This window comes from Falco punctatus (genome assembly GCF_963210335.1).
Source record: "Falco punctatus genome assembly, chromosome: 5".
Classification (NCBI taxonomy): domain Eukaryota; kingdom Metazoa; phylum Chordata; class Aves; order Falconiformes; family Falconidae; genus Falco; species Falco punctatus.
Genome location: NC_137584.1, coordinates 46,945,875 through 47,017,769, shown reverse-complemented (window position 1 = coordinate 47,017,769; position 71,895 = coordinate 46,945,875). Strand labels below are relative to the sequence as shown.

At 41.2% G+C, this 71,895-nt stretch overlaps 2 protein-coding genes and 1 long non-coding RNA gene across 6 annotated transcripts; 1 reads left to right on the top strand and 2 right to left on the bottom strand.

Annotated features, from left to right (window-relative positions):
* Positions 1-4,494: 4,494 nt before the first annotated feature.
* Positions 4,495-11,994, bottom strand: VIP (vasoactive intestinal peptide). Of its 3 annotated transcripts, XM_080389145.1 has the most exons (7): positions 11,637-11,994; positions 11,091-11,212; positions 9,319-9,459; positions 8,808-8,912; positions 7,158-7,277; positions 6,382-6,491; positions 4,495-4,784 (listed from the first exon to the last, which is right to left on the bottom strand). In XM_080389145.1, exons 2-7 carry the CDS (start codon positions 11,201-11,203, stop codon positions 4,762-4,764), a joined length of 612 nt encoding a protein of 203 aa, XP_080245271.1. In that variant the 5' UTR covers positions 11,204-11,212; positions 11,637-11,994; the 3' UTR covers positions 4,495-4,761. The 3 variants fall into 3 exon arrangements, with proteins under 3 accessions (XP_080245271.1, XP_080245273.1, XP_080245272.1); XM_080389147.1 differs by lacking the exon at positions 8,808-8,912 and having other exon boundaries at positions 11,637-11,991; XM_080389146.1 differs by lacking the exon at positions 11,637-11,994 and having other exon boundaries at positions 11,091-11,628.
* A 13,477-nt stretch (positions 11,995-25,471) lies between these two features.
* MYCT1 (MYC target 1) lies at positions 25,472-58,029 on the bottom strand. 2 transcript variants are annotated; one of them, XM_080389143.1, is made up of 2 exons: positions 49,150-58,029; positions 25,472-28,456 (listed from the first exon to the last, which is right to left on the bottom strand). In XM_080389143.1, exons 1-2 carry the CDS (start codon positions 49,397-49,399, stop codon positions 27,924-27,926), a joined length of 783 nt encoding a protein of 260 aa, XP_080245269.1. In that variant the 5' UTR covers positions 49,400-58,029; the 3' UTR covers positions 25,472-27,923. The 2 variants fall into 2 exon arrangements, with proteins under 2 accessions (XP_080245269.1, XP_080245270.1); XM_080389144.1 differs by having other exon boundaries at positions 25,472-28,451; positions 49,150-49,349.
* Positions 58,030-58,073: 44 nt separating this feature from the next.
* LOC308064536 lies at positions 58,074-61,069 on the top strand. Its single transcript, XR_013928431.1, has 2 exons — positions 58,074-58,661; positions 60,742-61,069. It is a non-coding gene; the product is annotated as an uncharacterized lncRNA (long non-coding RNA).
* Positions 61,070-71,895: the final 10,826 nt, after the last annotated feature.

Below are 71,895 nucleotides of genomic sequence, written 5' to 3'. Positions count from 1 at the left end.
ACACTACTGGCAAAAAAAAAAAAAAAAAAAAAATGCTATGTGTATGTTTTCTAAGTAGAAAGGTCTTCACTGATCTATCTCAACTAGCAATAGAAGACACTGACTGTTTTTACTTTCTCTCCTGCTTTCCCCCCATGCCAAAAAGAGAATATGTGCTGGATAAGAGCAAATTCTGACTTGACAACTATTTTGTAATAGGATCAACATATTAACACGTTAAACAGTAAAATGCATTAGAAGCATTTATATCATATATTTGGAAATAACTGAGGCTCTTGGATGCTGTGCTCTCACTGAAATGTGAAACTGGGTGTCTAAATGTCTCAGGCCAGTTCCAGAAAAGATACAGAAAATGAATTTTATGCACCAACTTCATGTACACTCTTTTAAGCATATTATCTTACGCAAAACTCTAGTATTAAGTAATTTACTCAGTGGGGAAGGACAAGATCTTTATTCTCCCTTTCCTCCCTCATTATTGAAACAATCCTCATTCTTTCCAAAGAACATGCTCCACTGAAAATATTGTTCTTGCTATGAGAATGTTGATATTTAATTATCTTTTTCACTGTAGCATTATGGTTTATGTCACTTTCATCTTAATCTTTGAATAATCAGTCATATTTTTATTTACAAATGTCGATCAATTAAGTTATTGAAAATATTATCCTCACAAGTGAAAGCTGTATTTTCCCCACCTTACTAAGTGGCCTGCATGTACCTGTCTATTAAACGGAACTAAAACTTTTCTTGATTTACTTCAGAAGCAGAAGATGCATCAAATTATTCTTTGGACTTTTGAAAAGATTGATGTAAAAGACCAGTGTCTAGTTTCTTGCCTCCTAAACCAGCTTGTCAACCTGGCAAGCAACTTGTCTGTGCCTGTTCCAAAGCAGAAAGAAGAAAAGCTGAATATATTGTAGTTGCCCAAGCCAGCGTGAGCCCCAGGAGGCCACATGTTCTGTTTGATATATCCAAGGAAAGGTCAGCCTTCTGCGCCAGTCACAAACCAAATGGGAAAACTCCTCTGGGAAGTCAGGGGCTGTTTGTGAGCAGGACAAGTCGCTCCTGAAAATCTGGTTGTGTTAGGTTCTCTGCAATACTCATCTCTGTAACCAAGGCTGGCAGTTAGTAGATTGCTGCACCATAAATTAAAGGTCTGATGTAACTGTTCCTCTCAAAAACATAGCTATACATCCATGCACTAGCTTTGCAAGCCAAAGGTGAGAGTATTAACAAAGAGTTAGGAAGCTTGTGGTAAGCGGAGGAGGCAGAGAGAAATAAAAGAGGTAGTGGAAAGCATAAGTAGTTTCACAAGAAGCAATGGACAGCCTTTTCCATCTACCTTTTCCTAACACCTTGCAAGCAAATACGTTGTTCCAGTATACATACATCTCTTCCCAGAAGGTCTGGCTTTGAGGAGAATTCAGTATTCCTATACACGAATTTATACCTATGCTTTGGATCCAGGTTGCCCATTTTCATACTTTTAAACAGAAATTTTGTCTCAGATTTTCAGGTGGAAAAAATATTCATTGTGTCTCAAACCCATTTCAAATATCAGAGGAGCCGTTAGGGTTTTACTCATTTTTAATGTGTTTTTACCAGCTGTAATTTTCAAATGTTTTGTCAACTTTTGTAGTTCTCATGGTCTTATGTGCAATCCTGATGGTTGCTCTTGAGTGAGTGATGATTGTACAGATGCACACAAGCATGCAAATCCTCTCTGTGGATTCAGGACCAAAAAATATCCCCTTCCAGTGCTTATAAAGATGAACTTAAAGATGATTCTGTCCCTTTCTTTAAGAGCTCTGTGCGGTAGGTCCAAAAAGCAAATCCCATTCAATAAAACAAAAAATAATGAGGCATTCCTACCCCGTGTTAGAAGTGAAATTCTGGAGAAACATGGTGAGATGTTTCTTTAACATATACCCCAATAACGCTTCATAGTTTTATTCCTTCCTCCTGAGTGCTTGCATTTTCTCTGACAGTGAGGGTCTTCTAAATCTCCTGGGTATTTGTTTTCCTCCTAGAAATCCTCTTCACACTGTCTTTGCAGCTGCCCCTTTAATTTTCCTAATTAATGCAACACTTTGATTCCACTCATATGACACTTTGCAGATGGGTTGTAAGATCGGTGACATGTGTCAAGACCCACTGACAGACGGAAGATTTGTCTTGTTCAGTGAAACTTTGCAATTTTTCTCTTCAATTTTATCATTTAAACTTACTATAACCACTTGCCCATGGAGTTGAGGTGAACAATGTTACATCCTCCACCATTAGCTAGTCTAAATGTATTAAGTGGGCTTTATATCTCCTATAGAATGTCAAAAGTTGCTATGACAAGTTTAAAGCCATCCTTTAACACAGATATCAAGTCAGGTTACTTGTTAATTCTGGAGATTAGTATCTCTTCTTTCAGTGCTAGGTTTTGCTAAAATGTACATAAATGTACATATGCTTTTTAGACTGCCTATTTGCTAACCCTCTGAGGAAGTTATCATAGTATAATTTTAGTTATTACAATGAAGGTATTAATTTTATATTTTATAATATATGTATGATTTCCTAATAACCGTCCCTTTTTTTCTGTAACCCACTCCATCTCCATCATAACAGAGAAAATACATGTTCTAAGGTTTTACAGTTTTCTATGGAGAACAAAATACTGGGAGATTAAACATTAGACATGGAAGACAAGTTCTTCCATCAGATGCCTTATTGTAAACTGGCAATAAATAAAAAAAGTCAAATTTAGAAAAAAAAAGATTTCTGGAATTGTGGAGTCAAAAGTTTGATCACTCCAATTTTTGTTACTTTAAATTGAGTGAATGAGCATTATGTATATTTAAATAAAAAGTTCTGTCTGTGAGGACCATACACAGCTTTGCTTCTGGCTAATTGTTTTCACTTACTTTTTTAAAGTTTATTATCACAGAAATCCTAACAATGTTCAAATTACACTGAAGAAAATTTCCTATTAAGTACTATAGCATCAGTCTTTAGTATCCTTCAAGTATTTCCAAAACTACTTTTGCACTCATGTTTTCATAATAAGGTAAGAATTGCAAGTGGACCACCATTAGAAGCCCACTTTTCAAAAGATGACTTCAAAAGTGTTTCTAACATTTGTTAACCATTCATCGGCTTAGGCTAAAATAAATTCTGTCAAGGCTAGACAGAAATAGCAATAATAGCATCTGATCTGTGCAAACTGGTTTTCTTTTGACATGCAGTTGCCAATATTCAAAAAAAACCCTGCAAATCTGAAGGCTACATATTTATGAGAACTAGTCTCCATAAATCTCAAATTTTACCATGTTTCCAGCTTCCTTCTAAATGAGAACAGTAAACTTGTAAGTGAAACTTGTAAATCAGTTTTATCACTGTCTATGTGTGCATATGTATGATATATAATTATACTTGAAATTCCAATTTGAACTTGTAAGTAGGTCTGATAAGCTTTTCTACTTCAAATTTCATCTCTTTCTAGCAGGTGGGAGGGAAGTCATGGGAGTCTCATGAGTGGTATCATGCATGAATATGCATTTAATATGTTGTACATGCAGTACTGTATGCTTTCCTTACTACAATAGAACTATTGGCCCTTACAACAGTAAATAAGTCTTTAGAAAATGATCCAATTGGTTAAATCTACAATTTTAATAAAATACAACCAGATTCTGATTCACAGCAACAGTGAATCAGCTGCAAATTTCCAGTTCCATACTAAGCTACAGTAATATAAAGCTAAAGAAATGGGGGCTGGAGGCTTATTTGCTTGTCTTTCTAATATAACATAGTGTACTTCAGTTAAAAAATAGTATCTTCCTCTAATACTATAGTAGAGACAGCACTTACTGGGACTCTATTGTTCCAGGTACCTGTAGCACTGATTCAAACCACTAATAGTTTGCCATGATAATAAAATGATTTATTGTCTGCATATCCTGTAAATTACATTCATTCTGAAAAAATAGTAAAGTGTCTTCAGATCTATTTTGTATATAAGGAATAGTTTCATTATCAAAGCTACAGACCATTAAATGTAGAATTACCGGTGACTTCTGGCATCAAACAAATCAAGGGATAGCATTCTTTGTGTGCTTTGTCAGTTCCAGAGCATCCAAACTACAACTGAAAATAAAGGATACAATTCTGGTCTTCATATAATTTGTATATTGTGAAATATTAAAAATGTGAATAGGAAGGAAAGATGCTGTTGGAGGTCACATAACTTTCAATGCTTTTGCATTTTCTCTAGTTACTTGCTAAAGAGCTAGAAAATCATTCCCTTCTGCTTGGAAATAACCTTCAAAGAGATCTTTGTAACACAGTTTTATACACTTTGCACATTCTTTTCCTCATGTTTTTACATTTATGAAGCTACCTGGAAATGTATCTCTATCATCATACAGGCTTATCTGAAGTTGTAACCACACCTAAAATAAGCCGATCAACTAGTAATGATGGGCTCTTTCCAGCTGCACACTCATTTTCAAATGAATTTATTGAAGTAAAGGATTTACAGCATATGGACTCACAGACTTCTCATGAGTTAAACTGGCATCCATATGTACAGCTTTTAGTAGAGAACTCTAGAGTAATATTTACAATGTAAATATCAACTTTTATTACATAAGAAACAAATATATCACAACTTTCACTTCACAACATATTTGTTCTGGTTTGACGACTAAAGTCATCTCTTTGAAATACTATGTAGAACTCAAAAATAGCTTGTTCTTGTCATAGACTTTACCAGGTGTCCTTCAGAGGCCCTGAAAAACAAGGGAGAATTATGTTTTAAAAATAATTTTCGTAAGCAGTTGCATCATGAGGTGTATAAAAGCAGACAGCAGACAAAAAGTAACCCTTGATATAAAACATTTACTGTACTTGGGATGACAAGCATGAGATGGAACTATTCAGATGACATCGGTGGCCATTACAGCCAGCAGACAGGGTTGTAAGATGAAGACAAAAGGTTGAAGGATTAGGCAAAAATGTGACTGCACCTTGGCCTACAGCCCTGGCAGATCACTTTGAAAACAACTGTAACCTTGAAGTGGATACATGAATTCAGATTGCTCAACACACACTATATCAGCCACTGGGGCACTGCAATAAAATAAATGACCAGTAACAGTCAATGGTGAGTAGGCGATTCACCTGGAGGGAGACCCTGATCATCAGGACAGTCCATAAAAAAAGGTAAGGACTGAAAATGTTTCCAGGAAGACACCTACAACCCGCTGCACCACTACTCTCTCTCAATCAACATCAGAAGCTTCAGCAGGTGCAAAATCCAGGAGCAGATATTTTTGCAATAATCTTGTCTAGGAAGATCATCATTTATTTCCAGAATCATCACTTACAAATTGTATTGTTCCTTGAGGCATAAGCAGTTTATGTGCTTTCTAATCTTTGGGAACTTTAGAGGAATTGCCTTGTTTGTGGAGAAGAAAAGAATGTTTCCTTTCAGTCTTGGAAGGAAATAGGAAATAACAGTTTGAGGAAATGTCTTTTTTTTTGGTGGTTTGGGTTTGTTGTTTTTTTTTTTACACACACACCCCCACACACCCTCTGCTGATGTTATCTTCAAGAGTAGCCTTTTTTTTTTCTTTCACTTGTAGTTGAGAGACAGCTGATTGCCAAAACCCATCCTATTATCAATTCCATAATACACTTTTGAGAATACCAAGCCCAATTCAATTCTATGTTACCCTTTCAATTTTATGTCCCTTCAAGTGCTGTGATGTAGAAGGGTTTACATTTCAGTAAACCAAAGAAACATATTTGCGAATGGTTTTAGAAAAATAGTAGCAGCCACAGGGAAAACAGTAACTGCAATATTTGCATGTCAGACAGCCCCTCTGTGGCCCACCTTAGGTGGGAGTCAAGTGCTTTCTTAATGTTTAGCGTTCATGTTGCTGATCCTCTTAGCTCCAGGGGCAACTCCCTTCCAGTGAAACAGATGTTAAACTAAATGTGAGGCCTTTTTTTTTTTTAATTAAAAAAAATCCTTGAGTTTTTTCTCTGAAGAAATAATAATCTTTGTAATTAAAAATGAGTCAATTCTGGGTTTATGCTGTAGTGCACACAAGTTGAAACACCCAAGTGAGCTAGGTGCTTTATTAACAGTGCCATTTAATTAGGAATTTTCAATAACAGCAATCATGGGATAACTTAATTATTGTTATTAAAATTATTACTATATTCAGACACAACCCTACAGAAACATGCAGTATTTCATGGAATATGGCTCTTTCCTAGATGATTCTGCTTTTCTGATAGGCCACACTTCTTGTATAAATAATCTCATTTTATGGGTCAAGACAAGTAACAGATAACAAGAGGAAAGAAATCTGGGCATACCAGATGGGACATGGCTCAGCAGATCATCTACAGAATCATAGTTTTCTGAAAAGGAAGGTTCAAGAAGTTCTGCTTCATCTCGAAGTTTGGCGGGGTTTAGTTCTTCCTGGCTGTTGTGGATCAGAAATGAGTTTTATTGCTCTCAGAAGAAATAGCAAACAAGCAAGTAAAGCCTGCTTCTAACTAGCTATTGCACATTTTGTTAAATTTATCTCAAAGTGTTAGAAATCACATGAAATAGCATGTTTGATGCGTGAGGAGACATAATATTTAAAAGGAGTTATCTAAATGAGTGAATAAACAAACAGAATATAAGCTCTACAAAAACATATGCTGGCACTTCTCACCTATAATGATTAGGACAAATGGTCTTTCTGGGACTTTTCATTTTATGTGTTTACTTACAGGCAAATTTTCAACAAATAGTGCATTTTTTCAAAAAATAAAATTGTTGTTCATGTTCCATAGCTCTGCGCATTTTTCCTTAAGAGGCTTTTAAATAAATAATTAAATAAATAAATTAAGAATCTGTCAGAAGCTTTTTAAAATTGCCAGATGCTGTCTCCTCTTTATTCTTTTATTCTAATCTGATTGTAGTGTCTGTTCCAGTCTGGAAGAAAATGTCTGTACTTGAAAACCAATGTTATAAACTACATTATAAAGTCCTTAATGTTCACTGCCTTTTGGTTGTCCTCTCTGCCTACGTGGGTATAAATCTTTTCTGTCTTAATACCATACAAGTAAGGAAACTATATATATATGCTTTCTTGTAGTACCTTCTTTTTCCAGTTAAAACTGAGTTTAAGTATTTCTTCACAGCCATTTGCTTTCGAAAGCGGCTGTAGTTGTCAGTGAAGACAGCGTCAGAGTGGCGTTTGACAGGACTGTCCTGGGAGCTGGCAATACAACAATTACAAAGAAAAAATTAATAGGCTATATCTGTTTAAAAGAAGATACCATTAAATGAGTGAAGCAAACTTTACAGTGTTGATTAGCTAAATAAAATCAAATTTTTATTTCAGCTTTCATTTCGTGCTATGACTTTGGATCTTTCTTCTGTTGAAAAGAAGCTGCTGCTTCTATTGCTTACTGCACATTTTAGTAACAAGGATCAAATTCTAAGGATTGGTTCAGTCTTTTGGGGCACACCTTCACTGATTTCTTTCTCCTGCTCAGCTTCGTCATGGCCCATGCAATTAGGATCCATACTCAATGATTTCTAGAGTCCCCGTCCCATAAATCCTGCAGGATCAAATGGCTGAATGTGGATTTTATGACTCCCTCCTGTCTGTTCTCATAGCCCAGGTTACTCTTTTTGATGGACTGACTTTATTCTGATTTCTATCACTTGAGTACATATATTTTAGTACAATGCCAATGTGCAGACTGTCTTAAGTCACAGTAAGATTTTAAAGGACCTGGTCACTGTTCATATTGAACTCAGTGAGGACAGAGCCTGCCTCTGTGAGAGTGTAGCATCACATACATAGCTACAAATGCTTGTTTTAAGGAGGTATCAGGAAATGAAACACACCTTGTGAAATCCAAATTTGGAGGCCTATTTTTCATGCCGATCCTGGGATGCCTCAGTGTATTCTGCTTTAAATGATTTATGTTAGTTTATAGCGTATGAGAAACTGGCACTTTATGTTCTGGGACAAAGCTAGCACTGACACAAATGCAGGACCTAAATTTCACTCAGATTTTGAGCATATGAAGTAGGCACTCAAAGAAACTGTCATATCAGGTCACCCAAAGTATTCTACTATTCCATTCCCAAGAGTGCCCAGTAGCTGCTGCTTAGGGATATAAAAACAAGGGAAGTATTCAGTGATCCTTCCCAGCATTCTACCATCATTAGTTTATGAGCGTCCTGGTCTGGAAGTTGCAGCCAGATTCCTTGTCTATGGATTTGCTTCATTCTTTTTCAAATCCTTCTGTAATACTCTCCCCAACATCTGGCAATATGTTATATAGTAGAAAAAAATCATTCCTTTTTGTTTTCACTGTAAACCAATCATTTCCTAATTTCATTGAGCATTCCCCTGTTCTTTTGTAAGTACTGAGTAATCAATCATTTTGTATTTACTTTTGCCATTTATCCAGCAAGCTGGGAAAAACACTACCAGAGAAAAAATTAGCAAATTGGAGTGATAGTCATTATAATATTACCAGTATTTATTATCAGTGCTATGTGCAGTGTCTGTTGCTCTACCCCTCACAGCTGTATCAGGAATAAATAGTAACATTCATTTAGAAACAAATACTACTAAGTTGTTATATAGGATTTTCAGCTCCCCCGTCATTATATTAGCTTTGGTTTTGTTATCTCTAAATTGCAAAAATGAGAACTTAGGTATGGAAGAGTGAAAAATTGCCAATGAAGCCAGCTAGGAAAAAACTACCTAATGTAAGTGGCACCTCACCTAACTCGTTTTCTAATAAGCGAATGCAGATATCTCTTCACAGCAAGTTTAGCCAAAAGATGGCTGTAGACACTGGTGAAAATTCCATCAGCATGCCTTGCATTTCTGAAATGGACAATAAATAAACTCTACAATACAACCTGGGTTCATATAATTTTGATAACGTTCATTTTGTAAACATACTGCTTTCCTTAAGTTATGTATTATATATACTATGTTAAGCTTAAAACAATGTCCATGTTTCCATAAAAACGTCCAGGCTTTCACAATATACTTTTTAGCCCTTCTTGGGAAGTAAATGAATTGCATTGCCATTCTGACATGATGAATCAACATTTCTGCAGGCATTCCTACTGCTACCAGTATTCAACCAGACAACCAGTGTGGTTTGTTGTTTATTTCTGTAACTGAATCTTCATTTCCTATTTCTCAGTTTGAAAATGTGACCAGTCTTTTGGCATAATTTGAGTAGTGCATCATCATTTGTACTTGTGATAATAAAGAAACTCACCTATCAATAATTCTGGACAGATCAAAATAGAATTTCTCATTTTCAGGTAGTGTGTTCTGCAAAATGTCTGATTCAGACTTTAATGACCCGTGGACATGGTCAGATTCACTGGCTCCATCAAATGGCATTCTGTTTCCCAATCTGTTGGAGAAGAAAACCGTGTGAAGCACACTTAGCTGAGGACATGCAACACTTGACTGCAGTGTACATTTTGGTTTGTGTTAAAATGCACATCTATCTACTTTAATCCATAAGGCATTTTAAAGCAGTCTGGATAAAACAAAAATCACTTTCAGGTATAATCCATGCTCAGTGATAATCAACATAACAGATCCTTCTCTCTAACGCATATTTTCTAGATATACGTTGTCATTGCACAGAATTTATTCCAGTGAACAGTGCGTAATGTATGGCAATTACAGTTCAAGTGACAACACAGAGTTTTTCATAACTTTATATTTTATATAAACGATGGATGGAATTACCAGCCTCCACCCACGCAAAGTGAAAACACTTCCTGTTAAGTACTTACCTTCCAATTAAGACTTAAAACGTGCTTTGAAATGCAGTATGAAACAGTTCTTAGGCCTTCTCTAAAAGAAATAAATACACTCTCAAGAACTTCAAACTAAATGTGAAGTGCAGTCATGTATCTCTACGTGTATTTATTCGCTCACATTTAAAATAATTTGCGAGTTGCAAGTTAAAAAAGGTTCACATTTAATCTTTTAAAATGTATCACGGCAATGCTCTGTAGAAACCAATTTACAGTTATTTCACATTTTTGTAAACTGCTGTTTCTTATGAAGTATATTTTACCCAGGGCCATTTGACTGCAGAGCAGTAGTTTGGCATCCGATGTTTCTTCTAGCTGCTCTTACATTCTACAGCAGACAACGGGCTCCCATCGCTATAGTAAGCCGGAGTATGGTGATGTGCAAAAATCACACACCAAAACCAGGATAGCCTACTGTCCTTGTAATTCTACAGTGTTATAACTATTAGTACTACTTATATATCTGAGGCATGGAAGACTTCTGTCTGGTTAAAAAAGAGAAACTTGTTGTGTAAAATAAGCTGACTCAAGTCACTCCTGTTGAAAATCAGTCACTATGCTGTTTTGCTATTCTGGTTTTCATGGGTCTTTTTACACTTTGTGTCTCTTACCTAAACGTAGAATGTACCTTTCCACCATCTGGTTTAATTTGGTTAGACAACTAATAACAACTTCAACTATCAAGACATGCAGCTTCGAACCCACACGTCGGTCCATAGGGACCATGTCCCCTCAACTCAAGATTTAGGAATTCTTAATATGTTCGATTTTGCCTGGGTATGTCTCCGCTGTTTTGGAGGATGCGTTCAAATAGCCCAACTTCGGACACTGAGGAATTTTCCCACAAGAAAAGCCGGGGCTGTTCCAGGGGCACGCATCGTGCTCAGGAGCACGTTCGAACGCGCACCCTGCGCTCCGCGCACACGCCCGGCGCTGGCGCCCCCCGGCCCGAAGGCAGCACGGCTGGGGGCGGCCCGGGGGGGCTGCGGCGGGGCGGGCACCGCCGGCGCTTGGCCGGGCACCCTCCTCCGAAGCTTCGGCGCGGAGGTGCGCGCCCGGCAGCTGCAGAGGCAGCGCCCCGACAGGGAGTGCCGCGCCGGGTGCGTGGTGGAAGGGTGGCGCTTCCCGCAGCCCCCTCGACCTCCTCGCGGAGGGCGAGCCCCGGCGGGGCGCGGAACGGAGCGCAGCGCGGCGCGGCGCGGAGCGCGGCCCTTACCGGGGGACGGGGGGGAAGGCGGCCCCCCGCTGGGGCAGCGCCCGCGCCCGCCAGCAGAGGGCGCTGAGGAGGGCGAGGGCGAGGAGGAGCGGGGAGGCGCCGCGGTGCTCCATGGCCGCCACCTGCGGAGGGAAGAGCGCAGCGTCACCCACCGACCCGCCGCACCGCCCGGCCCTGCACCGGGGCACCGGAGCTTCAGCCGCACCCCCGGCCCCGGCCCCGAGAGACGCCGCCGTCAGCGGGGTCCCCGTGGCGGGCGAGCTGCCGGCGGCCAGCGAGAGCTGGCTCCCCGAAGGCGACGCCCGGCCCGGTGCGGCGGGGCAGCGGCGCCCGGGGTTCAGCGACCTTAAAACACACACACATTCTTTAAGCGGTAAAAGGGAAGGGTCCCCCCCGACTGCCCCGGGCGGTCAGGCCCGCTCCCCGCGACCCGACGGCCGGGGCGCCTTCCCCGCAGGTCCGGGAGCGGGGAGGAGGAGGCGGGGAGCGGGACACCCTGCTCATCCGCTGGGAAGTTGCCGCTGCGGCGCAGGGAAAGTTACTCACGGAGCCGCGAGTCCGTCGGTGGTGCTGAGCGGGCGGGCGCGGTGCGGTGCGGAACGGCGGAGCGGAACGGCGGAGCGCTGCTGGGGGCCTGCGCCCTGCCCCGCTGCGCGGCTGCCGGGGCGGCGGCGGCTGAGGAGGAGAGGGAAGAAGGGGAGAGCTCCGTCTCGCCGCACGCTCTGAGCTGCCCACCGCGCCGCCGCGTTTTATAGCGTTTACACGTTTCTGCTTCCGAAGAAGCAATCACGTTACTGGGGAGACGTCACCCTTCCCAAGGGGATGGCCGCTTTGCTCAGGACAGTCAGGGACTTATATTTAACTCATGAGCAGCCGCGCACTCTATCTCTTCCCAGCACAGCCCCCCCCCCCCCCCCCCCCCCATTATGTGATTTATATTAATGAGTTAGTTTTGCGGGAAGCAGGGCCCCGTCGGCCGCGTGTTGCCGCCTGGCGAAGCGGGAGAGCAGGCGGCCAGCGGAGGCCGCGGCGGACACACCGCTCCGCGCACCCCTTCCCGCACCCGCGGCGGCCGGGAGGAGAAGCGCCTGCACCCCCCGGGGCCCTTCGCTCCCGCACCGACTGCTTCCCTGCGGAGCCCCCTCCCCGGCACCGGGGTTACTACTTTCCCCAGCCTTTCGCCGGTGTCTTCATGCTGAGCCGGTCCCCCTCCGTCCCGGCACACGGCCGCCCCTGCCCGGGTCGCCCCCCCGGGGGCCGCCGCTGGCAGAAGCCGCAGCGCCCGGGCGCGCAGGGGCCGTCCTGCAGGGAGCTGGGCTGAACCCCAAAGCCTTCCCACGGGCTTTATTTAGCAGGCGGCGGGGTGTTTACCCGACTTTTGCTTTTTCGTTTCAACTGTGCGTGTTCGTGGTAAACGGATCGGGCCCCACATCCAAGCACCCCAAGGTGCACCCAAGAACGGTGGCTGCTTGCAGCCACCGTTCCGCTGATGCCAGCGCGGGCACGCAGGGAGCGCGGCGAGAGGGGTCAGCTCTCCCTTTTGCTGTGTCTGTAGCCCGGACCTCGGGGCTGGAGTCACTGCCTCACCAAGGGAGAATGGGATAGTTTCAAGCCTTCGATTTGCTCCTTGGAATTTCGGCTGCCGCGGGGAGATCTGCGGGCAGCGGGGAGGGAAACGCGGAGCAGGCGGGTGCGGGACCCGCCGGCGGGGCAGGGCCGCTCCTGCCCGCACGGCTCCGGTCCCGCACAGTGCCTGTCCTGCGCCTGCCCTGAAACAATCAGTGCCTGCCAAAGAATCGAGGCACGAATTTCAGCTGAAAAGGTCATCATCCTCTTTTCTTTTTTCTCCTTCCCACCCCCACCCCCCACCCCCTTGAGATTTGTGCCTCTAATCCTCCTACTCAGTAAGTAACGATTGTACCAAATCCATACAGACGATTTCGCCATTTCTTCTTACTTCTAATAAGTTTCTCTGTTTCATGTTTCACTAAAGGTTAGGCAGGCTCAATGCCGAAGATTCTGCGATGCTTAATCACATTTTCTAATTCAGTTACATAAAAATTAAGTGAATTAGATTAAAAATGCCTGGAAATTTGTTTCTCGGATGACAGCTTTGACTAAAACCAGAGTTCCTGCAGTAGTCTAATTTCAGGAAATTTTCCCCTTGTTACTACATAACTAGAGGTCGAAGAAGCAATTCTGCTCCGGAACGGCGAGATGAGCATCAATAGCACCATACCCCCCGCACCCCGCAGAAATCTCCCAGCTAGGGCGGGCAGACGCCGTGCGGGATGCACGGCTTGGGGACTTCAAGGGACGCGTTCACCCCAGTGCTGGGAAGAAAAGAGAGGAGGAGAAACCCATCCCCCGGGGGGCGTGAAGGCGCGCGGCTGGGGCGCTGCGAAGGCTGCGGATGCCCAGCCCCCGGCCTGGGGCGGCGGGGGAAGGCGGCTCCCGGGCCGGGGGGCGCGGGCAGCCCGCGGCCAGCGCCTGGCTTGGGGGGCCGCAGCGCCGCGACCCCTCTCCTCAGCGCCCGCCCGGGGCAGAGCCCAAGCGCGACCGGCAGCAGGGGCCGGGGAGCGAAGGACAAGCTCCCTCCGGCGGGCCCGGGGTGGCGCAGCCGCGGGCGGTCTCGCAGGGGTCCTGCGGGATGCCGTCCCTGGAGGGAGGAGGGGAGCCGCCGGCTGAATCTCAGGGATATGTGAAAAACAAGTCTGTTGTCAGTTGCTATGTATGTGCTGTATGGGTGGCTGCATGCTGTGAGGAAATGTATATAGGCTGCACTGCCAAAATTTTTTGAGAATCACTAGTAAATCAGTAGGTTTTTACCATGCCATACCATACCATACCATACCATGCCATGCCATGCCATGCCATGCCATGCCATGCCACGCCACGCCACGCCACACCATATCATAGCAGGTAACTCTGGTCTACTGTAACTTTGCTCCCCTTTTCACAGGTAATATGCTAGACTGGACGAGGGAGTGACACGCTGTAGGGCTGGCTAAAATGGCCTCAGAACCTCTTCAGGGGTGGCACTATTACTGAAAAAAACTCTAGTTCCTTTAGTGAGCTGAGCAATCTTTAGTGCATCTAGTCATACAATACCATCTATTTTCCCTATTCTATAGACAAGAAACTGAGTCACAGGGAGATCAAGTGGATTCCCCTTGTTTATCCAGGAAATCTCCAGTGGAGCTTTTAATTGACCCCAGATGTCCCAAGCACTTTTCAATTGCACTAACAATTGCTGCATTTCCCTTCAACACCCCACTACACCCACTGTCTCTGCTTCTTGAATCAGGATAAACTAAAGAAGAAATGTTACATCTCCCTTTCTCCTTAGCCCTTCCTCTAACTTCTCAAGAGGGTTTTCATTGAGGGAGGTTGTTTGGGGATGACTGAGAAGGCAATCCAAATTCTATCTTTTCCAACATTTTTTCCCCCCTGAAGCTTACATAAAGTATTATTGCGACATCATTTGGAGATGTTTTGACAAGAGCAATTAATTAAAAAGAAAATAATTATAAAAAGATGGAGAAAAGCCCCTTTTCTGTAGGAGACCTAAGTGAGTCCTTTAAGATCTAGGCAGATGGGCCCTTCCTGGATGATAACTCTTGCTGTCTTCTACTGACAGAGACTCTACCTTTTCAGAAAAGTGTTACTTGGAAAAAAATAGTGCTTGGGAGCTGGAATAGGGTAATAATTAGACAGAAGAAACCCTTGGGAAGTCAAATATTTTGCAGTGGCTGTTGCAGGAATCCTGATGCATAGCAGTCCAACATTTACTGAACCTTTTATCTTTGGTTTATATGTTATCAAATATCTTTTGGTTACGCTGCAGTCTTGCTTTATTTTCTTTTATGTTCCACTTAGGAAAAAAAAAAGTTTATCATCATAAAATGGCAAAATTTGGGAATGATGGAAAACCAATTAAACAAGATTGAGCAGAAGTTTGCCTGAAAGTTTATCTTGCCACTTGTATACAAACTTGTGTGATACATATAAATAAATCAAGTGCTACCTAAAATAGCTACATCATCTGGGGGAAAAAAATTTAGTTTTTAGATTTGTTAGTTAGATTTGATTACTGTGCTGAAACTAATGGACTAAAAAGCTTCTTAAAGTCGAATACTTAGATGAGAAAAATCTGCTTAGTTCCATGGAGGACCTGCTTGGCATTTACTAGATTTATGTAATTGTATTTTTAAAAGAGAAGCTACATCAGGAATAGAAATATAGTTTTATTTTTTTGGAAAAAAAAAGAAAAATAATAAGAGTTGTTTTAGGACTTGCATATTATATCAGAAAAGAAAACTTCTACTGACTTATGAGCTGTGCCTCACGAATCATTGGGTCTGCAGAATCTCCCTTGTGCATTACAGCTCATGTTCCTGTAGATGAGTTCAGAAACTCTGCCTTTGATCCCATAGCCATACCACATTGATCCATGAGTTTTTAGAGCTTATAGAGCAGATTGATGGAGCACTATCATTCAGCAGCCAACAGAACAGCTTTTACAACTTCCACAAAACAGATAGAAGAAATGTCAAGGAACTCTATATGAAGAGTAAAAAATACAAATAAAAAGTGGTAAACTAACCTGTCCTTCTCTAATCCTTTAATGGCATGATTAGCATAATCTCCAGTTTCCGCTCTCAGCGCCCTGTTGCATTGCTGGGTCCCATTCATGCATAAACATTCATATTCCTCAATATCACCTGGTTTGAAAAATTTGATGGCGTCACTTGCTGAAACTTGTTCCAGCTCTTTGCAACTCCCTCTGAATGCTTCTCAGGTGTAATGAGGAGAAAACCATCAGTTCATTCTTTTAGGTAAGTTTTATTTCAAAAGCACAGTCCCTGTTCCATCATACCTTTAGCCTGAGTCAGTTCTGCAGTCTCAGAAATGTGATGGTAAACAGAATAAACAACAGACAAATATTTTGCAGTTGAAAACACATGACTTGCCTCTTGCAGCAGAAACATCCAGCAGAAGAATGGTTGTCTCCTCAGTTCCCAGGCTGGGGGGGCAGTCACGCAGGTAGAACAGTGGAGCCCTCATTTCCTCTCTTGCCCTTCCTGAGCCCTGCTTTCAGGTCATGAGTGAGGATCCTCAGAGCAGAGCCATTAACTGGAGTAAACTCCTCCAACAAGTACATTGTATTAACAAACATGTCTACTATGTACAGCATTTGTACGTTCCACCTATTCCAGGTAGTACCTTTGCATTATGACTCTGTGTGGGTTAACAATTTTCAAAATCAGTTTTCAAAATCACTAAAACATTTGGATTATGCTCATGACTCCCAACCACTCTTCCACCTCTTCCATTACTATGTCCTGACATGTCATTTACATAGACACACTTGATTAAAACTTCCCAGCAAATACCATGATGAGCAAAAGGTGTGCAGGAGAGCTACTGACTCCAGTGGTACTCCCAAGGGTCTTTTCCCCTTGTCTGTGATGCCATCTAGGAAAACTATTACTTGTAGTTTAGTTCCATGTTTTCATAAAAACTGCTCCCTCACCCCAAAGAGCAATCATAGCTTCTCTCAAAGATTCCGAAACAGTTTGGGATGGACATTTTTTTCTCTAGTTGTTTATGCTGTTTGGTATGTGTTCAAACTACTGCTTCATTTCCATCTGGTTCATGGTATGCAGATATCCTAGAAGTGAGAGTCCAAATTTCTTATTCTTTAGCATGGATGGGATGTTTTTGCTGTCCCTCTCTCAATATCAGACGTGTCTTCTGCACTGATTCCTCAGGAAGATCTAAGACTATGCAAGCTCTAACAGAAGCTTTAATATTTCTGGTTTTCTTTCAAAGCAATCTCCTTTTAATGCTTCACCTAACTTGTTTAAATAATTTAATTCACCTTAGAACCCAGAAAATCACATGATAATGCAAAGCTTGTCAGGAGGTTGCATGGTTTCTGGCTGGTCATGTTGGGTATTCTTTATTTTTAGCAAGCTATCTGAAATATGTCATATTCCTATAAGCACTGCTACAATCTTCAACTTTCAGCAAAGGACCAGATGACACTTTTATCACCAGAAACGTGTTTCTCCCCCTGCAGGTGCCCAGCCCATTCCTCTTCTCTGCAAAGCCAAAATAGCCTTTGTATATGTCAAGAATGTATGTCTTTAAGATGCCACAACATTCAGACTAAACTTCCCACCCATTTTCAGCTCTTTACTTCACAGAGTTTCAAGGCTTTCTACATAATTGACTTACCTATACAAAAAAGGATTTTCTATGGTGAACCCTTGCAAAATCACTTTATTTTTCATGATATTTGGACACATGTAAGTTTCTCTAAGCTAGTATCTAATTATCTAAACAGATGTTAAGAACAATCTTTCAACCTACATTTTCTCCATGCTTTCGGGCCTGTCACCTGTACTATATGATACCTTATGGGTGTCCTTTTGCCTCTACTTGTACAAAAGGAATGCAAAATGGAAATAACCTCCAGAATCCTTTCAGACTATGTGTTAAAAGTAAAGCTCATAGAACAGTGTCACAATGGAGCAAAAAAGTTAGAAGGAAAGCCTGAAAGCAAACATGCCTGGGGCACCTTATCTTACATGATTCACTGTTGACACTCATTTTATGGAGCCTGGCTGCGAGTTCTTGGAGGCTTGGGGATTCCAAGAAACTAATGATGCTAGTGCTCAGGAGCACATCTCCAGATGAAGTCAAGCTGTTAAAAGCCCCTTTGCCTTTTTATCTACTTCCTATACTCACTGCAATAAAACCCCACGAAGTATCAAGAACTTAGTCCATCTATACGTTTGTAACTATATGATCGGAATCTTTCATAGGGTGCATACCATAATGTCTGTGCTGAAAGGACTGGAATACATCTCCAGTTTTGCATAGATGCTTTTCCCTGGGTATAGTACAAGATCCTGGTTCTCGAATTGCGGCCAAGTTCTTTTTGTGTTCTCCAGTGAACATAGATACTATTGCAGTGTCTGGAAGCTTGTGAGAGCAGACGTATCATCTCAGGATATAGAAAAACCCACGTCAGTCAGACTGCAAGGCACATCTTAAGATGCTAATTATGCCAGGATAACTTTATCCCTTGAACTGACCTAATCATCACAAGTTCTTTATTTACCAAGCTGAAAAAAGCAACCATCTAAAAGCTACGGCAGAAACAAGCTAAAAATGTTTCAGTCTCAAGTAATTACCACTATTGTCTTCATTGAAAAAGAGCTGAGAGAGGTTTTCTAAAACTGTCCATGTGTATAAAAGGGCATAGTATAACGTGCTGTCTCTTAGCACTACTCTAAGCCTAATGTACGTTATTATGACTGTGAAAATCTTTATTCACATTTAGTTTCCATGAAGAAGCCATACAGAAGAAAGTACCAACCTGTTGGTTTACCATCCTTAATAAAATATATAATTTGGACTTAACTGTTTTCAATATTAGTTATGGAAGAATTTTTGTAGTGTTCATGGTCAAGAGACACAGTTCCAACCTAGTTTATCTTTTAGTTCAACTCCACAGGTCATCAGAACAAACAATAAACTCCTACATCTGGTTTTATTGGCTTCTTGGCCAATACATCAATGGCTCATTATCCCTTTTGCCCTATATGAAGAATTAAGAACGTTCCAATGAATGTAGCACTGTAGTCAATATATTTTTCTTCATTAAGTACACCTAAATAGATCCAATATTAGTAGATTTCTAAGGTATTTGGGGAGATGAAGTTTGTCCCAAAGAAAAAAGAGATTAATAGGCACAGCAACACCTTTGATAGCCATCGTAAGTACTGTCATGACGTATGTATATAATTCTATTCTGCAATTTGTTTGCATTTTTGAATTTGACTGGTGAATGAAAGTGCTTTCTGCATAAACAAGTGTAACATTCAGCACCAGTGCTAAAACAACTAACCCAGTATTTCCATTTCTATTGAATGTTAATATTAAAAATTTTGCTAGCTGTTGAACCTAAGCCTCAGACCTCAGCACCTTGAAATCTGCTAAACTTTGTGCTCAAATTGTAACAAAGCATGAGTTTATAAATTATTGATCTAGATCTGAATCTTGCTCCTGGTGACTCTGTGTCAATCATGCAGTTACATCGGTAGCTGCACAGTAAAAATAACATGTGTAACTGGTGCAGTATGTAACTAGAGGATTTCTTATTATTATTTCATGGTAGTAGATAATTATTTTGTACAAGGTTTAAGTACAATCCCATCTCTTCAACTCACAGATAATTTTTTGTCTTACCTAAGGAGTTTTCTGGTTTTATAGAAAAATATTCCATCAATGTGAAATCACACAATGTCACAATAGAAAATTATGTCACACAACGTTGGGTGTGGAAAGGGCTGCAAAGGTCATCTGTCACAGGTATTCTTCCTTGCTTTTGTTCTGAGAGATTCTTTTTGGCTTCTTCTAGTGCTATCATCTCAGGTGCAAGAACTTCATATCCAAAGGGGAATTCTTTGTCTATCAACATTACTCAATGAATGTTGTGAATTCAAACACCGGGTTCAAAGGCATTCAGCATGAAGGCATAGCAGAACAGTTGGCTCAAGGAAGTTTACCCTTCTCTCACATCTTGGAACAAATATGTTGAATAGCATAGCTATGCTTTTTGAGACAGTGGGTAGCATAAACTGAAGCTGAATCCATAGCCCTGTCTTGGGCTTTATCCCCTTACACACAATGCTTTATCCAGAGTTTTATGTCTCAGAAAGTTCATCCTCAGCACAGCAGGTGCCTTAGGTGTCTATGCCTGAGCAAGGTCAAGGATCAGCCTCTCCCAAGGCTGCAACAAGGGCTGCATCTCCCAACCTGACTGACAACTGTACAGCTAGGAAAAACTTACTGACTGTCAGCTTGAAGCTGAAGAGCTTAGTGATGTTCAGTGTTCTCATATTTCACTCCTAGCTACGTGCTATGTACACTACCCAGTAAATAACTGTGTGTACTCATAAGGTTGCATATGATTTGGCTTGCACAGAGTAAAAGACACCCAAATAAAAGTGTCCTAATAGTGAAAAGATTACAAGGTCACTCAGCAGTGTATGTCATGTACAAATTCAAGACTACAATAATAAGCCGTAAGCTGGAGTCACTAACACAATTCCAGCATTCTTTCTGCCTTGTCCTCCAGACAGACCCAGTTGAAGCTGAACCCAAAGCAAGATCTCTCAGAATATGATGCATTTTGTCAATTCCTCATGCTGTCTAAAGGCAATAGAGATTAGAGAATCTTTTTATAACTCTGTAGGAGATTGTCCTGCTGGGGACAGTTTGTCTTCAGACAGTCTTGATTACGTATAACATCTGTGTAATGTTAGCCTCAACACCCAGGGGGGAGACTGGCTATATGATGCTAGAACGGTCTTTGCTCGGCTTTGCTTTCCAAACCAGCCTCTAAAATGTCCCCCAACATGGTGTCCAGAAATGATCTTTAGCAGAGTGAGACTCTAGAAAAACTTGTCTTCAGTCTTTTTTGCTGCCATCCTATTTCATAGGCATATCATCCAGAGAGATGAGATGATGCCAAACCCACCTGCGTTGAACAGAAGTGCCAAGACTTCAACAAAGCTGTGATTCAGGAGTTCCTAACCTGCTCTTACATCAAATAGTAGAAAGGAATGGCCAAGCACTGTTTGATTCACCATGACCTCAACTGTCAGCCCCTCATGTGTCTGCATGACGACTTAAGGATCACTCACATCCTCACAGAACATTTCAGATTCTCAAAGGGTGACTGGCCGGGTGAGATGAGCAGAGTAGTCATCTGTTTTCACGGGGAGAAAACTTTCAACAGACAGAATCACTTGGCAGATACAAATTTTGTGCTTTAATTAGGCTTAAGCTAGTTCTTAAACTAGAACAATGTGGTTTATGGAATGATTTTCTGATTCAACAGAGATATTTAATATATGAGTAATCTCATTGCAGTCAATAATAGAGCAATATAGATTAAACCATAAGTGGTCAGCCAGAGCATTTGTAGGGTTAATGGTTAAGTGTGAACAATCTGTTTTGCTGGATGGGACTTGTGCAGCAAGGCCCTCAGTTGTGTGTTTAGCACACCCAATTTAGGAATCTACCCCTAAAGAACAGCAATATATGATATAGGATATTTCTTATTTTTAATTCACTATTCTGTTGTACAAATAAATGGTTAGCCTTGAAAGTATTTGATTACTAATGACTCAGTTTTTAAGTACAATGTCAAGCTCAACAAGATTGTCTGAAACATTCTTGGTCTGTTTTTAAATCGTTGTAATGCACAGCACTGGAAGCAGCTTTTAAATCATCTAGCCATTCACTGTCTTACAGGTGCCTTGAACGATGCAGGAACACTTACTCATACCTCTACAAACTGAGTAAATGCATTTAAATGTATGTGATGATATCGAGCCTTCAGTACCCAAAAATATCTCTGAGAAGGCATGCAGATGCATACACTTTGTTATGGGTTAGGGGTGATGGAATCAGGAGAGACCCTTTCAAGCATCTTTCAGGAACACTATCAGGACATTAAACACAGTCACATTTCACTTACTTTGCAAAGTCATTGTAAATCTGCCATTCTCCGATTCCTTTGGAGTAGTTGAAGCCTGGCTTAACCTACACTGAGCTTTCTCAGTCCCTGTTTCTCTTCTCTAAATTTTTGGTTTTACTGGGGATATCTCTGGCCTAGAGCAGGTCCCCTGGGTTGGTGGAAGAGAAGAAAACTGCAAATGCTTAATTTTGGTGTCTCAGAGAGAGTTCCTTTTTTTTTTTTTTTTATCTAATACATTTCAAATATGGTTACATGATATGGGAACATATTTAATGTTCAATTTCCCTTTCAAAAATGATTCATGGCCTAGAAGCATTTAGACACTTTGAAAGATTTTATTTAGTGTATATACAAGCACCCAAAAATATGAATTTGAGTGTGCAGGGATATTTACAGATTTTATAGGGATTAATAGGCACAGCAACACCTTTGATAGCCATCGTAAGTACTGTCATGACGTATGTATATAATTCTATTCTGCAATTTGTTTGCATTTTTGAATTTGACTGGTGAATGAAAGTGCTTTCTGCATAAACAAGTGTAACATTCAGCACCAGTGCTAAAACAACTAACCCAGTATTTCCATTTCTATTGAATGTTAATATTAAAAATTTTGCTAGCTGTTGAACCTAAGCCTCAGACCTCAGCACCTTGAAATCTGCTAAACTTTGTGCTCAAATTGTAACAAAGCATGAGTTTATAAATTATTGATCTAGATCTGAATCTTGCTCCTGGTGACTCTGTGTCAATCATGCAGTTACATCGGTAGCTGCACAGTAAAAATAACATGTGTAACTGGTGCAGTATGTAACTAGAGGATTTCTTATTATTATTTCATGGTAGTAGATAATTATTTTGTACAAGGTTTAAGTACAATCCCATCTCTTCAACTCACAGAGTCAGTTTTATGTTACCCAAAGTGCTAAAAAAATCTGCATCATCAATTAGTGCATTGTAGAGTTATAAGAATTTTGCAAGGCAATTAAAAGTTTTACTAAATGGTCTGTCATTTAGTACTGACAAAAAGGTGCCTGTATCTTTCCATGACATCTGCCTGAGGGATTACAGAAGAAAAAAAAAAAAAAAAACCAGAAAAAAACCCAACAGTAAAAATCAGTGCTCTGATGCTGGCAAACTAGTGCTAGGGAGCTTATCACATGCAACCCAATCAATTCCTTAAAGTGATTCTCTGGATAACAAAGTCATCTTCTCTGTTACTTGGCAGGACAACAAAAGAATGGGATAAAGTGAAAATGTGTATTTTTGTCATCATATGTATACACAGAAAGAGAGAGGTGAAACTTACTATGGGACTAAATAGAGAAGCAGTAAAGGAGAAAAAAAAAATCTTACAATCCCTCTAGAAAAGATTTTAAGGGAGTTCTTCCCTCCTACAAAAATAACTTTAAAAGATCACCGGGGTATACAGCACAGGAACAGATCATGGCTCTCCTCTTTGCCTCTCCAGTCTCCTTCAACTCAAGCCTCAGACTGGTCAATCTAGATGCCAAAGATTCATCCCGTTTCAGTGCACAGCTAATCATCGGCAACTTCTCCATACATGTCCAAAGAAATACAAAAATTTGTGCTCTTGTCAAGTTGGAACAAGACAGCAGCATCACCTTTCCTGTGTAGTCATCAATGCGCTGCCATAAAATAAAGTAGATCAATAGGGATGCAGGTCCACTCTGAACTAGATAGGAATAATTTTGCATTCCAGTGCCTCTCCATACTGTCCCTAGTCACAGGCACATCAGACAGTTATGTCCTAAATCAGCAAATCCAATTTCCTGCTATCTCAGTCCCATCGCTGTACATAATCCCTTTCATGATTAAGCTACTCTTGTTTAAAAGAACTCCTCGCTCTAAAATAGTGCAACTGCTTCTTCACAGCCCTAAGCACACAATTACTTGATTCTGCTGCTAAATGGATGAAAACATGCCTCTGATGCAGAATGCCACAGGCAAAGCAGACAGGAACCATGTTTACTGAAAGAGCTCCACAACCCAGCCTGCGCTGATCAGACACTGCCATGCTCATGCAGTAATGTCGTCAGAAACCTGATGGGGAGCCAAAAGCTTCCACAGAAGTTAAAAGCAGAAATGACACACGCAGCTCTCTCAGGTTGCTTCCTCAGGCTGCAAACTGCGTGAAGGCACAAGCATGGAATAACGCAGAGGCCCCAGCCGGCGCAGCACGGCCAGCAGCCCTCGCTGGAGCCACTGGTGCTGCTGCTGCAGCGTGAGGCAGAAAATGAAGCTGGAAGGGTTTCCTCTTTGCTGCCCGGAGTGCTTCAAAAAGAGCTGCGGGCAGCCGCAGTTGACCTGTTGACCACTGCAGTGGTTTCCTCAAAACTCTCTAGCCCAACTGGATGAAAAATACTGAGTCAATTATAGTCACTGTTAATATTCCCCTGAAAAAGAGATTAGGGTCTTGCCGTCCTTTCGAGTGTTCAAAAAAGCAAAGAAATACTTCCTCACAAAGCCATACAGAAGTTCCAAACACTCAACCCCTTTGAAAACTCACTTTTATTAAGACACCCAAATAAAGATATAGGTATTTTACCTGAGTTTTAAAACACTTTGTAAGGCTGGATTCTAGAGTTCTGTTCTCTGCTTCGTCAGGTTTTATCAATGCTGTTTTCCTTAATCTGCTCTGGACTCGGCAAAGGTAAATTTCCAATTAGTGTTTTCTTTCTTTTTTTTTTTTCAGAAGCTGCACTGCGTCATGGACATCACCTAATTTTATCAAGTGCCTATAGGTCAGGGATCTGGCATGTGTCATTTCACCTCTGAGAGGCTATTTCCAGTAAATGCATTTTTCAGTTTATGCTTCGGAATGGATGTTGAGATGACTCAAAAACTTCATGGTAAATTACAAGCGAACTTTAAAAATTTGATTTGGCAAAGATGTGGCATGTTTGGTGTGTTACAGTATGATAATTAGTAGCTGTCTGAAGAGTTGATCAGCAGTTCTTCAGTAGGGAAAGGTCAAGAAATATAGCATGAGCTACTTTTGTAAATATGCTGGAACATTGCTGTTCTCAGAGAGCTCACAAGTTTTGTCTTCTATATGAAACCAGAACTGGAGCAATTGGTTTTGTGCACATTGACAATAATAGAATAGTGTTTCTCTTTATGAAGAGAAGTAGCTCTGCTCACTTGAGGAAAAGGTATCAGGATATCTGGAAGTTGATCAAAGCTCTGCTGTTGCTCCCTGTGTGATTCTGGGAGCACCCATTTAATCACCCCCTCTCACTGTGAAAATGTATTACGTGCAAAATTATTGTAAAGTTAAGGTATTGCTTGTGAATGCTTTGAAATCTTGAAATCTGCAGAAATATGTGGGTTTTTAAATTCAGCTTTTCTTTCCAGTGTTTTGAATTGAAATAAAAGGCTAGAAAAGACCATTACAATAAGCAAGTATAATTTTTTGCATATCAAACACCTGATGATTCCTGAATCCCACAGTTTGATTTAGGAGTTGATCCTGTGTAATGTGCTTTGGTTCTAATGCAATAAAATGTGCATTTCAGCAGGAACCTTATAGTGATTGCCAATCCACTTAAAGCAAGCATTTGCTCAAAAACTTTGTGGATTGAAGTCTAAGTACTTGGAAACCAGTGGACTTAAAATCTCTGGACACTGTTGTTCATATAATGTCTTCAGCTTTAGGGTGTCTCACCACAGAAGCAGAAGATAGACCATGTCCTCATTCAAACTTCCAACTATATCAGCTTGCACAATTAGAGAAGGACCCCTCCCTTTAAAGGTTCTTTTGTGCAATTCAACACATTTATCTTTAAGGAAAAACACGAGCTTGAGTTTATAACTTTATTTCACATTCTGAAGCTTCCAGAGTGCTTGCAAATCATTCATTTCAGACATCGTTTAAACTAGTAGTTAGGTATCTGGCAGCCATACTGGTTATGCACCAGACAATCTGTGGTTTTGTCTCATTAATTCAGGGCACATGAAAAAATGTTTTGATATCCAGTACAGATTTCCAGAGGAAAAAAATACAGTACGTTTAAGCTTCTTTTTCTACATGGTTTACTAAATATAGTGTAATACAAGTAATAATATGCTGTGGAAATTTCAACTGTAATGTAATGTGCACTTACAGTCCAGGAGTAAAAATTTACTCAGCTAAAACAATTTCACTCTCAAGGAACAAGCAGTTTTGGCCAGCGGGGTACACACCACAATGACTCAAACAGTCTGCCAAACTCAATAAGCAAAGGGAGCAGGCTTGAATTCTGCTTTTCACAAGCTCATTAGAATAGGTGGCATCAGCTATTTGAGAGCTAGGACACCGTGAACACACTTGTGCATGCAGTGAAGTTCACCAGATTCAATAAGACTAAATGAAAAAAAAATATTATTAATGACTGAAATAACAAAACTTTCTTTCTCCAGAGGACTATTTTTAAGTCCGTAGCTTCTGACCAGCCAAATGCAGTTTGGCAGTCCTATCAGCAAGTCCTCGGTATACTAGAACCCATAGTGTCTGCAGTGAAGCGCTCTGTAAACTTTGTAAATGGTTGTTCTTCTAGCAGTGATATATATCTCTCCAGAAGGAAAAAAGTTGCACACTCAAAACAAAACAATGAAAGCCAGTCAGTAATATACATGCAAAATAATTGGCCTTTACAATAAGGAATAACTGTGGTTTACAGTAAGTAATGCTTGTAAGCTCGATGTTTGTAGTAATATTTGCAAATGCGGTAGTATTAGGCTGGAAGATTGCAGTTTGGAAATCAATATCAGTGCTTCCTGATGGATGCTGAGCATGGCAAAGGGATGCATGCTGCCAGTCTCCAAAAGCCTGGAAAGTAAGATGTTAAGCATTTTGCCAGTTCTCAAAAGCCGCTGAGTCTTCATCCCTCCCAGAAAGCAGATGAGGACTTTTTCTCTCTACAGAAGCACAGGACCAGTCCCCTCAATTAGGAGTCCTGCAGCGGGTAGTTGCCCAGCCCTTTTAGGAACAACAGGCTTATTTGTAAGTGAGGAGCAGGGCTGCTCCTCTTCTTGTGGAATTTCTTTACCCTTTATTTGAACATGAAATATTCAACAGGAAACTGACATGACTTAAACCAGGCCCATTTGTCTGTGCTGTTTCCAAATCCTGGATGTCTCTCATGTCAGTGCAATTAGTCTTTACTAAGCTGGGGGTTAGCTTGACATGATACATGCCTAAGAGTCAAGAATACATGTTAACCTCAACTAAATATTCCATCTTTATCTTCATATTCCAACTAATTGTACAATCCCAGTATTCAGCCATAGATGTCTAAAATCTTGCTTTAGTGGAAGACAAGATGTCAGTGAATAATTTGCCAGGAAGAATTAAATGTTGGTACAATTTGAGAAAAGCAATTTGAATAAGGAAATGAGCAATCCCATAGCAAAACAGGAAACTTAATTAAAAGTATAGTTGTCATTCATGCTGCTTATCTTTATAACCAGAACTGGAAAAATGAAACATGAGGTGTTCTGCTCCCATACAGCCTTACTGGGTATCAAAGTATGACTACCTGTTCTGCTCGTTGCAGACAGAATATTCTTTATAATTGTTACCATGCATTTAGTAAGTTGTTCAAAACTTCTCTCTGTGTAAATCTTTGTGTACTTCAATATTTTCCCACACTATGTGGAATTTTATACAAACAGCCCTAACACTGAGTCTTTTAAAATCCTTCACAGTCAGCAAAACAGGATGCCTATGACCACAGCCAGGACTGTGATGTTAACTCCTCTATGAGGTCTGCATCTAAGGTTCCTCAGACAGAAGCTGTTCTGTGGTTATAGGAAGAAGGTGGGTAATGGGAGCTGTTCTCTGAAAAGTTAATATCCTTGGGAAAATATGTAAAACCAAAACTTTTTTTCTTTTTAAAGAAAACAGAATAGTGAAATTTGCAAAAATGGGTATATCAGTAATCCCTAATATGGTCTGTTCCTTCAAGAAATGATCTGGGTTTTTATGTGGCAGCATTTTCTTTCCTATGATTACAATTAAAGATACAGCACTATAAATATGCAAGCACATGTCAGAGCAGTAAATTAGAGCCAGCAGTGCAAAGACAAATGATCCCTTGGACCATGGGACATTGCACTCCAGGAAATCGTTGCTACCTGCCTCTTGGCAATGTATGTCCCCTCCACAACGGCAGCCAGAGACTTCTCAGAGATCTTCATCAAGCACAGAACATTGTTGAGATGATTGAGGTTCCTCCTAAAATGCACATGCGTGTTTGCAGCAAGGACCTAGCTCAGGAGTCTGGGAAAGCTTTTATGATGGTTTCATAGGCGGGAGGTGGGGTTTGTGTGGAGTGGCAGATGCGGAGGCTGTTGTTGGACCAGTGGAATTCGGGTCGACTTAAGCTGTTGGTGGTGCTTCCCACAAGGGTTGTGGTGGTGTTTGTGGGAGTGAGTGTGATGAGCTGACTGTTCGTCTCCACAGGGAGGGGAGGACACTGCAGGAAAGGGTGAAAAGTGGACGCACGGAAGCTTGACTTCCTGGGGAAAGAGTTGGCTTGCTCCAAGGAGGCTTGCCGCTGGAAGGTGAGGCTGGCCAGGCTGAGGTTGCTCCGACGTTCACAGCTGCTGTTGCGGTAAAATCCAGTCCTGCCGGTAGTGTGGCCATGGGAGGAAGGTCTGGACCGACGGCTGAAGGCTGAGGAGCTCCCCTGGGAAATGTGGGCGCTAGCTCTGCGACGGGACAAGCAAGTGAACAATGCCCAGATGATGCCCCCAATCACCAGTCCAATCACCATGGACACTGTGAAGGCTATCGTTATCTGCTCTGAAATACAGCAAAAACACACGGCAAAGTTATTTCATTAACTCTGAAGGATTTTCCTGCCAGAAAATTAATTGAAGATGGCAGCCTCCTTAAAAGATGAACAAACCTTAAGGTGTTTCTAAGTAATACATGAACTTCACAACACAAACGCAGCGGTTCAGATTGCTGTGACTATATGGTGGTTTTTTCTTAAATTTGCATAATTCAACAACATCCAGAAAGTAGCTTTCCATGCAATACCAGTTTCTGTACCAATGCAAGGGAAAAGTCTTTACTCCCTCTCTAATTCAGTCATGCACCAGCCCCAAGGTGTGCTACAAAACTGCCAAGCAGTTCCTTCTGTGGATAGTATGAGGCGTGGATTTATGCAGACTTGTCGTTTTGTTTATAGATATTTATGTTCTATGTGTATATGTTTGCAAGTTCACCTATTACAACAGCGATGTAGCTGCTGCTATGTCCTTAATGCAGTAAGCCTTGTATTTATTACAACATGAGAACACGTCCCAGCCTTTTACTGCTGAGTAACAGATACTTTAAATCCTTATAGTAATTAATGTAAATTACTATGCCCTGAATTATTATGGTCAGAGATAACCATTAGTAATACTAAGTCTCTTGAATATTTGCCATCACCATAACAGAAGGTAGTAACTCCAGGATTGGGATGCCAACACTGGAGCCCAAAACGGGCAGGATAAGACCAGGTTCAGAATGTTCTTGCAGGGTAACAGCTGTTAAAGCGTTTCCCCTGAATTTATGGTGCTGCACACTCATTTCCACAACCAAAAGTAATGCCATCAAGTCCGAGCTGTGGGAATTAGGCAAAGCAGGTGCTGAAGAGGCAAAAAAAGAACAAGTGGCCCGAGGGACACCTATGGAGAGCAGCCAGCACACAGTGAAGGGAGAGGTGCCAGGCATGGTCAGTGGAACCGGCTTGCACCCCAGCATGTGCCAACACACATCTTTGCTTAAGTCTGGCCTCAGAGCCTAGCAAGGCTTAAACTTAGGGCAGGTCACTGCAGGAAGGGGAAAGCAAACATTTACTTTCCTTCCAGCAGGGGAGATGTAAATGATTATTGGTATAATTGCACTTTAAGAATTAGTTATTATTACCATCCTTACCCACCTTCTTAGTTTTCTCCCTTTAGTGAGAAATTGGTAGCTATGTGATTCATACTTGCACTTGGGGAAAAATATCTCCTTGAGCACCAGAAAGTTCAGCATAAAATTTTCACAGCTTTCTGGGTGGGGACTTCAAGCAGCATTAAATTGGAACCCAGCCCTTGCTGCTGCCCCTCAAACCCTGTCAGAGGGGCAGTGCATTCATCCTTACATGCCTTTTGCAGGTGTGATTCTAGACAGGACCAACATTGTCATGGATTACTGGCATCACCATTAATCTCCTACCCAAGTTTATTCACCTTATATTTTCTCAGGATAGATCTGAAGTTCCATGAGGCCCAGAAAATTTAAGCTTTGAGTAAGGCACCGATATTTTGGAAGGCTGTACAAACCTCCTGTTGCTTGCTTGTAACCTCTGCTTTCAGATAGACGTATAACCATTATCCTTTTCAAATGGGAAAAAAAAAAAGACAGGAGAGGATAAAGCATAGGGTATCATTGCAGAGCACTGCTCCCTCTGAGGAATTTCATTCAGAGGCTGACCAGATTTGATCCTAAAATATAATTTTTCTTTAGGCCCTCATTTTTACAACTAAGAAACTCTTGACTGAGCACTCTAAAGTCAAAGGGTGATAGTCTGGTGTCCTTTTTGCAAGAACCCACAGGCAGCATCCTGCACTGCAGCTCCTGGCTGCAGATCAGAGCTCTGTCAGCATAAGCAGCCTTCTGAGGAACTCATCGCGATTCTGCCCTTTCTAAGACATCTTCAGAGACACAGCAGGCCTTATTGTGCCCCTTTTGGTCAGGAATAGCCTATTACACTATTTTAATGGATTAATACATTCTGCTGCTGTTAAATTGCTACTCATACTCCCAAAGGTGGGAAGGGAGAGCTAGGACTTGGTGACCTCCAGTTCAGTAAATCCCAGCAGGTGTCCTAAAGACAGCACTCCCCGAGCACTAGAGCTGCAGTGTGGGTACCCCTACTGTTGTCCCTGGATGGCTGCAGGGAAGCAGAGCAAGGACTAGTAATTTCTTAGGACAGTTGCCTTTGCACCTCAGCTGGAATGCTAGTTAGGTTATCGTATTTGAGACTGCCAAGGGAACCCCCAGGCACAGGGCTCTGTGCTGCCACCCCATATCCCTGCTCCTGCCTGGGCCCTCAGCTCCGATGGGGAGGAGGTGAAAGGGATCTCTGCGGGGCTTGGCACCCTCACCTGTAAGCAGAAGCACAGCAAGACGCATGAATGTACCTAGCTCTGGGGTTACCATGCACCATGGTAGGGGTTTGTCCCTGAATCCCTCTGGCCATAATTTTCACCACCTGCACAATTAATTGACACTTCACACTGTTAAAAGCAGATGAGAGAATTGACAAAAGTATTGAGTGCAGCTCTTCAGTCCTTCCCACGTGCTGTTCCCCTGTGCTGGAGGTACAGCACAAACAATTACCCCTTTGGATAATGTCTTAATTTTCTTTAACTTCTTTGATTCTTTTATTTTTCTACCTCTACATACAAATGTAAAAATAGAGGGTCAAATTATTCCCTGGGGAAACTCACCTGAGTTTACACTGACTATTGCAGTTGCCATATAGTACCCCAAATGCTCTCGTTTCCATTTGGACATACATTTAATCTTTTTGCTTCTTATTATGAGAATATTGTGAGACCCACTGGTTACAGACACTTTATTCTTTCCATTTCCAGTCTCTCCCTGACTTCAGTGGAAACTGTGCATCTAATAGGCTGAACTTGATTTTTGTTCACTCCCTGCAGATGATGAATTTCACCGAAATATACTTTAGTTCTAAAATCATACGTTGAAGAATTGTAAATCTATGCCCATTGATTTCCTCTTTAGAATGTCCAGCAATCACAGCCCTGAGGTACATTGGAGAAAATACTACCAAGCAGAGGAAAAGATCAAAGGCAGAGTGGGACTTGCTGCACCTGGGATTTTGAGGGGAACAGCTGGCTTCCACAGAGTTGTTTTTTCCTTCCTTAATCTGGGCAGTGCCAGCCAGAAGAGTCACAGCAACACTGACACAGTGTCTCCCAAGGGGCCATCGTAGTATCTTACGGTTTCCTGAGAGCTGTGCATGTCATTCTGTCCTCTGCTCTTAAGAAAAAAAAAAAAAATTGAGAATAGGGTAGGAATGCTGCCAATAACAATAACAATAACTCCCCAGGTGCTGGTCCTAAAAATATGTTTTGATCTGTATGTTTCTAAGGCTACTCACACTGCCTGCTTTAACTGATCATGCCACCACCAAAAAGATCTGGTGCCCCACCTCAGGCAATTTTGTTCTCTCACCTCTAACACCAGCTGAGGAGAAGAACAAAGGGTTTTTTCAACAATGCAGGACAGACTTTGAGGTACAAAGCCAGAAATAAAAGGACAAAGAGACAAAGCAACCTAATGTCTTAGCTACATTACCTTTCTTATCTATGGTGCTTCCAATGTGTCCATGCAAAAAAGGTTGGAGAATCAAAACCCACAGTAACATGCATGACTTCTGGATGTTACCATCAGATCTGGACACCCAAGCCAGCACGTGTCTGTCAGCCCAACACCTACCCAGATCAGGCAATTCCTTCTGAAGTCTCTCTATTCCCTTTTCTCTGATTTTTGCATGTACTGTTAGGCAAATGCAGTGCTACAGGTTTGTCCAAGGGATTATTGCCTCTGCTATGCAAACGTTTTTCTTGGTTGTTGCAGCTTTCTTTAAGGCTTTCATAACTTTCCACGAACTGTATATATGAAGTATATATATCCCATCAAGCTGATAGCTTCTAACAAGTCCTTAACGGTCTATAGAATTTACACAAGAGAAATTTGGATATGTGATTAGTAAAGATGACAGACTGGCTGAAAAGGTGCTTTTCCTAGCATTTGGCCCTGAAACAAGTTCTTCCCATCCAGCTGGGGTATCAGTAGCAAGGCCAACCAAAGGGGGCTCATATCAATCTGTAAGTCTTCTGAGAAGTGGACTATGTTCTCTCCTTCCTCATCTTGGGGTATACCTCACCAAAAACTAGCAACACAGTCCCTACCTGGACTTGTCAGTCCCTGGATCAACCAAAATCTTCATAAAATAGATTTGCTTTTTGTGATGGAGGATCCTGCCTCTATCATGGAGTTTAGCAGAATCCTTGCAGACATACTCAGATCAATCTCTTAATTCTGTGAGGGTTTCATTTTCTTTTCATGTGTATGGACCACATCAGATAGCAAGACATCTCTTTGAATTCAAAACACGTTTGCATTGAGGATTAATTTTCCCAAGGATTCTCTCTCTTTCCCTCAGCTCTGGCTGTGACAAGCTGGAACAGCATTTTGCTCCATAAACTCAAAATTCTCCAAGGTGTAAAGTTAAAGCGGGCACAAGGTCTTCCCTGCCCCATGCTCACAAATATATACATCTGTAAACTTATAAGCTGGCAAAGTATATGAAGGAATACCTTTCAAAATCATATAAGTAGCAGCTTCAATGAGACCATCTAAAAGCAAGAACCAGGGCAGGGGGGACAAAGTACTGAATGCAAAGGACAGAGAAATGGGAAAGCATCTTTTAGTCAGGCTGTGCACACATAACTTGAATTGGAACTACAACTTTGCCAATAACAGCTAATAAAGCTAATAAAAAACGTTAGTTTTCCAAACGTGTTCTGCTCATGCTATTACTAAGTACAAGGAGACAGAAGACACCCATAGGGCGAGATGATACCTACACATTTTATTTGATTTCTAGTGGGTGACTTTCAAATATTACAATCTTCTTTATGTTTTGGAGCTTTTTTGTTCTTGCTTTATTAAAAGAAAAATAAGTAGTTTAATGTTACAGTTACTAGAAGTGGTAAGGTAGCTTGACAGTCAAGAATGGCACTGTTCAGCATTCAAACCCAGATTGCTATGAAGATTTTTTTACTCACATTATGTTAGATCAAGATTCTGTTCATTTACTTCAGCAACTGACAGTAATTTTCCCATCTTTCTTTTTTTCCACCTGTCCAAAACTAGCATGAGGCTTCGCGCACCTGACATGCAAACTCTATTCCATGTGGGCTCCATCAAGCTTGTAGGCAGACTGTACAAGTTCATTGATTTCAGCTGTATTAGCAATAAGAAATGTCAGAACATACCACTATGTTTTAGAGTGGGAAAGAGCTATTTTTGTAATTTCAATACAAATTCTAGAACTCTAAATTTATTTGCACTTACATTCTTTCCTTCTCACATTTTTGTGAGCTCTCTTTACTTTATGTGATGTGATAAGCCAGTGACTCAAAACTTGTCTAAGTTTTGTAAGCATTTCAGTATCAGTATTATTAGTAAGCATTCTTCCCCTTGCATGCACGCACGCTTGCGCACACACACATTGCCTTGACAGCTGGTAGAGAGTTTGATCTCAGACACGTAAAAATCCAGCTCAGCCTCTGTCTTAGCCTATATTTTTTCCTGAAATGAAAGCTCAGTGACAAAATCTGGTATAAAAAACATAAAAACCAGTATGCAAATTCCTACCTAAATACTGAATAGCTTAATGTAGAGCGCCAGCTAGTGTATTAAAGCATGAATTGCATCCTCAAATGACAAATCTAGTAACCTGACTAGTAAGAATGGTTCAGATTCTGTTTTACAGGAGTCTCAGTGTCTCAGGTTTCAAGTGAGGTTCAGGTAAGTTATCAGTGGATGTTCATAACAGCCTCATTTGTGCAAAACCAGGCAGGAGCAGCAGGGTCCATCAAAGTTTGAACAAACTCATAGCATCTTCCTTCACCTATAGAAAACGCCCATCCCTAAGCTGGATAGGCTGCAGATACTTCTCCTCATGCATCCCTGGCAGCACGTTTGGACAGGAGGAATACCCTGGGCTCAAAAAGCCACCACTCTTTCCCACCACAGAAGGTTTGAAGTGAACTATATGAAATCTTACGCCAGTTCTACTTATTCCAAGAAAACCTAGTTTAAAGCTGGGGCTGGTATCAGTAGCCAACTCCTGTGCTGCTGTTGTCATGCTGAGTTGAAAAAAGCAATTTCTCTGTATCGGACAAGTGTTGACATTACTATCTTCCCAACCTCTGCCACTAATCTTATTAGCAAAGCAGCCTCTCATTAATCATTTCTAGGCAGTCCGTGATTCAGTTGGGTGGGCGAATCAATTGCTGTGTAATATCAACCAGCTGTGATCTTAGTCATGAGAAAAGTTTAAGAAAGGTCACACATGACTCTTGCGAGATGAGTGAGAGTGACAGGCTACAGCACAAGGTAGTTCAGGTGGTTGTGACATCCAGAAAATAGACAAGGATGGTGGCAACTGGAAAACAGAATCTGTAGAAAAAAACTCTGGAAGAAAAGCAGATTGTGCAGGACATGAGAACTAATAAACAAAATAAACAGAATAGTTAGGCTCTCAGGAATGTCACTGTTCTGCATTCAGACACAGCTTGCTAGAGGGTTGTTTTATTCGGGGATTCTTTTCTGCAACAACAGAAAATAATTCTTCCACTCCACCTAATAACTAAATAGTTGCTTTTATGTCCACTGCAAATAAAATTAAAAGTACTGGGTTTAAAAGAGATCAAAGGAAATTAAAAAATGTGTTTCTATCTGTGAGGACAGGTAAGAACTAGAATAGGTAGTCCAGGTAGGTGGCTCATCTACCCCCATTAAAGATTTTAAAACCCAGTACCAGTCAAGAGTTGTTGTAATATAGTTAATCCTGTCTTGAAAAAGGAAGATCGGACAGATGACAGCTCAAGGTCCATACTGACAGTATTTTGTGCAGTTTCTAAGACTTTCTTCAATCAGGTAAGCAAACAGGCTCCAGAAACATCTAAAAAATTAAGTAAATTACAAGAAAAAAAATCCACAATCTGTGCCCTTGGATTAATTCTCCATTTGAAATGCAGAAGGGACAACTGTTTATTAGAGGGTTAACTTCATAAACGAGCAACCTACTTAGGAACAAGATTGCCCTCTGCTGGAAATTTATGCTGGAAATCTCTAATCAAAAATCACCTTAATTCTAACAAAATAGGGTGTCAGCAAAAGTGAACAAGAAACATCCCAACAAAAGATTACACAGATGTTAATGGTACCTCAGAACTCGAAAAACCTCTGAATTATATTGCCATAAACTCTTAGGACTAGTGTTTTGCACAGGCTTTGAAAGGAAGATAGACTGAGGCACAGCAAAAGTGTTCAGAAGCTTAATGAAGTAAAGCTTGCACAGTTTTGTGGCTTTGCACAAATATCTGTGCGGATGGAGAAGCATGAAATTACATCTGTTCTTAAATTCATATTTCTCGCCATCCACAGTGATGTCCAGAATGATCTCCATGCACCAAAGTATACTTGCTTTGTTTACTAATACCATAATTTGTTGTGATAAAAAGCCGGAAGAGTGGAATACGCCATCTCAATAACCCACAAACCAACTCAGAGGTAATGATCTTCCCTTGATATTACTGGAAGTTCATTTTTACTGGAATGATAAATAAAGAGTAATTGTAATTATCAGAAGGAAACATCTAAGATAGAGATGTCAGCATGTTTAATTTAATGCTTTTGGCGTAACTATATAAAACAATGCAAAGACTCCTTTATGCAGACAGAGATAGAAACTTTGTTACTGTGTGGTTTCATTATGATTCCTAATGCACTACAAAGGCAGTAATATAATTTTGATCTTTTCCACATGTGCAGCAAACAATCCTCTGGCCAGGCATTCTTACTGACCTTACAAAACCAGAGCATAAGCCTAAGCTGTATGGCCTCCGCGTGAACCCGAGTCAAACAGTAAATCACAATTTGCCACAGTGCAGTATGGCATTACTGTTATTACTTGATTGATAAGATTATTTTACAGAGCCTGAGGACAAAATAATTTCCTATATGAACAGAGCACAAGTGACTGGAGTGAAAACCTAAAATTAAGTAGGATTTCCTAAAATTCTAAAAATTAAGGAAGAAATATGAAAGTGCATATGCTACATTTAAGAAAACAGAAGACATCTGGGTTTAGAACAAAGCACAAGTTTTTCAGGTTACTGGGAAGACTGTAGGGTAAGGAATCCACTGAAATCACCTTCAGTCCCACCACAGCAATTCTGTAGTCTGTGATCTGAGAAAAGCCTGCCAGGCCCAGACACAGCTTCAAGTAAAGCTCCTCCTTACTGTGAGAACCCACAAAAGGCCAAGAAATATTCACACTGAAACCCAAAGTTTTATCAGAATATAAGGCACAATATTTTAAAAGAGAGAAAACTCAGAGTGACAAGGCACACTGTGAGTACCTTGAGACACTAGGTATACTAGAAATAAAGACCAGATCTCAGCCTGCCAGCACATCCTACAAACAGTGGCTCTCAATGCTGTGCTTTTCGGAGATGCTGCAACTTCTGCACATTTGCCTCTAGGTGCCAAGTGCTCGTTTCCACCACCAGAGAGGCAGGACCTTGTTTCTGCTCCTAGCTCTTAGCTGTGCCCTCTCTCCTTCTCCCCCTGCAACCTGCACAGCTGCTTCCAAGAGAGGAACAATCTTCCCTTCCAAATTTCACACATTCTGTCCCTCTTACTCTCCATTTTAAATGTACATCATGTATTAACATAGATAAAATGAATGAAAAAGATACGTACAACATAGTGCCTTGGCAGAAGCTGAAGGAAATCTACTGGGACCCAAACCTGCAAGGTTTCTCAGACGCAGTCTCTTCTCACTCAGAAATATACTGCCTTGGAAATACTGCCACAGAGTATTCTGCTGACAGGTCTAACTTGTGTATTGCCTGTTCAAAAATAGCCACCAGTGAAAACAGTGTTTAGTGTTTTCTTCGTGGTCTCATTATTTTTTGAGATTACTAAAACTAGGGCCTTCTTCAGGTAAAAATTAGGAAGTTGTGCAAAGTGTAAGAATGGGAGGAAAAGGAGCTGTTTGTGACCTTCGCTGAATACTGATCTAAAATTTACAATAAACAAGTATTCAAGGAGCAGGAAGAGGGATCTGTGTTTAAATCAGATTTTCCTGCTCTTTTCACTGCAGTAATACCTAGGCTGCGCCCAGTAATGCAATACAGATGTTCATATGTAGCAGTACTGACTCTTCAGTTAGCTATCTCCAGTTCAGAAATTTGAGCTCTCCTTCTTCCAGCACTTCCAGTGTGACCATTAATCAGTTTCAGAGATTTGCTTTGCACCAAATATGTCCATGGATATCTATTTCAGTGTGGGATAGGAGACCTGATTAAGTAGTACTCACAAGAATCTGTGCGACCACAAGCAGATAAATGCTGGTATTATTTCTAAGTGAGATGATTACTGATCTAAGTATTAGTCAACTCCTGATGACCCAGGACAGATGATCCAGGCTGGAGACTCCGTGTGAGGTAGGACATTGGTGTTTGTCCCACAGTGGTATCTGGGAGGCTGTATTTGCACCAGACTGGTTCAGGTCCTACTTGTCTAGAGACTCCTGCGCTTCTCAGTCAACAGAACCATCCATGGTCTCCTTCTTCATTTATGCTCTGTCTGCATAACACATGGACCTCCCTCAGCAGCCATGTGTTGGATTGGTTGGCTTGGTTGGTAATGGAAACCCTGAATAATTGAGAGATGGCATCAATAGAACATAATTTTTTAAGGCAAGGGGTTTAAAGTTAACAGATGTCAGTTAAATGGTCAAATATTCCATAAGTGTCTGTTAAGATGCTGGATTATGAATTCAAATATCTGAAAAAAGGATTTAACTTTCTTCTGCAAATAAGATGCTACAGAAGCAAGGCAGAGGCCTCTGCTGAGAAGCAGAAACTGCCCTGGCTGTTCGCTTCAGTAAGCATGTGTCAGAGTCCAAAGAAGTTTTGCATTGCATCAAACCAACTACTTTTTTCTGCCCCAAATATTTTTCTGAAAATTTCCTAGACATTATTTCATAGCAATGCTGTATATATTTGTATTGTTGATGAAGTTTTGATCGGGTTTTTTTGAGTGATAAATCTTAAGTTACTGTTGTCTCATTTTCAGTAGATGAAAATTAAACTTACTTAAGTGTTTTTCCCATCTCCTCAATTAGAAGGGGAATAAATTATGTTAGAAGAATAATCTAGGATTGCTTCATGCTAACTTAACTACTATGCAATAGGTTTCAAAATCTGAATAAGTGCCTTTTATTAAGTTTATATAGGAAGTGAACCTTCTACCTTGAAAAGCAGGAATTTGTCTGTACTAGCTGTTATTGATAGTCTTCTGATTTTGTTTCCCCCTGCCCCAGACAAAAGGGTAGGGTTGTGAAATGAAGATAATCTTGCAAATGCAGAAGGGTCAATCCTGAGTCTCGGTTTTACTTCGTGCTCTTCTTTTGTGATTGTGGACATTTCATTCCACCTTTATGCTTCAGATTAATCTTCTGTGTAAGGGACATGGCACCGTGCACAAACACTCATTTGGTTCACAAAGATTTTTGACTCCTGCTTAAATGAATTATAATGGTGAAACTGGAATTTGTGTATAAATACAGAGCATTTTCCTTTGACAGGTTCCGCAAGAACTGAGGCCGAACCATTGCATCCACAATGTGCTGAGACTAACTCATCTGAATATGAATCCTGCCAGGTTCTAGCAGTTTAGCATGCAGCTACAGGGAATTTGTCTTGGTGAGAAAGCACAGCACTAAGCTCCTTTTATTATGTGACACATTCACATGCCAACACATTCACTGGTGTAGTGCTTGGAAGAAGAAATATGCTGCATTTCCTAAAGATGAGATTTCTGTATTTGGTAGATAAATAAAGAATGATGCTTCTAGCAGCTCATGTGACAATGAGCAGCACCACATACTCAGTCAATACAGTAGGTGTAATTGCCAAAATGTATACGCACTGTGTGTTTGATTAATATTTAAACAATACTCTGAAGAAACTTTGCCTCTTCCTTCTACTACCTCAGATCTGTGTCCTTCCTGTTAAAGATAGTTAAGCATCTGATAAATCAATGACTGTATGGGGGGGTGGGGAAAGCAGGAAAGAAGCAGTAATTAGGATGCAACAAAACACAGCCTGAGGATGACAGACTCACTTTAAAAGAATAATTTATATACAAGGAAGAAATCGTGCTCTGAATAGACAGAGTGCAAGAAGAAGACTGGTCTCTTCATGACATATTTTTTTGCTTTCATCCAACTACTGTAATACTCTGTTCTTTGGGCTTGCCAGAATAAGGGAAAGGAAAAAAATATACGTCCCTCATTAATATCTACTTTTATCTCTCTGACAGGCCTGCACATAAGATCTTGGAATGGATTTGTGTATTATCTTCCTAAATGTAAAGGCTGACTATTGATATAATCCCCTTTTGTTCAGTAATGGAAATGATGACTTTCACATGCTTGTCAAATCTTTTACTTAACTGAGAGCAAAATAAGCATAATCATATTAAATATGGAATTGTCTGATCATTCTGCCCCTTGAGAATACAGTATATGATTTATCTGATAAATTTGTATATAGGTTTATATAAAACAATAGTAGTCTAGCAGCTGATACAAAATGGTACCTCCAAAAGCTAGCTTCAAAATAAAACACACCATGAAGTTAAGACACAGTTCTGTGTCCTGGAGAAATTAGTGTGGTCAGAGGATTAGATTTGACATATGCCCTTGACTCCTGTCCCTGATGGAGCACAGAGAAAGTGCTGGCTTCCTCCAATAACTTGGCACCAGCAGAAGCAGCCCTAGAAGGTGCAGCGCAGCATCTCCTGCCTGGCTGCTTCAGACTCTCTGTAGCAATACTGGAATACAGGGAAGCAGGCAGACACAGCTCCGGAAACCAGTACTGCCATATGCATGAGCAAATCAGCCCTTCTCAAACACAGCCGAGGGGAAACAGAGACGTGGCATATCCTGAAGCTGAGAGGGGGAAGACGAGCAATGCCTTCCTTTTTAATTACATCACAAGTCACAGATTTATTTCTTGTTTGGTATAAGAATATTTCTGGAGAACTTTGGAGGCAGAGCCAGGGACTCTGAGTGCTACAGAGGAATGAGGTTCACTGCTGTCGTGTTGCCACTGAAGGGCTGCTGTTCAAACACAGTTCCCGCCATTGCTAATGCTTCACCATCACATCCTGTCTTTTATCTTCCTTCCATTAAACCCACATCCTTGCTGCTATTTCTCTCAGTATTAGCACTATTTATATGAAAGCTGTGTCCTGTTTGAGTCACTGGCCCAGGCTGCTCTGCTGCTGCCTTGTGACATAGCCCAAGTCAGCTTGCACTGTGGTCAGGGAAGCTGGAAATGGGAAGATACTCTGGTGACCTTGACCTGGTACACAGGACAATAACCCCTTTCCTTACAGAGATCTTAACAGGTCTAAGCAGAAGAAATGTGGTATGTGTGGGTCTCCCTCACTCCAGCAGTCCTCTAGCTACCATGATCATTATAAAAATAATGTGGAATACGTAAATCAGCTTGTGACCTCTTGAGCACTTGAGACGTGATCTAGTTATGTAACAATTTCTACATCTCTATCACAGGATTTGCATGTGTGTCAGTATCTCCTCTGAAGGGGAAAAAAACAAACTGCCATCAGTCAGGGGACATCCCGATGGCTCCAGAAACCATGCAGCAGACCTTACTCCGATGCTGCTGGGCCTGGCTGGGGCGAGGGGCGTTGCACAACCCTACAGCCTCTACAAGAGGTGAAAAAAACCCTCTGTCTCAGTTCCTATAGAGATGAAGCTGAGTTCTACAGCTGTTGCCATTATTCGTTTTTGCCTGTGTAATATGTTCTCAGGGTCTGTCTGAGGCCCCAGTGCATGTCATTTGTAACAGAAAAACCAAAACTGGTCCCTGTCTTAAAAACTGCTGAGCTGTGTTGGATTTTCACAGTTCTGATTTCTGCAAATTCACCATGCAGATACATTGCAATTATTATGAAAATTAACGTGAAAGAAGTTACTTATTCAAGTGAAATCTTCGGTTAAGTAATCTGGGAATATGTCTTCACTGTTAAATTTGTGGCACCATGTAATATTTTACTGAAGAGCAGGAGGGAGAATCTGTAGGTACACTAGATTTAAGACTGGTAATAAGAAGATAAACATTTCGAGGATGTAACATCACCATAAATATCTCATTGTCTTTAATAGTGTTGTTTAAATGTATTTTATATCTGTGTTGTACATCTGCTCCTCAGATAAATGTACTTGAAAAAAACTCAGTGTGTTTACAGCAAGCATTTGCAAAACCAGAACCATCTTTCTGTCTCATTCTGTGTCACATTTTACCTCATAATCTTTCTCTTGACAAAATTTTTCTCTATTTTTCAAACAGGGACTTGAAATGTGGAGGAACCATCTGTCTTAGCTTCCAGAAACCCAACTGAAAACCTGCCTCCCGGTGTGCTTATTTCCACAAATGTCTTCCAGGGCATCCTGCCTGCTCTAAGTTCAAGTTGACCATAGGAAGATAAATCGATTCTAGTTTCTCAGTGAATTTGGGAAGAATCCATGTATTTTACTGCATGTCAGGATCCCCACCTCAGGAGTCTGAACACATTTTGAAGTTGATAAAAATTTTGTGCTGTGTTGGCAGATTTTTTGTAGGAGGAGTGGGAGGAGGCTTTATGTCACTGTTGCCTTTACTCAGCACAGCTACACAGCCACTAAGCCAGCTACGCTTGCAGCTGCATTATGTGATAGAAATGGGGAAATCTGCAGCCCTAGCGACATGGTCTGTCAGATTGACACAAAGGGGTATAAACAGACTCTGCTTCTTTCTGCCCTATACCTTAAATTATGCACTCACACCATTCACACAACTAGAAATTTCTAGTACTGGGAACATTTTGAACATATTTTAGAGGAATAATGCTCTAATTAGTCCATCTGATCAATATCTTCTGGGCTAAGAACCAAGGAAAGAGTCTCCAAGGCTATATATTTCCACCAGTTTTCCTAGCCATTTCATGCAGTGAATTCTGAGGGTTTTTTGACTAAACTAGGAAATGCATCCCTCCTTCCTATTTTTTTTTATGTGTTAGAATACTATTATAAAGGGTTGTCCAAGTTCACATGCCACTGACGTATACTAGAACCAATCAATGAGGGTATTTGGATTATATGTTTTTAAAACAAGCTCTTGTTCTACCATCAGTAGATGTACTTGGCTGTGAAAAGGCGATGAAAGACAAGCTCTTTTTGTTATTAGAGGTCTTAAGGGTATGGAAAGGTAGTTTTGGAGATGTAAAACTTCTGCTTTTTTTAAAGGCTCCAGCTTGAAAAAATAAAGGAAAAAATATTAGTCAGAAGATGGAAGGTTAGGCAAGCAATAAGGAACTAGCAGGGCTCTAGAAAATGTGTAATAACAAACCTGGAAGTATGATGCATTTGTTTGATTGGAAAATATAGGTGGAGAGCTGGAAGAAGGGTTTGTTCACGTACAGTTTGCTCTCATATTAATTCCATCATGATGGAAACAGAAGTCTGCTCAATGATTTGAGTCCTTTAATATCACACACCATGAGGTAAAGCCCTGAGCTGCAAGTCCTGAGTGATGGATCAGTACCCCTGATGAGCCAGAAGCCACTCTGAAATTCAAGTGTTAAGCAAACAAACTTGTTAAGGTAATGCATGATAAAGCACTCAGGGAAGCCTGAGCAGGAAGATTGTTGTTGTAGACTTAGCCTGTGTATGCCAGATGGGGAGATGCAGATTCAGTGTGAAGAATGCATTTTATACATATATATGGCCATCTGTGACATGGGAGAGGTATTAGTACAGGCTCCCGGCCAAAGAACTCAGATATATTCTTTCAGATACATTTGACTTCACCAAGTCAATATGGATCATCCCTTCCTCTGACAACATTTTCTGGATCCATTCTACTTCTTCCCCTCTCACTCATCATGCATTGATGAATTTGGCTTGCTTTTAATTTTTATTTTTATTGGGTAATTTTATCTATGTTTATATACCATTTTAATTAAATGCAAAAAGGCAATGAGGTTAAAGAAATGCAAACCTGACAAAGTCAGTTATCACTGGAATACAATTTTCATGTTTGTCCCCAGTATGAATGGAGAAATGCTTACTCAGTCATCAAAAATAGCATAATGGTTTGGATCACGGCAATACTCGTATTTGCACATTAAAAGGCTCTACCCTCATTTTCAGTCTGTTTTCTGAACAGAACAATGTGCTACTACTTTGGATAAGCATTGGAAGCAATTGTTCCCTAAAACTACATCATGAGGTTGGAAGAAAGCATTTTGCCTCTCACTCTTTTGTTCTCCCATTGGGGCCACTTCTAACAGCAGGAACCTGTGAAGTCTGAAGTTGTTGGACTCCAATGAGTGGTTTCAAAAGAAAGAAGCTCACTTGTTCACATACTGTTTGCAATCTTTTGCAGACATCAGTGATCTAACCCGAAGACTCTGCAGGAGATCATATCTCCTGTAAAGACATTTATTCCTTCTGCTATGAGCTCCTTATGGTGTGTGATATGCTGCCAAATATTGCACTTCTAAAATCACTGGCAAAACACGTGTTTCCAAAACATGAAGTAACAAAAGGGAGTCCAACTGCAAGAAAAAAATGCCAGTTGATGCAGTGTTTTCAATCACCTTACTCTATTTTGGCTGATTGTCATAAAAAAAAATACCAGGAAGAATATGCACGCTACAGTGAAATTTTGGAAAGGGAGAAAAGGGAATGGAAGAGAAGAATTCAGGAAATACATCCTTGAGGTTGATACTGCATCTGAATCCAAGGCTCGAATTTTGTCATGTTTTCCTACTACTTTGTTCTGCTTCAGCTCTGAAGGTCTTTTCTACTAAGAAAAATATCTGCAGTGGTGTAAAGCATCTGTAAGCGGCTCTATGTCACACCTTCACTTCCTATCTGCTAGCAAAGCAATTGCATCTGCAACTTAATGAAGTCCTCTGCCCTATTAACAATGCCCAGTCTACCAGGATAAGGGCCCTCTGAGTACTCTGGTTTGTGCTGGTCTTTTCCAGCTGTCCAACTAGGAAGAGTAGTAGCCTGGTAGAAGCTACCACTGCCACATCTGCTGTGAAGTGCTCCACAGCGGGCTTCACATTGTAGCCTTTTTGTGTCCCCATCCCCAGCAGGACAGCTGAGGCAACTCACTGAGTTTTTATTTGCTGCTGCTAAAGCTAGGCTGGAAGGGTACAAAGTGTGTGAAGAGGAGCAAAGGGAATGAGGACAGATCACCCCGTGGGTATGCTGGAAATGTGCTGACACAGTCATCAGAGTGGAAGATAACAGGCTTAACCTGGCCACCACACAGGCAGTCAAATGCTTCTTTTCTTTCTTGCAAGGGACTGGGCTGGATTTGCTGCTGTTGCTTCTACTCCACCATGGCTACCACCCATGAAGGATCCCGTAAGAGAAATCAGATCCTATGGCTGTTGAGGTCGGACTCCCCTGTGTCTGACAGCTGTGTTACTGTTTGTGCCAGTGCTGCCCTTCACAAGTCTCTTAATGACACAAAGTCCTTAACCACTGTTCTGGCTACATCAGTGAAATATCACCACACAGTGTCAGATGTTAGAATATGCTCATTCCTAATGATCATCTCTTCTAGCAGAGTATATAACCTGACTTCTTACAAGCAAACAGAAATATTTTAATGAGGAGAAGAACAGTGGATTGAGGGAGAGACAAGGCAAAATTTGACATTATATTTAAAATGGTGAGTGCATTTGTAGCTTATAAAATCAAGTGATAGTGCTCTATTAGTGTCGGGCAGTTTGCAATCTTAAAATTCTGGAAGACAACTGATATATGGCTTTGTTTCTACACACTGGACAAATAACACCCTGGATTACAATTCAAGAAAAGAAAAATTGTCCTTAATGTTTTTAAAGTATTAAATTGTAATATTGCATTTTAAAATAGATACTTGAGTAAAACTAGATTGAAGGATAGTTTAGGGATCTAAGTTTATGTTGATTAATATCTGCTTACACTTTTTCTCTCTGCTGCTGTCATATTGATCAAATGTACTATTTAAATTAAATTTCCTGATCTGAAAGTATATTACTATCTGCACTGGAGAAATAGGATTGTTTTGAAGCCATTTATTGTATTTAATTGTGTGCAACTGAAAATGCTTTTAGGAATTACAAGAAATGCTCTCCTGGTTAAAATGGAAACATCTTTGCTCCCACTGTTACCTTGCAAATCAAAATGAACTCAATAAAGGCTGTATTAAAACAGTAAAAAATGAGATTAGCAGTTGATGGATGGGGACCAAACCCTGAATTTCTCACTCAGCTATTGCCAAACCTCCTTTTGAAATTAACAATTAAAAAATAATTGAGATTCTCTGTCTGCTGTCCCATGTGATACCAACAGTGCTGAAGTTCAGCAGAGGCTGGCTTTAAGTGTTTCGCTTCCTACCTCCGCCAAAGTACCATACTATGGATTCCCACCGCAAGGGAGGGTGACTGGAGGTTACACAGCTTCATAGAAGCTGGCACCTGAAAGAGATGAGATCCTGGAGGTTACACAGCTTCATAGAAGCTGGCACCTGAAAGACATGAGCTCCTGCATCCTTGCAGTAGCTCAGGCAACTTGTCTGAAACAGGCATGTATGTCTACAAAGACTGCAACATCTGTAGTAGGGAACAGCTCTAGCACGGTGAGAACTGGAATCCCAGTTTTGTGCTTGTGACACATTACATGGAGGATATTTGCTGATGGGGTCAGGAGCTCTATCATGAAACTCATGAATTTAAAAAGAGGAGGTTAACAATCCTTTTTTTGCTCCTGTTTTACTCCGCTACATAATTTAGCATTTAAAAAAACCTGCAGATTGATGATGGTGAAGAATGAATTCAAAAGAATTCCTGCAAGATCTGCAGCTAAGCATGTTACCGACTTTCCAGGCTGTCACTGACTCTGCACTGAGCTTGCAAAACAGTGTGCTAATTTAAAAAAAAAAAAATATTTTTTAAGGTCTTTGCATGAATATAGAGAGAGGATTTAAACTACTTAGGCAATTCACACAGCATGTGTATACCTTGGTTTATCTATACAGCTTTATTCATGCACACTTCCAGTAGCCTGGAGCAGTCATGGAAAGATTTATATGTGCTCACACATAAATAAGTGGAAGACAGTTTAGCTTGCTCATTATTTTAAAATTCTTAGAGTTACTTTTAAGATACTATTCTGTGAAGTTATCATTGGACAGCTTTAGAAAACAGGATGCCTGCATATTTCCAGCTGTTAGACAATAGGTGGTTTCTAAACTTGTAAGGGTTTAAATATGATTATGAATAGTTGCTTCGGCAATTTTTTCAGCATTTATTCTTTTCTCACAAAGTTGGCCCCTTTCAGCAAACCTTTGCGCACACATTAAGTTTATGCTTTGGCCAAAACCATGGGAGCTGCTGAGAAGTCACACACGCATGGAAAAGTATCTGCATCTTGGTAATCTATTCACACTCACAATGCTATATGGTGAGTGGCTTAGAAAGACAGTGGAGCAGCCTGTAAGCCATATCCTGAAAAATCAGTTTCAAGTACTGCTTCCTCATGTAATAAAGAATTCTATTTTATTTATATCTGTTATTGGTAGTTTTATTTTTAGCTCAGGTCATGTGTCTCCGAGAATGTCAGAAAATACATTTCTATCATTTTAAGTGAAGCTTCCTCACAGTGAACTTGTGTCAGTCATCGTTTTCTGACAGACTATATAATATCCCTCCCTAGCCTACCACATATGATATACCTACCAGAAAGGAAAAGGAAATGTTATTAACTCTTCTAAAATCTATCAGAAAAATAAGAAAAAACTGGGTTTTCCTTCCCAGAACCTTGCAAGCTCATCACAGAAACCCAAGCTGTAAGGTTTGTCTGCTGCCAGAGCATAAGCAAACAGGAGGCCATCAGGGCTGGGTACAGTACCAGTCCCTGGCAAGTCAGGTGGGCAATGGCGGTGGAAGGTGATGCTGGCCCTTTCAGCAATAAGGCAGCTCATGTGTGTCCTGCTTTGTGCTGTCAAATGCAGCTCTTGATACTGAAGGAGGGGGACTTGGCACACCTGGAGCAGTACCTTAAATGGAACAACAGAGTAACAGCAGTACCAGCAGGGCCAGCCGCTGTGGAATGTAAATATTCACATCTTAGGTACTTTTTTGACTCTTCATGAAGATGGAGAACACCTTGGACACAGTTTGAGCAGTATGGCTAACGAATCCTTAGAGTTTTGTATAACTTTCCTATTTCTTGTGTATGTTTCCATGACACTGAAGCAATAATTTACCTCAGCATAAAAGCAAATCCATAGTTACAAGGGGCAGCACCATTTACATAAAGATTATTAAAGTAAATGTTGATGAAAGTACTTTCATTTTTGTTCTGAAAGAGCCATTTTAGAATTACATGTAGTTCCATTCTACAAAAATTATATTCTTCAGAGTCCAGCAGACAACCTCCAGCAACAAGAGACTCTGAAACAGTAATAAGTATTTTTTCCTTAGTTAATCCCTAAGTATTTCTCAAAGACATCCAGTATCATTATCTTACTCTAGCTGAAGACAAAAAAAATTGAGTTGCTCATGGCCTCCCAGTAGGAAAATGTATGTCATTGCAGGAAATATGTGGATGGCATCTGACATATTTCTTATGCTAAGGAAATGAATCTTCTTATATAGTTATTTTCCACGCGTTTCCCAGGGCACTTCTATGCAATGAAAATCCTATTTTGCTAATGCATATTATTTTTTAGTTTTATATAACACACAGATTCCTGGAGGCATCATTGCTCTATAGCAATAATATAATAGACAAAAACAGATCATATGGTTCACTGAAATGTTAAATGCTCATACTTGTTGATTTAAACATAGCAAGTAACAGAGCTTTTTGGAGGGAAAGGTTCTCCACAGTTGCACAGAATCCTTTAGGATCAAGTCACTGGATCTAATTACCTTGAATGAATTTCAGTATATTTCGACCCCATACTCTATATGTTTCAGTTAATGAATCATTCCCAGGTTTCAGTGAAAGAAAAGATTCTTAATGGACAATAGTCAAAATATATATTGAGGAAAAAGTAAAGAAAAACTGATCACAAGACACCACAGCAAATTACAAATAATTTTTCATTCTGGAGGCGTAAGCCTTTATTCCAAAGTTTGCAACAGATTTAGTTTTTGCTATCCCTTTTTCATCAGAAGAATAAACAGATCATGTCTGACATGTAGGTACATCCATTAAACACTTGAGAACGTCTACCTTATCTGAAACATACTAAGTCAATAGACACCTTTTCAACCGACTTCAGTAATGAACTTTGTCAAACAATCAATTCTGCCCTGGCACTTCCTGCTGTCTTGATTAGTTTAAAAACATGATAAAACTTTGTCAAAGAAACATTTGGAAAACAGCCTTTTGCACTGCAAGAAATACAAAATCTATTCATTACTTTTTGCTTCCAACATGAAGCTTGAAAGTACCTCGATGTATTTTTTTACGTAATCACCAGCAAATCTCAGCATCTACTGTAACAAGATTCTAGAACAAGAAACAAAATCCTTACCCCAAAACTTTGGTGGCCATGTGATTGGAGAGTAAGTACTGTTTCTATCCATAACATCCAAATAACAAATACAGAATAGTATATCCACAGAGGCGAAATGGGTTTCTGAATGTTTGAGATTTAGCAGTAGAAGCAATGCTTTTGTGCTGCCAGGGAACTGTGTTGTTTGCCTGAAAGGAAATAGATGTATCATGTTTCCTGCTTGTGGACTCGAATTAGTAAGTGTTCGCCTTATCTTGGAACACCACATGGTTCCCGAGATGGGGAAATAGTTTCCTCCTCGTCATTTCCTCAGCCAGAGCAAATTGACTCAGAACAATACCAAATCTCCTCCTCCTCTGAAGCTTTTTGAACCTCAAAATGTCCAGAGATAGAGATGAGAATTCCTCTTTCCTTTAATGATTTTCTATGTTGAAGACCTTACCTTCCTTAAAGATTCAAAAGCATTTGTATTCAGTTGGAATTTTCAGTAAGGAAGAAATATGTCAAGAGGCTTTTAATAGACACCATTTCATTAGTCTATTAATTTAGGGTATGAGGATTGTTCAGTATTTGCCATTGTTCTGTGGGTAGTTTGAGGAACTAGCCGGGCCTGACAGTGTAAATGTAGGCATGAGTGTTTTAATGAGTGTACTTCAAATTTCCTTCGCCGATTCTTTTCCTTTCCACACCCCATTCTAAAATATGAGTTCCTTGGAACACAAACAGGCTTTGAGCTAATTGTTTGGGCAGTTTTAATACAATGCAGTGTTAATTCCCTGTTGGAATTTGTAAGTCCTGCTGCTAAATATAACAAACAGCAATAATACCCCTACAAAAGAAAATAGCTGAGATGTTTAACAACACAGACCCAGAATTCATGGAGAATATATGGAGATCAATAAAATATATGATTTTGTATTTATGTGATAAATTCTGTGGAACCTGATTTTAATTATTTTCCTCTGAAATATATTGCAGATAATAGATGTCTATAAATGTTCTACTGTGAATGTCAAACCTCTGTCCTCTGAAGAGCTGTATGAGATTTTGCCTCACCCATTGTTAACAAAATCAGAATCAGCTCCATGTATTTTTCAAAATGAATATCAGGAATCCCCCAAATTTAGGAATACTGCAATCTTAAAAATTGGATTTGGCAAAATTTATTGTTAAATTCTTTTTTTGTTTTGTTTTGTTTGGGACTTTTTTGCATGAAACAGAGTTTTAAAAATACTGAGTAAAGGTACTCTGATGGTTAATGAAAGACAGACAGCTTTCAAAGCTGGTGCTTAAAATTACATATCCAAATACTGAGTTAAACACCTGAATGAAAAAGATCTGATTTTCAGGTGTCTGTGAACAAGGCACAACTTGAAGAAATGCTGGGATTATTTAGTTTGGTTGGGACACAGATGATAAAAATACACAAAGAATTCTATGACTAGGGCTAGTTTGTGCTGTAAGAGTAGATGGAAATACAACAAAAATGAATTATTGTAAACTGTAAAATGAAGAAATTTAGTGATTTTAGTTTGCTGAATACATCTACTGAGTTGATCATTGTAAAACAAAACTAAACACTGACCTTAATCTGGTTGAAAAGAAGCTGAGTTTAGACAAGGACACTTGTACAGATAATTAAAACTTCCATATTATCATGTGTACAGAATACAAAATCTAAATGTTTTGTGAGAAAGTCAACAGCAATGAGAAGCATGACAGTTTCTGTCTGGACAGGTTATTCCAGGATGGGAGTTCTCTGTTTTCCTCAGAAACAAACAACTGATAGGGGCAACTGTCAGCAGCAGAAGATTAAGAGATGCTGGACCACCAAAAGTGTTACCTGGGCCATACACCCATAATACTTACCAGCAAGTTGCAGCAAATAGTTTTGAATCAATTGAGGTGATGTGGACATACAATGACTTGCTAAGCAGCAGGCTTTCTCAGATGTTTGAAACTCCCTTTCCATTGTTTAGTCTAACAAAACAAAAAAAAGAAAGAAAGAAAAAAAAAAGAAAGAATTGCAAGTTTTTCCAACAGAACTTATCTAAAATTATTACAGTGCATCATACAGATATACAGAGATATCTCTGTATACAGAGATAGAATCATAGAAACATAGAATGGTTTGAGTTGGAAGGGACCTTAGATATCATCTAGCTCCAATCCCCCGGCCACGGACAGAGACACCGTCCACTAGACCAGGCTGCTCAAAGCCCCATCCAACTTGGCCTTGAAAACTTCCAGGGATGGGGCATTCACAGCTGCTCTGGGAAACCTGTGGAATCTTCACCAAAAAGCTAAAGCAAGTTGGTACATCATAAACCTTGTCTTAATTTATTATTTCAAATCTTAGACTAATTTTGTTTCTGTTCATTTTATTTGAGTATACAAGAATTCATTTTCTTGGTAACCCCATCAGTTCTTGTATTCTTCCCTGTTGAAAAGTATCTTTTCCTGAAAACAAAATAATCATAACATGAGATACTCTCATAGGTAAAAACACCCATCACCATCCATTATTATACTGGTAAGTACAACACACTGTCACTTCTGAATGATGGGAAACAGAGGTATGTAGAGGATGAGCTGTCAAAAACATTGCTGATGTGAGTTCAATTCCAATTAAATGAGCAGTCTTTTACTCCTTAAGAAGAGGAACTGTACTCTGTCCTTAAAGGTTTTGAATGTATTGATTAGAGGGGAGGTGCTTTGATTTTGCAACAGCACAAGGCCTAACCCTGAAGAAAGAGTAAGACTTTCAGGGGAAATAAATGTGATGGGTATTATCATGTATTAGAAAAATTGTGGGCAACCAAACTGCAGGTACACAAGGCACTGCCAGCAGGTGAAGAGCCACCTGTTTCCCTGGCCATGTGCAGCCACGGGAGGAGGACTTGGCACCATTGCCAGCCTGCTCCGGTGGTGGCACTTGCTTTTGCTTTTATGCATTATGCATTTTATGCATTTTTTCTTTCCCCATTCATATATAATGGTCCTTCTTCTTTTCTCTGCCCTCCAGTAAAGCCCTGATCAGCTAAATGTTTTCTACTTAACAAAACACTTTTTTTTGTGGAGATACTGGATGTATAGAGATTAATTTAGGTGAAACCATTTTTTTCAGCTGGCCAGGGCTCATGGTGATGATGTTTGAGTATGATCAGTAAGCCCTACAACTTGAAACCAGATCTTGGCTACTGTCAATCACTGCCAGACAGAAGTGTCATACCACTGTCACTAGAAGCAAAAAAGGAACTCTGTGCCAGAATTTTAAAGCAACTTGCTGAAAACTACTTTTCAGTTTTTCAGTTGCTTACTGTTATTGGCACTTCTTGAGTAAACAGGTGCATATGCTGAATTCTCCTGCATGAACCCACAAATCTTCCTATTTCATATGTAAGCAGAGTTCACTGAAAAAAAGAAGAAAAAGAGTAGAATGAGCATCCACTGAAACTTTTTCCATCTGGAGATTATGACAGGAAAGATTATGATTTAGACTGGGATTTCCTTTGATTGTTTCATATTTCAGCAGCCTCATATTTGTCCTTGGTTAGTTTTACAGCTCTCCGGATGCATGGAGAAAAACTCAGGAATTTTTGTTCTTTGACCAGTGATGAAAAATGTTCCTGTCTCCCATCAAACTATCCATTTTAAATGCTGATCATAATGTGACAAAAGACAGAGAAACTACAGCTTGAATTTACTGCCTTTAATGACTGACTTCAATCCTCTTCAAGACCAAACAGCAGATTTCTTCAGCTTACCTGACACAGGTTACAGACCCTACTTCCACGTGCTGCGTCTATCAAAATACACCTTCCGATATGATATGCCTGCTGTGAACGAAAAGAAATATGGCTGCAGTAACATTGTTATCTCAGAAAAGACCTTGCTTTCCAGGAGCATATTAGATTCACTAATCTTTCTCCAGATTTTTCAGGGAAAGAGTTGTGGGTAGAAAAAGCATGAGCATTTCAGACATTCCATATTTTGGGAGGTTTGAAATCGTAAGGACATCAGATATAAAGAAGGCCCCTCATTGCTAATTATGTACCATTTCATGATTGGAAAGGTAATGTCACTGTGCAGAATGTGAATACACTTTGTATTTATTGTAACATGTACAAAATTTTTAGATCCAATGTTCAACTCATAACTCTGAAACCATCTTTTTTCCCTAACTTGGAAGTCTTATACAGTCTTACTGAAATGTAACTGAGATGTAAAAAGAGGCAGAGAAGAGCCCTCTCCTTCTGTCAGCCAGTCACTTCCATGTTACTGATCTTTTCCATTAGACTGCTGATACTGAAGACATTTGCGTATTTATATGTGTGTGGGAAAGCAAGGGGGAGGGAATTTAAGAAGGGTACACAGCAATATATATTTTATGTTAACACATTTCAGCACTGGTAAAACTTATGGCCAGAGAGAAAAAAAAAATAAAAAATTGAGCCAGGTTTATACATCTGAAATACTTAAAAGGGGGAGTGGGTCCTGCTGGAAGCAGTCGTGGTAAGTCATGTGGGCAAAAGCCAGTTTTACCACCCCTGCACCGTATTCCCTCAGCCAAGTAATAACTGGGGAGTGTGCTGCTGAGAGCGGATGTTATGGAGCTTATGTGGGTCCAGCTGCACACTGGGGTAATGTGGGTCACCCTTGGGTAAGAGGGTGGGGGCAAAGATGAGCACTTTGAGGCTAACAGAAGTTCAGGAACTTCCTCTCCCTGTTTCATATCTAACAGCTTGCATGGTTTGTTGTGGCAGCCTACTTGGAGCTAGCTGTTTGGACTCTTAACTTGAAAACCCCAGACTCAAATCTTTATTTTATCAGGAGGCTAAATTGTGAGTAAGCATTCCACAACAGAAGAAAACAAGGTACTGCCGTCATCTAAGATTTCTTTCCTCACAAGGAGTTGATTAGGTAAAATGGAGGCATAAACTCACCTAGCTTTAACCTTCAAGTTAAAGCCTGATAAATTACTAGAGGACTATATGACATGATTGTTCATTGGGGCAGAGAATTAGTCAGGAAGCCAAAAAATCCCTCTTCGTTCTCTGTTCTGCAAATGCATCCTGTGAGCCATTCAGCAGATGAAAATGAAATCCACAAATATGTTTTCCAAAGGATGGAAAATTTTTACCCAATGGCCAAATTTGCCAGTTTTGCACAAATTTACAATCTAGGAAAGAGATTTGCCTCTATTCTCTCAGAGTATAGCATTCCCTTGTCTTCAGCTATGATGCCAGAGGTAAAAGGACAGGGCAATTGATCTCAGATTTTTTCTGTCCAGTTTGGCTGCCCTGACCCTCCTGACACCTTCAGTGCTGCAGCATGACATCCAGTAGACTCACCTTAATTTGGATTACCATCCTATTCCTTCTGTTGCCCATTAAGAAAGGGACCAAGTAAGGGGAGAGAAAGAAACAACACCCAAGCGCAATTCAGTATGACAACAAAATCATATTTTTACATTCTCGTAGTAACTGAACTGACAGAGCCCTACAGCTGAGCTGTAAATTTTGTATCTAGCTACCAGCATTGGATAAAAAAAAATATCTCTTGCTGTTGTATTCTGTCCTACCTGCTGTTAAAAAAATGGAATGACACAGAATCCATTTTCCCCACTCTTTAGGGTTGTCTGAACTTTTCAATTTCATTGACAAATAATGCTCACAGATATATTTGTTCACACTGAGAGATGCTTTTCTTTCACAGACATAGTTTTCTAGTATGAGCAGCATGTGTCTTATTTACATTTACAGTGTATGAACTGTTTAGGAGCAGAACTGTATTTGTCCAGAGTTGTCACTTAGAATTTGATGGACTTGACTCATCATGCAGCATTGCCTTAGAACAGGAAAAAATATTCCTAATACTCCTGCATGCCATTATTTGCATCAGTGGATCTGCGTGGATGTTCAGTACCTCTGGTGTGTTGCTGTCCCTAGGTAGGCAAAGACTGTTGTCTGTAATCCTTTTGCTGAGTCATAAACTAGGGGTTACCGTTGACATGGCCTTCATTTTATCACACAGTCAGGCATACCAAGAAACATAGCACACTGGATTCAAGGTATATTTCTGGGATCCATTTTTATATTCATGTTAGCAGAAACAGTTCCCTGCTGACACTTAATTATGTACGCCGGATAAAAGCCTAATCCAAACACATTGTTGGTAATGAAAATATCCCTACACATTCTGAGATATCATAATAGGTGCAGCATGGGCAGATAAGCATTTAGAAGGTATTTGTATCTCCTTTATATCCAAAATATCTTCAAAAACTGAGCATAGAATGATGGTAAGAACAAAACTTCTACTGTTCATAAATTTTCAGTAAGGCTGTTTCCAAAGCTAATTCTTCTATAGATTCCAGTGTTCAAAAAATAATTCTTCAGAGCCACTTTATAGAAGATTTTTCCTAGCCTAATGTATTACACCTGGATCACTTCATTATTTTTTCCAGATCTACATCTGCTCTACCAGGCTAGTCACGAAAAAATAGTCTTTGTGGAATCACACACCACCACAGATATAATTTTTGGTTTGATTTAGTTAGGTTTACTGTGGGTATACTGCTTGATTTCCAGGACTGCATTTGTTTGATAGGTGAACAAATGGAATTTTTTTTTTCATTTTTCTAGGCAGTTTATGACAGGAAAAAATCTGCTTTCTGAGTCATACCATGGGTAAATGAATAATATGAAGCAAACAACAACAAATATTTGATCATTATGACCCCCTTCATCAGTTTACTAGTACCACAAAAAAAATTCTAGAAAAACAAAACCTTTTCTGAAGTTTAGAGAAAGAGGAAATCCTATGGGGAAGCTTAAGAATGAAGGCATGATGAACAATTGAAGGAAATAGCCTTTCAGTAGTCATGAATGTTTAATCCTCTCTTCCTCTGACTGACGGGATCACATCATAGTGGCAGAGCATCTATTCCTATAAATCCAACAAGCCTGGAATGCAACTTGTGAGGAAATTAGCTGCACCTGTATTTCCCTGTTACAGTATTTTTTATTTGCCCAAGGAGAATTAAAATGTACATGAAGTCAGAACATTCTGAAGTATATAAAGCCAACATTAATCACCTGGAAGAGTACACAGAATGCCACAATACCTCATTACACTGCAAATAAAGGTTTTGAGGACCATAACGTCCATGGACAATGCCCTCTATGCCAACTTAGTTTGCTTGGTTTTGCCATTATTTATTATGCTTATTATAGTTTCCCCAAGCCATTGCATATGGCAGTCACAACTCTGTCGTACTTAAGTACTGTACAAACGAATTACAGTGAGACTAGGCAATCAGCAGTCCTGCATTGCTGTGCAAATGATTGTTGCCTGTGCTCTGCAGGAAAACACCATTCTGAAAAGCAAAACTCCAAGCTTTCAGTCATCGATACTTTTTCTTCTGGTGATTTTCTTTGCTCTTCTGCTGAAAGCAGTGATTGAGGCTTAAAGGCATTTCACCTAATGTATGTTTGGCAGGTCTGTCATCCTTGCCTTGCATGTCAAACTCCGGATCACTGGCACAGGCCCATTACAAGACGCCAGCAGAAAGCTGTTTGTCTGTCTCACCTCAGCTTAAGCAGAGAAGTAGCCAAAAGCAAAAGCAGCTACTTGATAATTTTTTTAGTGGGAAAAAGATAAAAGTGTCTGTAGAAGAATGGCTGCAGAAGCATGGCCTTAGAATCTCTGAAGATCTGCACAATCCAGGCCTGGTATTAGAATAGGTCTGTAATCAGAATTGTACTGAAGTTGCTGTGCTGAAGTTAACAAGAAAGGTAGCCTTGAGCTATCCTTGAATCCCGAGACCAAGTAATTATGTTGTGCCAACAGGCCGCGGCTGTAACAAGCTACAGCTGCTGGGAAAGCAGGTGCAGGGCCAAGAAAGATAGGGACCGGTATGGGAAAATAGGGAGTAACAAACTACAAGGCTGAAGCACAGCAACACAGTTAGCTACATAGATAGAATGCTTATTTTAGTCATGATAATTAGGGGTGTGAGAACCGCGCGTGTTTAGAGACTACTAACCAATTATATTTCTGCTTTACGAATATGCATGCGTATCGGTTCTATATAAGTGGTGTTAGAAACTAATAAAGTTGAGCAAGATGCATAACTCATATTGAGCGTCTTCTTGACTCCGGCGAACCCTTCTTCCAACAATTGGCACCCGAACAACAGGAAAGCTGGTAATTGCTGGAAAAACTCTGCCTTTGCATTGCGATGGTGGGCTTTGCAAAATTGAGAGTCGCTGTGAAGAGTTCGAGCAGGAAGACATCCGTAAGGAGTAAAGGCATCTGAATCCGGCATTGACGTCGTGCATGGACCTGCACCGGTAAGACCGTTTTTTCCTCGATGATGGAAAGAGAAGCGGCACTCATGCTATTAACTAATCTTCTTGCTAAGCAAGAAGCTAGCGTGAACACTAAGAAGCTTCACAAGCTCTGTAGGTGGGCAGCCGAAAATGGACACTTACAAGACCCACAGTTGTTGTTTAGTGTGACTGAGTGGCGAGAGGTCGGGGATTCCCTTTGCGATGCGATCCTTAGTGGCAGCAAGTCGGCCAAGGACTTGGGGACTGCCTGCCGGGAGGTCATAAACCACGTACGATCCCTGGTTGAGAAGAAAAGAATGGCTATGGCTGCCTCAGACCTCCTTGGTCGGGAAACCGAGTCGCAGTCTACCCGATTATTTGGTCTAGGCTCTCCATCTGCAAAAGGCATAATTGTGCCCATTAAAAAATCTGCGACAGAGCTGTTACACCCGACACCATCTCCGGAGGGTGCCGCCACAACAGGTGCTCCGCGCCGCCCTGAAAGCTACCGAGAGCCGCCCCCCCGTTAGATGAGGACAAGGGTACTACGGCGGGTCCGAGTGCGCCTCTGAATGAGAATGCGGAGTCTGATAAACCCACCCTACCTGCACCTGCCCCGATCCCCCGTTCCTGAACCAAACCCTCCGACCGGACCCTAAACCGCTTGCAGCAGCAATTGACTGAATGCCGTCTGCCTACTGTCAGTCGTGATGTTCAGATCCTGACCCAGGAAGGTGTTATCCTCCACCCTGCCGCTCCCCAAAGTCGTTGGTCTGGGGTTGTAAGAGACGCTATATTGGAGGGAGAGTGGGAAGCTGCTTCTGCTGTTGCTTGTCTGGTGCGGACTACTGCTTTACCTGCTGGTTCAGCAGCCGCTGTGTGGAAACCTTTTGATTGGAAATTTATGCAGCAGCTACGACAAGCCATTACACAATATGGATTACAATCTGAACCAGTCAAACACTTGTTGACTTATTTGTTTGACTCTGAAATCATGACACCCAGTGACTGTACTTCACTAGACAGATTGCTTCTTACACCAGCACAGTTCCCCGCGCCCCGCCAGCATGCCGTGCCGTGCCCCGTAGCTCCCCCCGCTCACCCACCCACCCACCACCACGGATCCCCCCAGCTGCTGGCAAAAAGGGGAGTCCAGAGTTCGGTGTGGAGCTGCAGATTGCACCCCCGCCGGAGGTAAGACCGCGTAGAATAGATCATGGCAGGACTCTACACTAAATTCCTCTCTGTGAGGGGGAGGAGGGGCACTACGGAAGGCCGCGACGAGTAAATCAGTAAATCGCGGCAGGGCTTCTCTGCACTGATATCCTTTCTGTGAAAGAGGAGAGCTCTGAGAAGACCACGATAGAATTAGACGCGGCAATTAAACTGTTAACTGACATCCTCCTTAAGAGAGGGGAGGGCGTTAAAGAGACAGAAGTGGAGACCTTAGTTCGCTGGGCACGAAAAAAGAACAAGATACCCGAGCCTGCGTTATTGTTTAGTATTGCGGAATGGAGAGAAGTGGGAAATTGCCTCTGGGGTGGCGGTCGATAGTTAACACTCTGGAAATTATGAAAGAAAAAAAAAAAAAAGTAGCAGCGGCAGCTGGGCAGCCATAGAAGCGTTGGGGAGAGATGTGTAGAAAAGCCGGTGGAGCAGAAGGGTGATTCACCTAAGCCTTCTCTCTCGGTTACACTTTTCGGAGTTGGGCATACTCGTCCTATGAAGGGTATGTCTGCCCCTGTGTGTTTGACAGTGCCGGAGCTTTTAGATAAGACAGCGGACAAACCGAAAGTTCCTCCTCATCCTGAAACATCATCAGATGGGTTTGAGGAAGAAGGCGGGGAGAAACCTTGTGATAACAATACAGAGAAATCCTTACAGGAGGTAATAGATAAATTAAGAAACCTGGAAAAGCGAGTTAAAATGAACCTGCCTACTACTTCAATACCTGTAATTCCTCCAGTTACCCCAGCTACCCCACCGATGCTGAACTCGAGAAAAGATCCAATTCTACAGTGTTGGTCTGGTGTTATTCGTGATGCTATTTTGGAGGGAGAATGGCAGGTGACCAGCTCGTTAGCTTGTCCAGTACTGATTAATAGTCTTGATGCACATAACTGGGACATGATTTATGGAAGATTAATGGTCAGATTTTAGTGATGGGAGTGTTGCAACCTGCTCTTCCACTTTCTATGATGATCCCTCAGATTTGGCAAATTGTTGTGATAGACTTGAAAGACTGTTCTGTCTTTTTCACGATTCCCTTACACCCTGATGACACACAAAGAGACTCACTAATGATGATTTGCAACCATTCTGATCCTGGTTGCATGGCACTGAAGCCAACAGTCCTCAAACTTGTTCACCAGAACAGCGGGCTGCCCTGAAAGTTGTGTCCCGCAAGATTCAGACTGGCTGGTGTGGTCACCGAATGGCAAATCATCCATTATCTTTTTTGGTTTTAATGTTGCCACTTCACCTTTTGCCCTTATTTTGCAATGGCAAAAGAAAAAGGGGGAAAATATGGCGATCATTTTAGAGTGGTTGTTTTTGCCATTGCAACCCAGACATCGTATTTTAAGTCGCCCTGAAGCAGTAGTGGCCTTGGTGAGAAAAGGAAGAGACAGGATTGTTGAAATTGATGGGACTGAACCAGCAGATATCAGTATTCCAGTCTGTGGTGATGATTACGAATGGCTTCTGAGACATTCAACAGCCATACAGGAAGCCTTGATGGGTTATACAGGTGTTGTACACAACAACCGGCCAAAAGGACCTCTCTGGAAGATGTTAGAACATTATCAGTGGATTGCGAGACCGTTACACTCAAAAAGACCAGCTGAAGGGCCAACGTTGTTTACAGATGCAGGACAAAAGATGAAGAAGGCTGCGTGTGTTTGGCAATCCGATAATCAGTGGCAGAAACACGTGATCACCGGTGAACCACGGGACAACCTTCAAACCTTAGAACTGAAAGCAGTTGTTGAAAGGGCAAACCGTACCCTGAAGGATTATCTTCAGAGACAGAAAGTATCACAGGACATAGACGTAACTAAACAGTTGACTAATGTGTTCTTTACCTTAAACTATCTCTCCCTTACGGAGGATAGAGAGGGACCACCTGTTGTTATACATCACCAAACGGCGTGAGGGAACCAAACAACTACAGTTCCTGGTTTGAATGTTCTGTATAAAAATATGGCTTCAGGTGTATGGGAAGGACCTAATCCAGTGATATTTATCGGTAGAGGCTATTTTTGTATCTCCACAGATAAAGGACCTATATGGGTCCCTAGCAAGTTTGTGCGACCTGTATGTCAAGATCAGAAGACACAAGAGAAGACTCAGAGTGAGCAGACGGAATAAAATGTCTATGTTGTAAGGGATGTAACCCGTGGGTATTGTGCTGATGTATGCTCTGTGGGGTAAAACAGTTCTGTAAGCCAAAGCTTGAATGTAAATGGTGTAAAGAGTGTATGTGTTTGAATTGTAATCGGGCATGAAACAAGAGAAAGCATACAACTAGTGTAATACCATGCTGATTGGAGACAGTATACATCATCAGAATCTGTGAAAGCACAGATTTGTGGGGTGGAATGGGAAAAAAAGAAAAAAGAAAAAAAAAAGGTGGAAACTGTAGGACTAAACATGTTTAAGTGGTGGTCTTGGTTTACGGTCTTGATGAATTTTTTACCCATTGGCCAAGGTATTTTTTGACTTCTTGCCTAGAACAAACAAATATGGGTGACGTGGGCAAATATCACGGGGGTAACAGACTTTTGTTTAAGTTTGCAGCAAGCAGACAACCCCTTTAGAACTTGTTTAATTGGTATTCCCCTGCAAGAGAATGAAACAAATTTTGATGGTTTTTTGAAATGTTAAAACAGTGGATCTGACTTCCAATCAGAATGGTACATGTATGAGTCCAAATGGGCAATTTGTTTGGCCTTCTATGCGTAATGCAGCGTGGCAGAAAATGGTTATTGAGAATTTGAATCGACCATATCATTCGCCATTGCAGGAGTTAGACCTATTAGGTAGCATTACGCCCGTTAAATACGTTAACGTGACTGCAACGGGAATGCCAGAATGCAAGGACACGGTACCACCACTTCAACCCCGAAATGGCACTGGAGTAATTTGGTTTGGTGAACCATGGCGATTGTGGCTAGCAGGACAAGGTGAATGGGAGTTTGATACAAAGTTTCAAAATTTAACCGGTTCACCTAATTGGGGTGAACTGAAAGCTGGAGGCTTACATGTAAATGTATCAGGGGGCTATCAGTTGCCACTGGGAGTCTTTTTGATATGTGGAGATAGAGCATGGCCAGGGATTCCTTTGAATCCTGTCGGTGGACATGTTATTTAGGGCGTTTAACTTTGCTCCACATATGAAAGTCTTATTGATAATGACTCCACAATTTCATAGATCACGGAGGGCACTGCGCACCTTTGATGAAACATGTAATGACTGAGTCGATCTGCAGTCTGTAACAACAAATGTCTTAGCCTCCATTTTTATGCCAGGAGCAATGACTGCATTAAAAGCTAAGAATATACAAAGGTTAGCGTGTTGGGGAGAGAAGCAATTTAATCTTACATCACAGATTTTAAGTTCATTATCGCTTGACATAGATAGTGTTAGGCATGCTACATTACAAAATAGAGCTGCAGTAGATTTTTTGTTATTAGCTCATGGACACGGTTGTGAGGATTTTGAAGGGATGTGTTGTGTGAACCTTTCCGATCATTCCATATCTATCCACAAGAAGTCGTCACAACTGCAGGGAAACGAAGCATATTCTTGTTGATGATAATCCCTTTGATGAATGGTTGAGAGGATTGGGCATAACAGGTTGGTTAAAGACATTATTGATGGAAGGAATATGCTTTGTTATAATCATTATTATAATGCTTTTAGGTTTTAGCTGTGTTTTTTCTTGTTTAAAGAGAGTAGTTTTTAACATAACCAATCAGGCCTGGCTTGTGCAAAAGAAAAAGGGGGAATTGTAGAAGAATGGCTGCAGAAGCGTGGCCTTAGAATCTCTGAAGATCTGCACAATCCAGGCCTGGTATTAGAATAGGTCTGTAATCAGAATTGTACTGAAGTTGCTGTGCTGAAGTTAACAAGAAAGGTAGCCTTGAGCTACTCTTGAATCCCGAGACCAAGTAATTATGTTGTGCCAACAGGCCGTGGCTGTAACAAGCTACAGCTGCTGGGAAAGCAGGTGCAGGGCCAAGAAAGATAGGGACCGGTACGGGAAAATAGGGAGTAACAAACTACAAGGCTGAAGCACAGCAACACTGTTAGCTACATGGACAGAATGCTTATTTTAGTCATGATAATTAGGGGTGTGAGAACCGCGCGTGTTTAGAGACTACTAACCAATTATTTCTGCTTTACAAATATGCATGTGTATCGGTTCTATGTAAGTAGTGTTAGAAACTAATAAAATTGAGCAAGATGCATAACTCATATTGAGCGTCTTCTTGACTCCGGCGAACCCTTCTTCCAACAAGTGTCCTGGCAAGGAAGCTGTATTTCCCTCAGCATACTTGCAAGTCCCAGAGAACTTCTTTCCCAAACTAACTACAAGAACTTTGCTCGGATGGATGACTGCAGTAGTCATTCCCCCCTTATATCCCTTCCTTCTTATTGCTGTAAATCTAGACATGTCAGCACACTTCAGAGCCACAAATGTCCGGACCTTTGCCCTCACCCATCTAGCCATCCAAGTCATCCCCATCCCAGTCCCCAACCCCTGACAATCCCTGCTACTCTCACTCTCCCAAGCACCCCCCCACATATCTGTACCTGTAACCTCCATGCTGCTGAGCACCCCAGTCCCTCAGCAAGCTAACCAGAGAACTCCACAGAGAATGGAAATACAATTACTGACCTCTGGAAACTGGTGAATAATTAATTTACCATTTTCTATTACAGATCAATAATTTTTACTGCTCTCAGATGCCTTGGTATTATGGAGAGTAAGCTTAATTAAACTTGAACTGCAAAGGCCAGGAGTTGTGGACCCAGGCATCCAAGCACAGAGTGACTGCAGAAACTCCAGATCTAGAAAATAATTTACCAGTAAATACAACGAGTTTGATACTGGTTTCATGTACGCTTTCATACATACTTTCAGTTTTACACTGATGAAACTTTCAGTAGAATAACTCCTGATTCATTCTGGAAAAGACCCGGGGACAAGAACTTCTAAGATGTAAGACTTCTGAAGCAGGTTTTTAGCATATAAAAGTCTGCCTTAGTACATTGAACTACACTGACTTATAATGATGATCTGAACAATTAAAAAGATCGGAAATAAAATTATAAGAGAATGTAAAAATGTAAAGGGAACAGACATCTTACGGAAGTGAAGCACACAGTTACAAAAGTAAAGCAGTTAACAATATGACTACTTGATATGGGCCAGTCAAACTTAAGAAAGCAAGCGTTTGATAAGACTAAAATGTGGAATTGAAGAGAAACACACCAGAAATAACTGCTGATCCTTTCTGTTAAGATCACCTGATCCTGACCAAAGAGCTCTGGACTGATTAGGAAACAGTCCTAAGGCAGAAATCAGACTGTCACGACAGGGCATGGGTTGAAATTAAAAAAACAGGCAACACTGTGGAGAATTCATTAGCTAGACAACCATCACAAAGGGTAAGGGGAAGCAGTCATAGGGGGATTAATGTCAGCAAGAATGCTTCCACTTTCCAGTTTCAAAGACAAAGATAGTCACATGTTTCTTGGAACAAGTGTGGCCAGTTCTCAAGAATATAGTATGAAAGATTCCTGTCTGGTGATGACAACCTACGTCTGATCTTCAGATAGTATCAGAGAAAATACCCTCTGACTGGCTGATTAATCACTTACTGCCACCTTCTTTCAAAGAACAGCCAATTAACTAAGCAGGCAGACTCTGCATTCCTACTCCTCAGCAACAGAAAGCAAGCTGTTTGGATTTTTCTTGGGGTGGGTTGAGCCGACTGGAGTTGGTCTGGGAATTTTGAGATGAGAGAAGAGAAGATGGATGGAAAGCATCTAATATGGTACTCATCAGAAGACAACAGAAAACAGAAAAATCCCCAGGATTCAGAGAGGATCAGCGCTGGGTCCTCCCTAGTTTATTCTGAAGATTACCAGGTGGTTTACCTGTACAGCTGCAAGTTAAGGCATAGATCAGAGAACAGAAGAACCTGGTAGGCTCTGCCTTACATTCAGGACTCACAGTTCAGGTTCAGTTGGATCAGCAGTGGTATTTGTGGGACTACAGAGGGTTCAAGATTGTTGGACCACTGGACACATTACCTGGTTTGTGGTTAAAAGCGTAGCATAGTTTCAGAGCCTTGAACTTAAGCCTACATTCTGCCAGAAATGTCAAAGCAAAAATGCTCTGGAGCTAGGCAGGGGGAGCTGCAAAACACTGTAAGGGCATAAATCGCCAGTGGGCTGCCTGAGCTTGTCTTTCAGCTATGAATCTTAATTTTTGGAGGTCAGAGAGACACAGGAGAAATTTTTATCAAGAGAAGCACTTTTCCAAAAGTTTGTTTGTTTGTCCCTCCAAGCACATCACTTAGCAATGATTTGCTCTAGACAGTAAAAAGATACTCACCTGAAGCAGTGAGGTAGCAAGAAAGAGTTCCACTGGGACTTCTTGTCCTAGTGGAGGAGCATATTTACTAGATAATTATTGTGATGAATTTTAACTACATTCTGTGTTGTTGCATTGTAACACCGTATATTCCTGAAATAAATGTTGCAGTGCAGAAGAGCACATAGGAAGCACTTTATTTTTCACACTCTGTATTCTGTAATACTCCTGCTTCTTAAAACTCTTCTTTTAAACATGCATTGTTTTACAAGAGTTGTAAAGCTGTTTTAAGCAACACCATCTGAAAAAGAAGTCTTTCTGTGCTTCAGCTTTTCATAAAAAACACCAAGCTTCCGATTCATTATGTGTTATTTTACAAGACATAGAGTTTCACTCTCCTGAATGAAAATTATCATGATGGGAAACAAGGATGTCTCATGTAAGAATCCTGATTCCCTACAGAAGAAATTCTGGTGCTACCTGTCAACACCAAAAGGTAGAAAATAATATCTGGTAAGAGTAATTGCACAGACATGACAGATTTCTGCTGTGAAAGTTCTCATGAATACCAAGATGATTCTCTTACCTAATGAATTTAAGATATATTCAAAATGAGGTCAGGAAAGACTTTGGATAAATTCTTTCACACACATAAGTACACATTGGCTCAGATATGTCTTGCCATTTAAAATAGTTAACATATTTACAATATTTTTAACAGTTTTTTGATATATTTTTGTATCAAGACCAGCATAGAAATCGGAAAATATAGACTTGGGACTGCAAGCATAATGACAGTGACAGAGATCAGTCACTGCTGTTTGACTGTAGTATTGTACTTCAGGGAAGCAATTATTTTAATTTCTTTACATTTTAAGATAAATTATTTTTCCATTCACACCTTTAAAACTGCAAAGTAAAGAAATGCAATTATTCTGCCTGGTGTTACATCAGAATAAGGTAATTCACCGAGTTTTTATGACTTTTCCTGTTAAGATATTTGTCCATGTTTGCTTGAGACTGGTGCCAGCTGAAATTCTGCCCTGTGCTGTTTAAAGGCACAGTTGCCAAAGACATCTTGTCTCTATTAGCATGTAAGGAAATTCAAAATACAGTTTTAGCAGCTGAGAGTTTCTTACTGTTCCTGCACCTTTTTAGCCCAGCACTGGAGAACTTTTCGATACAGTCCACAGGGTGGCACTATCCAACCACGTTGCTTTGTACTGCTGGTTCCTGTCAAGTGACTTTCATGGAATCATACAATCACAGAATCATTCGTTTAGGTTGGAAAAGACCTCCACCATCGTTAACCACTAACCCAGAACTACCAAGATCATGTTCGACTGAATTTTTAAGCAGATTTTTTTTTCATTTTTCTAAGATAAAGCATTGTTTAAAAAAAGTTAGGTTATGTGTTTAAAGACTTCACAACACACAGGAGCCTGGAGGCACAAGAGTAGGTAGAGGAGTGTGGGGAAATATGGGGATAAGGAGATAAAAAAAAAAAGTATGCCCTGGCTTCTTGTTAAACTCCATTTCTAGGGGTTTTCCTGGGTGAGGGGCTCCCTATCCTGTGTGCAGAGGTGTGTACAGCAGCTGGACCATGGGGAGTGGTGGCCCATGCATCTCTGCTGCCAGCACTGGGAGCGACTGGAGGGCATGTGGCATGCATGGGCGTGAATGCCAATGCCTGTGATCACTAACACACATCAAACTCCATCAGCCAGAAAGCAGGATAAGAAGCTGATGAGCTAAATATTGACGTGTTTGTAATACTGGAAAGACCATGGGTCTGAGAGTTGGTTAGTGGAGGGACCAGGAGGTCCAGGCCAGCTGCTGGGGGGAATAAGATCTGGTAGGGCCATAGGTCTGGACCAGCTGCAGGAGAGATGTCTGCACTGGAGAGTTGTCTGTGTGATGGGCAAGTAGGAGAGGCAAGGAGCCCAGGGTCAGCTGCTGGAGAGACCAAATGGCTCAAGCAAGGCCATGAGGATGGTGGAGTGAGGTGGGAATGTGTGTATGTGGATGTTCCAGAGCACGGGAACAGGCTGCCCAGAGAGTCTGTGGAGTTTCCTTCTCTGGAGACATTCAAAACCCACCTGGACATGACTCTGTGCAACCTGCTGTAGGTGAACCTTCTTTAGCAGGGGGTTGGACTAGGTGATCTCCAGAGGTGCCTTCCAACCATGACCGTTCTGTGTGTGTGTGTGTGTGTGTGTGTGTGTGTGTACACGCGCATGTGTGTGTAAGCGGGTCTGTACCAGCAGGTGCAGCAGGGCTTGGTCGTCGGGAGCTGTCATGCCCAGGTGCCGGCAGCTGGGAAGACTGGGATCCAGGGTCCAGGCACCGTCTCAATTGAGTCAGCTACTGGTGGGATCCACACTTTGTGGATGTGTATATTTCACATCGATTACCCGCTAACAAGCTTTCACCCTGATAAGACAGGAGGGAAACAGGATCAGGCCAGTCTTGTCATTAGTGTCTGCATGAGCACTTTATTTCTGGTCCCTGCTGAACTGTGCATGCAGCCATATGTATATATGTGTATGTCTGTGGCGAGTATATGCACTATTTGGGAGTACACACTCAGACTTGCAGCTGGCTGGATGTGGGCATGTGGATCTGTGACAGTCTTGCTGCTATTCAGCTCATGGATTTGGCAGCTCCTAACAGAACGTATATGATTTTTAAATCAGTAGTACTTCTGCTTGCTTATGACCTTTAAATAATAACCTTTCAGTCTTCTTTTAAGTTATATTGGGGTATCCACTTTGCATTCATGTTTAGGAGTTTGCAGTTTTAGAAATGTTTTCTAATTTAGTGTAGCATATGAGGAATAAATGAGAAAAAATTGGCACAGGAATAGATTTCGAATAGATATAATGAGTTTCCTGACAATAATGCGGTGACTAAGATTAGAAAGAAATGCCATTTATTTTAGCTCGACTCTTGCCATATGCTAGACTGAGCTCATTCTGTAAATTTACAGATCTTTAAATACTAATTAGGCATCTCTAAGCTGTTAGAAGTTTGATAACTTCACTTACAAGTCCATATCATATACCATGGTATTATATACTTGTTATGGAGATGATTTTCCACTCACACACCCCCCACCCCCCACCCCCCACCCGAATTCTTTTCTGCTTCCACTCCCTTTTGTGTAATCTCATTCTGTTACTTTCATTCATTTCAGCACAATGCAAGGGAAATTAAATGGTTTGTTTCCATACTTCATGTAATTCGGTATAATTCATGTTAGAGGGGACATATTCTCTGGCTTCTAATTGTATCTTTAATTTATTGTCAAAGTTTGTTCACCCAACTTTTGTTACATTTAAATATAAAACATAAACACATACAAATATATCTATATAAAATATGCAATACTTTTCTGTAGAAAAATTTGTACAGTTATACAGCTTACACATTTACACTTGATTCAGTGCATGAAACGGAGATGCAGAACCGCGCCCATCACCCATGAGGTGTGTGGCAATGTTTTAAGGTTGCACGTTGGTACTGTGTGGCAGTTTAGGACAGGAAGGAAGTGGCAATTACTGCTTGCTGCAAAACCTGCAGACAAAAGGGTATGCTCTGTTGCTCAAACCAGTCTCAATGTTCATGAGTAGCAGCAAAAGGACTTGAAAGATATCAAGAGACCTAAAGAGATATCCTGTTCTGCACCCCGACAAAATCAAGAAAATAAAAATGCTTTCCAGGAAGATGCTTGTCTAGTCTGTACTTTAAAATCTCCTGATGTGAATTTCACTTCCTTCTTACAGTATGTGGTGTAAAGCTTTATTTCCTCCTAAGATTCTCATATGACAATCTCACCTGCTGCCAGGTAGGCACATTACTTCTTGTCCTATGCACTGTGGGCACTGAGAAGGGATTATTCCCTTCCACTTGTAGTGCCCCTTTATGGTTTTGAATGCTTTTATACATCCCGTCACTTTCTAGTCTCTAGATTAAACAGCTATTTCAGTCCTTCTTTTTGGACTGTGTCTTTTAGAACTTCCACCATTCTCACAGCTGTTCTCTGGATTGTCTCTACTCAGTTTAGATCTTTCTTGAAGTCTGGCGATCAGAATTGGATCAAGCACAGAGTGATTCAACAGTGAGGCAAACCAACACATTACCTCCTTTAAAGGCAGCATTTCTCTGCTGATAGAGTGCCCTGAATTCTTCAGTGCCGAAGACCTCACTCATGTCTCAGCTAAAAGCAGCAGCTCTCAGTGGTGCTGTGTTGTCCGGAGCCAGCACTGGTGATACTGGTTGTATTTCCTTGCAGTTTGTAATGCCTCACCACATTACTCAGAACATGGGGTTAGAGGAGGGATACTGCCCTTCAGTACCTGCCTGGATTTCTCTACCAGGGCAGTTCATCTGGCTGCCACCTGTCCTTACCTGAGGCCTTCTTACCTGAGTGCTCTTGGAAGTGTGCTGCACACTAAGTAATACACTTTGGACACAGTAAGAGGCCTCTAATTACCTAAATTACTAGACTTCTTTTTATTTTCTTTCTTGTCTCTACAGTGGAAGTAATTTTCTTGCTCTAATCAATGACAACATCTAGTAAAGAATCCTCAGTTAATATGACCTTTTAAGGTTAAGCATGTTTAACATCATAGTGGAATCAAGTATATGCTTAGAATAAGGATGTCATTAATTTAAAATTAATCAAAATATCTGAATATGTTTCTAGCTTTTCCTTTTCCCAAATTCCCAGACATGATGACAGAGCATGCATGGGAAGTAAGGTGACCCCTTGCCAGAACTCCTTTATATTAGCAGATATAATCCCCTTTCCTTCCAGAAGGCCAATCTACAAGCAACCTAGTAGCAACAGCTTCAGTTTGTGATTTGCTAACAATTAAAAGCAAAACAAGAAAAGTAATGGTGATGAACTGTAGTGCATTGTCCCTAGGATAGTGAAAACAATTTTTTTCTAACAAAAAAATCTGGATAAGTGCATGAAGCTTTCAACGGCTACCACCTTAATTTGGAATATATTTTTTAAACAAGGAGGACTCCGGCTCTGCCCACAGCTGGAGTTGATTATTTGGTATAAGAACAAACAGGATGAACTGGTGTGACATTATATTCCTGTGTAATACACAGAGAGGAAGAGATTTGAATAAGCCACATCTTATTTTCTACATATTAAACTCAAAATAGCTATACAGAAATCAGTAAGGTCTCTGTGGGTTTCCTGCTATAACTGGCAGGCAGAATATACCTCAATCATTTTAGCTGAAGATTTAAGGTGCAGCATATAGTGCTTCAGTTTAAAGAACGAAGGAGACTTAAACTAGCACATACTTTGCTAATTGCTTCAAATGATAGTACTGTTGTCATATGAAGTCTGAGCTTTTGTAGTGAAGACGTTCTTTCCTATGTTAATACTCTTACTCCTAACCTAGTAAGGTAAAATAAAATGCCATTTTCTAAAAGAGACGGGAAAGTAAAGAATTTATTCCGCAAAAAGATGCACGTGGAAAGGGGAAACCCAGAAGCATGTCAGCAGCCACTTCCTTTGCCATCTTTGATGCTGCAGCTGGCACGGGCTAAGACAAAGCAGCAGGGCAAACACTAGAGGTAAGAAAGCATTGGATGAAAAAGGCTTCACTGTTCCCCTCCTGAGCAAAAAAAACCCAACAAACAAAACCAAAACAGAAGACAGAAAACCCTCAAGAGGAGGAAAATTTCAGGTCCAGTATGCCTGGCTGCACTCATTGTCAGGAAGAGAGAATTTTTGTGGATGGCTGGAGGTGACCTAGATACATACACCCCAGTTTCACAAGAAACCTTGCTGTAGCTCCTGGTATGTCTGCTTCTTCCACATACCTGGCTCCAAGCGTGTGATCTGTAACTGTGTATTGTGTCGGGACAGGTGCTATAAGTCTTCATATGTCAAGGGTAGCACCCATGCTTACATGAGTAGTGCTAAAGGAAGGGATGATGCTGAGTAACCTCTGCTGCCGAACCCAGACTTCATCCCTCCACTCAGTAAATACCCTGCGTGCTAATGCTGTAGAAGCACTGCAGCACTGCCAGAAAAGATGAAAACTAAGAGGTACGTCGGCACCGTTTCTCCCAACTTCTCTCTTTCAGCTCTGGATGCGTGGTTTTCTTTCCCAATGATACAGAGCAGAGATGAGCCATCTCTCCAGCAGGAAATCCCCCCCTGCCTCCCGCACCCGGCTAGCTTTGCCCGTGACCGTAACACCGAAGGAGGGAAAAAGCATAACCAGCTCCCGGGGGTTGCGCAGTGTCATTTGAAGAGGCGGAACGGCAGGTGACACCGGTGTCACAGGCGGTCCGAGCGCAGGGGCGGCGGAGCCCCCCGCCAGCCCCCTCCCGTGCTGCCGGCCCCGCTGATGTTACGTAACCGCCGGTGCCCCGGTTTGCGCGTGCAGCTCCCCGCCCGGAGCGCGGTGATGCGCTGGAGCCTCCGCCGAAGGTAATGCCCTGCCGAACGCCGCGCAGGGCGGCGATAATCGCAGTGGTGTGTGCTGAGAGTAATCGGCAGTGACAGCTCCGCACCGCCATTTCCCCAAGTCTTTTGGCTACTCGCCAGAGCGCGTCTCGGGGGGAGCCCAGACTCGGCGCTGAGGCCGCTGCACCACCACCACCCCCGGTTGCCCGGTACGGCGGCCAAAGCAGCCGCCCCCGGACAAGCTGCCCCGGCCCTGCTGCAGCCGCGGCGGGGCGGGGCGGGGCGCGGCCCCCCACGGTGCGCCAGGGACAGCGGGCTCCAGGGCACGGCGGGGGGTGCCCGGCGGCGGCGGGGAGGAGGCACAGCGCGGCCGCGGCTG

What these genes read in the sequence shown, in the direction of transcription:
- VIP (XM_080389145.1), bottom strand. Translation starts at nt 11,203, where the DNA reads ATGGAGCACCGCGGCGCCTCCCCGCTCCTCCTCGCCCTCGCCCTCCTC. An exon ending in CTTATTAGAAAACGAGTTAG is followed by an intron (nt 7,278 to 8,807) that starts GTGAGGTGCCAC and finishes TTGTATTGCCAG; the next exon opens with CTCCCAGGACAGTCCTGTCA. An exon ending in GTTTTAACTGGAAAAAGAAG is followed by an intron (nt 6,492 to 7,157) that starts GTACTACAAGAA and finishes GATCCACAACAG; the next exon opens with CCAGGAAGAACTAAACCCCG.
- MYCT1 (XM_080389143.1), bottom strand. Translation starts at nt 49,399, where the DNA reads ATGTGGTGTTCCAAGATAAGGCGAACACTTACTAATTCGAGTCCACAA. An exon ending in ATGGCCACCAAAGTTTTGGG is followed by an intron (nt 28,457 to 49,149) that starts GTAAGGATTTTG and finishes GCTGTATTTCAG; the next exon opens with AGCAGATAACGATAGCCTTC.